Source organism: Balaenoptera musculus, chromosome 3 (assembly GCF_009873245.2).
Source record: "Balaenoptera musculus isolate JJ_BM4_2016_0621 chromosome 3, mBalMus1.pri.v3, whole genome shotgun sequence".
In the NCBI taxonomy this organism is placed as follows: Eukaryota; Metazoa; Chordata; class Mammalia; order Artiodactyla; family Balaenopteridae; genus Balaenoptera; species Balaenoptera musculus.
The window spans coordinates 165994368-166057421 of record NC_045787.1 but is presented as its reverse complement, the minus strand read 5'-3'; the positions used below and the strand labels follow the sequence as shown (position 1 = coordinate 166057421).

The 63054-nt window shown below is 41.8% G+C and overlaps 1 protein-coding gene across 1 annotated transcript; it reads left to right on the top strand.

Annotated features, from left to right (window-relative positions):
* The first annotated feature begins 5026 nt into the window (after positions 1–5026).
* ADGRE1 (adhesion G protein-coupled receptor E1) lies at positions 5027–54334 on the top strand. The gene is made up of 24 exons (XM_036847686.1): positions 5027–5089; positions 8292–8354; positions 12061–12093; positions 16314–16460; positions 20323–20478; positions 20602–20721; positions 22407–22553; positions 24707–24856; positions 25753–25893; positions 25979–26117; positions 26698–26702; positions 26838–26926; positions 28199–28282; positions 31345–31522; positions 32163–32282; positions 34255–34454; positions 34912–35082; positions 38080–38274; positions 40477–40712; positions 44250–44316; positions 46593–46684; positions 50518–50686; positions 50800–50904; positions 53932–54334. Exons 1-24 carry the CDS (start codon positions 5059–5061, stop codon positions 53935–53937), a joined length of 2844 nt encoding a protein of 947 aa, XP_036703581.1. The 5' UTR covers positions 5027–5058; the 3' UTR covers positions 53938–54334.
* The last annotated feature ends 8720 nt before the right edge of the window (positions 54335–63054 follow it).

Below are 63054 nucleotides of genomic sequence, written 5' to 3'. Positions count from 1 at the left end.
GGAAATCTGAAGAAGAGTGGATATATGTGTACGTATAACTGATTCACTTTGATGTACAGCAGAAACTAACACAACATTGTAAAGCAACTGCACTCCAATAAAGAAAAAAAAGAGTACAGATGAGTGACGTCTCTGGGGCTCCTCCAGACTGACTTCTGGAGTCTTGCGTGTCCCTCAATTTCCCCTTTGCCGGGAAAGTCACAATGGTTAGTCTTCCACAAGCCACTTGACTAGAATTGTGCATTTCCTTCCCTTTCTTCTCCCCCTACACCAGCCCTCATCCCTGGAGGATCTGTGCCGTCCAGATTTCATAGCCTCGGTCACTTCTTTAGCGTTTGAAGGGTGACTGGCACCTTGCATCCTCAATCACTCACCAGGACCCCAGACCCCATCTGCGGTCAGTAGAATAATGAGGCTCCCCCCAACCCCCGCCAGGTTGTCCATACCCTAGTCCCTGGAAGCTGTGAATATATGACCTTCTACCGCAAAAGGGACTTTGCAGCTGTGATGAAATTAAGGATCTTGAGACGGGAGATTATTCTGGATAATCTGAGTAGGTCTAATGTAATCACAAAATCCTTTTAAGGGGGGTGGAATGAGGGTCAGAGAGAGGAGACGGAGAGAGAGAGAGGGAGAGAGACTGCAGACAGAGGGAATGAGACAAATCTATCCATCTATCGCCTATATATCTATCTATTGTCTATCTATCTACCGTCTATCTATCTATCTGTTTATCTATCTATCTATCCATCTATCACCTATCTATCTATCTATTGTCTATCTATCTACCGTCTATCTATCCATCTATCGCCTATCTATCTATTGTCTATCTATCTACCGTCTATCTATCTATCTATTTATCTATCTATCGATTTATCTATCCATCTATCACCTATCTATCTATCTATTGTCTATCTATCTACCGTCTATCTATCTATCTATCTATCTATCTATCTATCTATCTATCTATCTATCTATCTATCGATCTATCTATCCATCTATCACCTATCTATCTATCGTCTATCTATCTACCGTCTATCTATCTATCCATCTATCGCCTATCTATCTATTGTCTATCTACCTATCTATCCATCTATCGCCTATCTATCTATCTATCTATTGTCTATCTATCTATCTATCTATCTATCTATCTATCTATCTACCCATCCATCCATGGAGTGAATGGGTGTGTGTGTGAGAGAGAGAGGGAGAGAGAAAGAGAGAGAGGGATTTTGGAGATACTACATTGCTGGCTTTGAAGATGGAGGAAGGGGCTTTGAGCCTAGGGATGTCGGCTGTCTCCAGAAGCTGGAAAAGACAAGGAATGGAGTCTCCCTTAGAGCCTCCAGAAGGATCGCAACCCTGCTGACCTCTTGATTTCAGCCCCTGTAAGACTCATTTGGGACGCTGACCTCCAGACCTGTAATGTAATAAATTTGTGTTGTTTCAAGCCACTACGTTTGTGGCGATTTGTTTTGGCAGCATCAGGAAACTCATCCACCACCTCATCCCGCCCCCAGGCCCCCTGAGGAATCTGGGCTTGGTTGAAAAACCTTACCTCCAGAGGTCAATTCCTCCTTCGGTCCCAGACTCCCCACCTACATCCAGACATCCCCCCATTCTGCCGTTCCTGCGTCCTAAATTCCTCTTCGTCTCCACAGCCCTTGCCCTCCTCCAGGTCATCACACTTTTCTTCTCTCCATTTCCCCAACCATGACCACATCCTGTCTGACACCCATGCTACACAACACAAGTGTTGTAAAACAGCAATGTGACCGTTACTTCCTCGCTGAAATCTCTTTTATTGCCCTGCGGAGACGGTCTAAACTCTTTCACGTACAATGGAAGGTCCTGCCTGAAATGGACTTGCTGACTGTTCTAACTGAGTCACTGCTGGCACCATGCCTCCGATGAGTAGCTGTGACCACTTATTATTGACACAATGTCAATAATAACTGATAATATTGAGTATTAATTTTGCCAGGCAGGATTTTATGGTTTTATCACATTAAACCTCAAACCCTATGAGGTTATGATGATCCTTTTTTTTTTTAACTGACAGGGACAATTGCTTCTAAGTGTATCAGTTGTCTCCTGCTGTGTAACAAATCACTCTCCAAATGTAACAGCTTAAAACAACACATTTTTAATTTTCGTACAGTTTCTGAGGGTTGGGAATCTGGGGGTGGCTTAGCTGGGTGGAGCTGGATCAGGGTCTTCTCAGGAGGTCACAGTCAAGCTGTTGTCTGGAATCTGAATTCCCCCTCATGTGGGCTTCTCCATGGCACTGCTTGAGGGTCCTCACAACATGGTAACAGATGTCCCTTCAGTGAATGATCCTGGAAAGAAAGAGGGAGGGGAAAACCACCATGATGCTTACGACCTCAGATGTCTCAGATCTCACACAAGGTCACATCTTCCTTTCTCTGTTTCTTAGAAACAAGTCACTAAGTCCAGCTCATACTCAAGGAGAGAAGAATTAGGTTTCCCCCTCTTGAAGGGAGGACTATCAAAGAATTTGAGTAATAGCCAAGCCTTGGAGATTTTCCTGTGTGTCAGGCTCTGTTCTAAGCATGTCACATACAGCCATTCCTCTGATGCTCGCCTCAAACCCATGAAATATGTCCTGCTTATCAAGCCCATTTTACAGATGGCCACGTTGAGGCATAGAGAAATTAATTGCTGGAGAAGGTGTGGAGGAAAGGGAACCCTCCTACACTGTTGGTGGGAATGTAAATTGGTGCAGTCACTATGGAGAACTGTATGGAGGTTCCTTAAAAAACTAAAAGTAGAGTTACCATATGATCTAGCAATCCTACTCCTCAGCGTATATCCAGAGAAAAACATAATTTGAACACATACATGCACCCCCAATGTTCACAACAGCACTGTTTACAATAACCAAGACATGGAAGCAACCTAAATGTTCATCGACAGGTGAATGGCTAAAGAAGATGTGATATATTTATACAATGGAATATTACTCAGCCATAAAAAAGAAGGAAATAATGCCATTTGCAGCAACATGGATGGACTTAGAGATTATCATACTAAGTGAAGTAAGCCAGACAGAGAAAGGCAAATATCATATGATATTACTTATATGTGGAATCTAAATAAATGATACAAATGAACTTATTGACAAAACAGTAATTGACTCACAGACATAGAAAACAAACTTATAGTTACCAAAGGGGAAAGGGAGGGGAGGGATAAATTAGGAGTTTGGGGTTAACAGATACACATTACTATATATAAAATAGATAAACAACAAGGACCTACTGTATAGTACAGGGAACTATACTCAATATCTTGCAATAACCTATAATGGAACAGAATGCAAAAAAATGAATATATATATATCTCTGAATCACTTTGCTGTACACCTGAATCACTTTGCTGTACACCTGAAACTAACACAACATTGTAAATCAACTATATTTCAATAAAAATTTTAAAAAAACTTGCCCAGGACCACACATAACTAGCAAGCGGTGGAGACAAGATTTGGACCCCTGGCGATCTGGTGCTATAGAGTCTGTGTTTATCCTCCAGAGCTTCTCTTAACATAGCTCCATTTATCTTCCTTCTTGGTGAACTTTACTGTATTTCTGTGCTGGCTCTTAATTGCAGCCTCACTGGGTAGGGTCTCCTGATGAACAGATGGAACCACTGATGAATCTGCTTCAGCGATCATGACTCCACCGTGGATATTTTGCCTTGCACAGAGCAAAAAAGGAGAATATAAAAACAAGCGGGGCTCTTCTTCCCAAGAACTTGGGCCTGGTCTTTGCACCTAAGTTTTGGTTTGGAGCAGGTGTTCTTGGTGCCCGCCCACACCTGTGACCTTCAACCCTTAGGGCACACTAGACTGACATGTGCCAGCCACTGCATTTTGTTATCAACAGGGTTATGAACTGGAGCCCATTCTATCTGCTTGGAGGCGAGGTCTTGGGTTGACACAAGCCTCAATCAGTGACTGACAGTAACTGGTGGATAAATACCCCAACTGCCTCCCCTGACATTTGGGATAACTCTGAAGAGTGTGCTCTAGGTTACCTTCCAGAGGCTCCCAGCCACATTAAGTTTCAGTTTCTTACTGGGTAACTTGCTTGATAACAATCACTGCAGGCTCTTTCCCTTCCCTCTCTCACTTCCCTCATCCCCAGCTGGAGTTTTGTAGGGTCAGCTCCCTGATGAACTACTTTCACGAGAATCCTTGTCTGAGCATCTGCATCTGGGGGACCCTAACTAAGACATTCCTAGACCACCGTGTTTATGAGATGGCACGTGTGTGTGTGTGTGTGTGTGTGTGTGTGTATGTGTGTTGGGTTGATTTGGGGGCAGTGCTGGGAATGGGGTGTGTCACTGTCCAGTGATCAGATATCGCGGGGAGCTAAAGGCAAATGAAATGGTGAAAGCTCTGGACCTTGGAGTCAGAGGGTCCCGGATTCAAAGCTCGGGTCCAGGTAATCTTGGACAAGTCACATCTCCTCTCTAAGCCTTGGTTTCCATTTTAATTGTACTTGTTTGGTGAAATAGATGAGGGTAAGAATCCCTAGTATACGATGTTGACATGACAGTGAAATTAAATTTTATTGGAAACGTGTTTAGCACACTGCCTGGTACCTGAGGGCTCTGATGATGGTTTGTATGGGGCAGGCTGGGAGGAGACCATTGAGTTTGGGGCTTGCTTCATTGGGTAGTGGAAGCTTATTTATTATTGGGTGCAATAAAATAAGGTGATGAGAGATGGGAGATAGATGTTGCTGGGGGAAGAAAAAAGTGAGTAGGAAGGAAGGAGAGAGAGAGAGGGAGATAGACCCACACAGGGACCCATCAGCCAGACAAACTTCTCTTCACTGTGGAGAAAGGAGAGGATTAGAGGTTTGTCAGACTGTCCTTTATGAGTGGAGGCGACTCAGCAAAAAGGACCATGATGCCCTGGCTGTGTTGAGCAATTCTGGCTCTGCCCTTCCCCTCTCCCCACACCCCCTGTTACTGAAAACCCTGGGAACAGCGAGAAAGTGCTCTTCACTGAATGACAGAACCTGCACGATGTGGAGCTTCCGTTTTCTCCTCTTTTGGGGTGCGTATGAACCTGAATAGGGGGTCTGGGGAGAGCCTGCACTGGAAATAGACTGTAAGGAAAAGGCAGGGCCTCGACCGTGCAGCCAAGAGATCGTAATTCTAGGCTGGACACTGCAAACATCTTCACTGGGGAACCTTTGACCAAAATCAGTCGGCTCAGGGAATTCATCTGTCAAGGAAGAGTTTCGTTATAGTCATTCAGTTGACATGTATTTCCTGAGTACCCACTGTATGCTGGGTGCTGTTTTAGGCGCTGAGAATAGAGCAGTGAACAAACAGACAGGTTACTGCCCCTGTGAGGCTGACATACCGGCGGGAGGAGATATGAAGAAAGGAAGCCACTAGCAACCTCCCAAGTAGCACCGTTCTAAGTTCCTCAAATAGAGAATGTATTCAATCTACACTAAATGCCTCTGATATTGGGTCATTAATGTCCCATTTTCTCAGGGTAGTGGGATTGCTGTGTCATATGGTAGTTCCATTTTTAGTTTTTCAAGGAACCTCCATACTGTTCTCCATAGTGGCTGTATCAATTTACATTCCACCAACAGTGCAAGAGGGTTCCCTTTTCTCCACACCCTCTCCAGTATTTATTGTTTGTAGATTTTTTTGATGATGGCCATTCTGACCGGTGTGAGGTGATACCTCATTGTAGTTTCGATTTACATTTCTCTAATAATTAGTGATGTTGAGCATCTTTTCATGTGCTTCTTGGCCATATGTATGTCTTCTTTGGAGAAATGTCTATTTAGGTCTTCCACCCATGTTTTGATTGGGTTGTTTGTTTTTTTGATATTGAGCTGTATGAGCTCTTTGTATATTTTGGAGATTAATCCCTTGTCAGCTGCTTCATTTGCAAATATTTTCTCCGATTCTGAGGGTTGTCTTTTTGTCTTGTTTATGGTGTCCTTTGCTGTGTAAAAGCTTTTAAGTTTCATTAGGTCCCATTTGTTTATTCTTGTTTTTACTTTCAAAATTGGGTCATTTGTAGAGACATGGATGGACCTAGAAACTGTCATACAGAGTGAAGTAAGTCAGAAAGAGAAAAACAAATATCGTATATTAGCGCATGTATGTGGAATCTAGAAAAATGGTACAGATGAACCTATTTGCAAAGCAGAAATAGAGACACAGACGTAGAGAACAAACGTATGGACACCAAGGGGTGGAAAGGGTGGGGGTGGGATGAATGGGGAGATTGGGTTTGACAGATATACACTACTGTGTATAAAATAGATAACTAATGAGAACACTCTGCATAGCACAGGGAACCCTACTCAGTGCTCTGTGGTGCCCTAAATGGGAAGGAAATCCAAAAAAGAGGGGATATATGTATACATATAGCTGATTCACTTCGCTGTACAGCAGAAACTAACACAACATTGTAAAGCAACTATACCCCAATTAAAATAAAATAGTCCCATTTTACAGAGGAGAAAAATGAGGCAAAAGAGATTAAATAACTTGCCCAAGACCACTTAGCTAGTAAGGGGTAGAGCTAGGATTTAAAAACAGGCATCCTGGATCCAGAGTCTGTACATCTCTAAACTATGCTGCTCCAAATAACAAATAAACAAAAGCATTTCAGGGAGTGGCAAGCGCTATGAAAAAAATTGTCCTAGAGTGTGACTGGCGGTTACGTAGAAGAGGGAAGTCAGGGGAAGGTATTTCTGAAGAAGTGTTGTTTGTGCTGAGGCCTGAACAATGAGATGGAACCATCCTGTCTGTTCTCTTAATTTTTTTTTCTTCAGGTGTCAGTTTTTCTTGGTCTTGCTTATCTTTCATGTCATGGTTTCCTTCACGGGTCTCGTGAGGTTTGGTCTTTGGTTCAAATCTAAGAATGGGGGACCTTATCTAAGCAACAAGCGTGGGTTTTCTCTGTGTTGTACATTGGATCCGTTTCCCTTATTTCACTGAGGAGAAAATTTGGTCACAAAGAGATTAAGTAACTTTCCCAAGGCCACGTAGTCTGTAATTGGTGAAGCCAGATTTTTAAGCCCAAGCATTTTGACCCTGGCGCTGGTATGCTTAAACACAATGTTCTGTTGCCTTTAAAATAATGAAAGAGCAAGAGAATTTCAGTTAGTGATAATAAGAAAGTTGGGAGTTTGGGTCTGTGGGACTTGTCGACTGGCAGGTTTCATTAGAAGGAGCAGGTAATTTGCGGACCTCAAATGCTAAAATGCAGACTTGTTTCTTTGGGCTGTCAGCACTGGTGCTGGCCATTAGCACTCTATTCTGCCCTTAATAAGCAAAGAGTGGTGATGACGACATTGATGGTGGTGGTGATACTGTTGGTGATGCTGAAGATGAAGATAATATGATGATGATGATGGTGATTATGATACGATGTGATGATGGTGAGAGAGGAGCTAAATGCTGGGGGACTGCACTGCCTTTTAGATGTTAAAAAAATTGTCTTACCCTCCGATAAAAATTTAATACTACAGATATACTATATACTTATTTATATATTATATGTATATCTGTATGTGTCTTATACATGAAGAGTAAGATTTTTTTCATCTCTCCCCAAGAACCAAGTTTTGCTTTTGGGGGGAGATATCATTTCTTTTGAGAATGCATGTTTCAATGTATGGGGTTTTTTTTTTTCTTCTAATATTTATTGGGGTATAGTGGATTTACAATGTTGTGTTAATTTCAGGTGTACAACAAAGTGACTCTGCTATACATATACATATATCCACTCTTTTTTAGATTCTTTTCCAATATAGGCCATTACAAAATATTGAGTAAAGTTCCCTGGGCTATACAGTAGGTTCTTATTAGTTTTTTTTTTTTTTTTTCTTTTTGGCCGTGCTGCGCGGCTTGCGGGATCTTAGTTCCCCGATGAGGGATCGAACCCATGTCACCTGCAGTGGAAGTGCGGAGTCCTAACCACTGGACCTCCAGGGAATTTCCTCAATGTATGTTTTTGAAAATCATCTGGAACTCTTTGTAAATGAAAAAAAAAAATGAAGATAATACAAACAAAATGGAAAATGAAAATGAAGTGCAGAAAAGCAGGAATGGTGGCTGTGAAGGTTATATAAAATAATGTATGCTTGTCACTCACTTGGGGTTTTCATCTAAGCTCATCAAACCTGTTTCTATGAGGCTACACCAAGAGTAATTTTTCAGGTTGAGTCCAAAGAGCTTCTTGATGGGTCATGGTGTTTTTTTCTTTTCTTTCTTCACAGGGTGTTGTGGTATATACACCTGGGGAATGTTCACATTACCCTCACTGGAACCAATGACAAGACGTAAGTTGGGGAATCTATATGCCCAGCATGGCGGGGAGGAGAATCTTCTGACCCAGGCAGCTGAGCCACAGGTGGACACTTGCCACAAACTAGTCCGTGGCTGAACAAGGGATAACATCCAGGTCTCCCGGTTCCCACCCAGGCTTTTTCTCTTGTGCCTTAAACTTGCTGTGTGACCTCAGGCAAGTCACACGACCTCTTTGATCTTCAGTTTCCTCAGCTGCGAGATACAGGTAACGAGGGTTCCTATGTCACAGGGATGTTGTGAAGCTTAAAACCAAAGAGGTAACGTTGTATACTACCTGGCATGTGTGAGGAGAGCTTCATGAATGATGGGGCAGTGGAGATGGGGATGGGATTTATTTAAACTACAACTCAACATGGGGGAAAAAAGTGCATTTTTAGATGTTTTGTTCAGTATTCTCATCTTCCACACAAGCTCCTGCTGGATCCAGGAGGAGAAACATGGCCAGTTCTGTGTTCTCAGTGTCTCAGTTTCCTGGCTCAGCCTTATTTGGGAAACTCAGTCTTTATGGTACGAAGAGTTAATCTTTCAAATCTCCTCACCCTACTCTCGTTCCTCCCGAGATGGTGTGTGGGTGTTGGTGTAGGGGCAGCTTATGGCATCTTGCAGCAGTGAAGTGTGGGCTCTGAATGGGGTGTTTTGTCCACTGGGGGGAAAAAACATGGCAACAACTTGGAATAAACTAAATGTATGCTTACACCAGGGAACTGGCTGGATAAATTGTTGCATTTGTGAGACCAACCCAAGCTACTGTAACAAATAAACCCCAAACTGTCAGTGGCTTAAGAAAAAGAAATTTCATTCTCGTTTGTTTAAGAGTCCAATGAGGATATTTCTGGCTGGTGGGTGGTTTTCCTACATGTAGTGATTCGGGGACCCAGATGCTTTCTGTTTTGTGGCTCAGCCATACTAGTATCTTAGAGACTCTGCAGACAGCGGCGAAGCCACATTATTAAAACCCAGGCTCGGCAGTGACACACGTCAAGACCCGTGCATGGTCACATGACCATACCTGGATGCAAGGTGAGCTGGGAAATGTAGTCCATGGCAGGGTAGTTGCCTCCTACTGTCAATTCTACACCATGGAAAGGAGAGTGTGAAGTTTTTGTTCGATCTTGGGCTACCTAGCTATCTAGGGCACAGTTAGAGCCCATGGATATAATGGAATGCTATACAGCTGATAAAAAGCTTAATTAAGTTTGGTCATGTGAACTGACTTGGAAAGTTGCCCCAAACATTATTTTCTTAATTTTTTTAATTATAGAAATATTTAAACGTTCAAAGGTAGGGAGAATAGTATAACAAACTCCCATGTACCCATTGCTCACCTTCAACACTTGGCAAATTTTGCTGCTCTTGGTTACAGGAAAAAGAAAGTAATAGTGGAGGGTGGGAGGGAGGGAGATGCAAGAGGGAGGAGATATGGGAACGTATGTATATGTATGGCCGATTCACTTTGTTATAGGGCAGAAACAGCACACCCATTGTAAGCAATTATACTCCAATAAAGATGTTAAAAAAATAAAATAAAATAAAATATTGCATATAAAAAAAAAAAAGAAAGTAATAGTAAGACAGAGGTGTCCAAAAGAACTTTCTATGACAATGAACATGTTCTAGATCTACAGTAGTCACTAGTCAATGGAGCTACTGAGAACTTAAATGTGGCTACTGCAATTGAAGAATCAATGCTTCATCTTATTTAATTTTAATAGATTTCAGTGTAAACAGCCATATATGATTAGTAGCTACTGTGTTGGACAGCACAGAGGACTGTATGTTGCGTGATACCATTTGTGTTCAGAAAATTGTGTGAATTGATAAATTCATTTATATTTAATGTTATATTTACATGACTGAGTTTGTGAATAGGACCTAGCCTTGAAGGATTCACTCTAAGCTTTTGACAGTGGTGACCCCTGGGTATAACAATGGGGCACAGGGAAATCTTCACTTTTAATTTTATATACGTCTGCATTGTTTGAATTTTTTTTTTACTATAATTATTACCTTCTTAAAAAAAGATAAAGACAAATGAAACAACAGATACACAGCACTATATATAAAATAGATAAGCAACAAGATCCTACTGTATAGCACAGGGAACTGTATTCAATATCTTGGAATAACCTATAATGGAAAAGAATCTGAAAAAGAATATATATATATATATATATATATATATATATATATATATATATATATATATATATATATATATATATGTATATGAACTGAATCACTTTGCTGTACACCCAAAACTAATACAACATTGTAGATCAACTATACCTCAATAAAAAAATTTTTTTAAAAACCCAAAGAAACAAAAATAAGGATCACCACCTGCTTTTGGTTAATTTCTATAGAAGCAGAGTCTGAGGTGAGGATTCTTGTGTGAGTAATTTATTAAGGAGGGGCTCTCAGGAGACACTTGTAGGGGAGGGAGGGAAGCAGGATTGGATAGGGGAAGAACCAGCCACTCAGAAGGTGTTTCAGGAGAGTTTCAGCCACAGCCTGATCCCAGGAGGAGCTCTGGAGTGTGAATTACACCACAGAGGTTCACCTGCTCAGAGGCCGTTACACTCCTGCATCTGTCAGGCAATACTTCTAGGTCAGCGAGACAGGGGCAGGGGGGGGATGCGATGCCAATCAGGTAAATTGGATGGGGGTAGGGCCGAGAGCGGCTGCTATCCCCCCTCCACCCATATTTTTAAAACTTTTTTTTTTTGGCCTCACCGTGCAGCATGCGGGATCTTAGTTCCCCGACCAGGGCTTAAACCCATGCCCCCTGCAGGGGAAGCATGGAGTCCTAACCACTGGACCGCCAGAGAATTCCCCCCACCCCCCTTTTTTTAAACTGTTTTTAAAAATTGAAGTATAGTTAATATTCAATGTTGTGTTAGTTTCAGGTGTCCAGCAAAGTGATTCAGTTTTATACACACACACACACACACACACACACACGTATATATATTCTTTTTCAGATTCTTTTCCATTATAGGTTATTACAAGAAATTGAATATAGTTCTCTGTGCTATACAGTAGGTCCTTGTTGTTTACCTGTTTTATATAGAGTAGTGTGTCTATGTTAATCCCAAACTCCTAATTTATCTCTTCCCCCCGCCACCTTTCCCCTTTGGTAACCATAAGTCTGTGTTCTATGTCTGAGTCTATTTCTCTTTTGTAAATAAGTTCATTTGTATCATTTTTTAAAAATTCCACATATAAGTGATATCATATGATATTTGTCTTTGATTTACTTCACTTAATTTGATAATCTCTAGGTCCATCCATGTTGCTGCAAATGACATTATTTCATTCTTCTTTATAACCGAGTAATATCCCATTGTATGTGTATGTGTATATATATCTATCTCACATCTTCTTTATCCATTCATCTGTCCATGGACATTAGGTTGCTTCCATGTCTTGGCTCATATAAAAAGTGCTTCCATGAACATTGGAATCCCATCCTTTCTTACTTGGCAAGGTGTGAAGAACTCGTGAGCTGATGGTGGTAAATCCCCAGGAAGAGGCTGGGTTTTCCTCTTCACATCCTCACTCCCTCTTTCATAACTCACCACTGTGATCATTGTTACCCACAGAGAAAGGGAGCCTGGTTTGAAAGGATGGGTCATGGCCAGATCTCAAAGGGATCCATCGACTTCTCTTTCCTTGCAGGTGAGCGGACGCGGCGGTTGTCGACACATTTTGGTAAGAGACTCCCCCACCTTGGGCAAATGCCTCTGTCACTCGGTTTTGTCACCTGATTAATGACAACCCCTACCTAATGGAGTAAAGTAGTGATGACTCAGTTCCATGTGGAGTTGTTATGAGGTGGGCTGTGGAGTCACGCTTCCTGGGTTCGAATCTTGGTTCCAGGGCTCATCGCCATGGGGACCTCGGGTATCTCGGTAAATTACCCAAGGCTTCAGTTCCACGAAAATGAGTGAGGGGAGTTAATCCCACAGGGGTTTAATGAGGGTGGAATGAGGGAAGATATAGGCAGTGCTTAGTCGATACTTGGAACATAGTAAGTGCTCAATTATGTTAGCCCTCTTCCTACTCCTCCTCCCCCTTTCCCCTCCCCTCCCCCTCCCCCTTTCCCCTCCTCCTCCCCTTTCCCCTCCCCCTCTCCCTCCCCTCCCCTCCCCTCCCCTCCCCCTTCCCCCTCCCCCTTTCCCCTCCCCCTCCCCCTTTCCACTCCCTCTCCCTCCTCTTCATCCTCCTCCTCCCTCTTCTCCTCTCCCTTCTTCCTCCCCTCCCTCTTCTTCCTCCCTGTCCCCCTCTTCCTTCCCCCCTTCCTCCTCTCTCTCCTCCTCCAAGCATCACAAATTAACTGGTTCTTCTTGGCTCAGCTGCAGCTGCACCAAAGCTGGTAGCCAGTGGTGGAGCACAGCCAGGAGGATGAGCCGGTCTCCCCCCTAACATCCATCCACTCTGCTTGGCTCTCTCTTGCATTGTGACTCGTGGTGTGACCTGGGAACGGTTTTACAAACTCTCTTGGGCCTCCCTTTCCACATCTGTAGAAAGGAGTCCTAACGTTTACCTTGAAGTAGGGTGACCCACTATCCTGGCTTGCCCCAGACTGGAGGGAAGGGGTGTTTCCCAGGATGCTGGACTTTGAGTGCTAACACCAGGAAAGTCGTGGGAAAACCAGGATGGCGTGGTCATCTCGCCTCAAAGCATTATCGTGAAGACTGCAGAACATCTAAGGGAGGGGCTCGGCACATGGAAGACACCTAGGAAATGGTAGTTGTAGTTAATATTTTTTAAAGTCTCTTTGCCTCCTTGAGTCTCATTTTCTATGTTGGTCAATTAAGTGACCATCTATTAAGATGTTTTGCTCACGGTTGAGGATCATGTGTATGTCTCAGTTGGATGGTTGACGTGGCTTCTGCCCTGGTCTCCTGTTTCCTTGCCCTTCTAAGAATGGCCAGAGGGCGCCTGTGAGCCCCTGAGTCAGGTCCCGCCCCACCTCTGCCCACAGCCCTCCAGGGCTCCCTCCTCCCTCAGGGCAAAAGTCTGAGTCCTCCCTGCTGCACACAAAGTCCTGCATGACCTGCCCTGTCTCCTCCCTGCCCTCCCCTCCTCCCTCTCTCTCCCTTGCTCACTCTGCTCCAGCCACCCGGGTTTCTTTGCTGTTCCTGCAACACGCCAGGCACTGTCCTGCCCCAGGGCCTTTGCATGTGCTGTTCCTTCTGCCTGGAATCTTTTGCTCCCTATATATACATGGCTTCCTCCCTCACCTTCTGTATGCTTCAGCTCATGAGTTATCTTCTCAGTGACTACCCTATTTTTGACATTGTATGCCTCATCAGATTATCATCTCCGTGAAGGTGGGGAATTTTGTATGTCTTTTTCCTCTGCTGAATCCACAGGGCTTAGAATATTGCCGGGCATATAGTAGGTGTTTGTATTTGTCAGGGTTATCCAGCGAAACAGAATCAATAGAATGGATAGCTACATATAAGTATATGTAAATATTTATTGTAAGGAATTGGCTCACACGATTCTGACAAGTCTCAAGATCTGCAGGCCAGAAAGAATTTGGAGAACTGAGCAAAGGTGAGTGTGGCTGGTGGGACCAGGTAGAAGATGAGCTAGAGAAGCTGGCAGGTGGCCGGTCACACAGGACCGTGTTGCTATTCTGGTTTGGGGTGGATTTGAGTCCTGAGAGATTGAGCTAGAGGAAGAAAAGAAATATGGGAACTCAGAGTTGAGAGATCACAAATGGTAATACACAGTAAATCTGCAAAAAGAAATGTTGCCTTTGTAGAAGAAAGAGGAAGCTGGAAATGAGAAGAGAGTTACAATCTGAGGCATAGGGCAGGGAAGGGAAATAAACAAGGCAGAGTGCAGGCAGCAAAGAGTCTGGATCTCAAGACCTTAGTAATGAAAATCTGTCCCTTTAGTTTTTGCAGCACTTTATAAAGAGCTTTCCCGTGATTTCCCATCCGACTAATAAGATGGGGGCACTTTTGTTGACTTCTCTCTTTCTATTACATCCCACATCCAATCCATCGGCAAATTCCGTTAGCATTACCTTCTGAATAAACCCAGAATCTTATGCACACCACTGTTCCCACCTGGGCTGTATCCACCATCATCGCTCACCTGGACAAGTGCAGTTGCCTCCTACCTGGTCATCCTACATCTGCTCCGATACAGTTCATCCTCCAACCAGTGGCCAGAAGGATCATGTTAAAACCTAAGTGATGCTGTATTCCTCCTCTGCTCAAACTCTCCCATGGCTCCCATCTGTCTCTGATAAAAAGCTGAAGTCTTACAATGGTCCAGCAGATCCTACATGATTTTGTCATATCACCTCCTCCCATGCACCCGTCATCCACTCTGCTCCAACCACACCCGTCTTGTAATTCCATGACATCACTAGGCATGGTCCTGCCACAGGACCTTTGCACTTGCTGTTTCCTCTGCCTTAAATAGTTTCATAGCTCACTCACTCAGCTCCCTTAGGTCTTTGCTCAGATGTTACCTTCTCAGTGAGGTCTTCATTACCGAGCACCCACTATGCACTCGGGACACAGCAGTAAGTGAGACAGACACAAACCCCTGCCTTCTGGGAGCTCCCAGTCCGTCAGGACAACAGACTTGAAACAACCAATTGCAAAAGTTTTTGCATAGAATTGTCTTAGAAATTGCCGGAAGATTTATTGCGTTTCCAGCCAGACCCACCTCTTCTTGCCTAGCAGTAGTGAAAACCACGCACTTTGGATTTTGACAGGCCTGCTGCCGCCTCTCACCAGCTGTGTGTCCTTGGGCAAGTCACTGAACATCTCTGACCCTCAGTTTTCCACAGCTGTATAATGGGAACTGGATTCTTTTTCTGTGGCTGCCTTAACAAATCCCCATAGACTTGGTGGATTAAAATAACAAAAACATTATCTTACGGCTCTGGAGGTCAGAAGTCCGAAATGGGTCCTACTGGGCTAAAATCAAGATGTCAGCAGGGGCTGCAATAAAATCAGTTGCAGGGCTGTAATGTTCGCTCATAACTCTTCTGTCTAGAGCTCTGATGCTCATTCAGGGACTTGTTAAAAATGCAGAATCTTAGGTCCATCCGAGACCCGAATCAGCATCTGATTTCCCAAGATCTCTTGGGGATCCCAGATGAGGCAGATTCTACTGGTCTGTGGACCCCACTTGGAGTAGCAAGTATCCAGGGCAGCGCTTCTCATACTTTCATGTGCACACAAATCACCTGAGGATCTTGCTCAGATGCAGCTTGTGATTTAGTAGGTTGGTGGCGGGGCCTGGGATTTTGCATGTCCATCAAACTGCCAATCAATGCTGCTGCTGCTGGTCTGTGGACCACACTTGGAGCAGCAAGCGTCTGGGGTCTATAAGGTCCTTCACTGAGCTCCCTTGGTGGCTGTATCAGTTTCCCAGGGCTGCTGAAATTACCACAAACCAGGGTGGCTTAAACAACAGAAATGTATCCTCTCACAGTTCTGGAGGCCAGAAGTCTGAAATAAAGGTGTTTTCTCTGAAGGCTGTAGGGGAGAATCTATTCCAAGCTCTCCTAGCTTCTGGTGTTGCTGGTCAGGCTTGGTGGTCCTTGGCTTGTAGATGCATTCTTCTGATCTCTGCCTCCATCATCACGTGCTGTTCTCCCTGTCTCTGTGCCTCGCCTCTTGTGCTTAGAAAGACACCAGTCATATCAGATTAAAGGACCACCCTGCTCCAGTATAATCTCATCTTAATTTAGGTCTTAATTACATTCACAAAGACTCTATTTCCAAATAAGATCACATTCTCAGGGACCAGTGTTTAGGACTTCAATAACTTCAACATTTTGGGGAGGGGGGACACAATTCAACCCATAGCAGTCACCTTCCTTCTCTTGCGCTGGCTTCCCTTGCAGCCCCACTCGGTGCTCTAACCCAAATCCTTTCTTCTCCATTGCCTAGATACGAATGGATGTGCAGATACCACCATGTGTCCGGCGTACGCAACCTGCACCAACACTTCAACAAGTTACTACTGTACTTGCAAAAAAGGCTTCCTGTCCAGCAATGGACTGACAAAGTTCAGGGACCCACGAGTGGAATGCAAAGGTGAGTTCATGCCCCCTCAAAATCCCCGAGCATTTGGTTGGAAAATCAGCTGGAAGCTGGTTGGGCAGCAGATGTAGGCACTTTTTCTTTTTTCCCAAGCGTTATTTCCTCCCTCCTTCCCGCCCTGTCTCTCCCTTTCTTCCTTCCTTCCTTCCTTCCTCTCTTTCTTTCTTTCTTTCTTTCTTTCTTTCTTTCTTTCTTTCTTTCTTTCTTTCTTTCTTTCTTTCTTTCTTTCTTTCTTTCTTTCTTTCTTTCTTTCTTTCTTTCTTTCTTCTTTCTTTCTTTTTCTTCTTCTTTCTTTTCTTTCTTTCTTTCTTCTTTCTTTCTTCTTTCTTCTTTCTTTCTTTCTTTTCTTTCTTTCTTTCTTTCCTTTATTAATCCCTTCCTTCCTTCCTCCCTCCCTCCCTCTCCTCTTCTCACCCCCCCTTTCTCTCCCTTCCTTCCTCCTTCTTCCTTCCTTCCTCCTTCCTCCTCCTCCTCCCTCCGTCCCCTCCCCCCCCCCCCCATTCTCCCTCTCTCTCTCTCTCTCTCTCTCTTTCTTTCTTTCTGTTCCTGGTCACAAAAACCTCCAATGATTAGAGACAAGTGTTAGAATAAAAAGAACAAAATTATGCTATTTGTCAATATCCAGAAATAACCACTGATTTCCTTCTGGTCGCCCCTCCTTGCAAATCACAAGAATTTCTGCATGTATTGAGTGCCAGGCCCTGTGTGAAGGGCTTTATGTGCATTTTCACATTACGTCAAGTGTAGTCGTTGTGATGATCTCCACCATACAGGTGAGAAGACCGAGGCTTGGAGAACTGAAATGACTTCTTTAGGATCAGTCAAACTGGAATTCAAACCCAGGTCTTTTTGAGTGTAATAGCGATCACTCAACCACTTACCTATTTGCCACAGTCCAGTTGTGAAGCATTGGGAAATTGTATTTAATCTCTCTAAGCCTCACTATTTCCATCTGTAAAATGGGAGTATAAGAGTACCTACATTAAAGGATATTTGAGATTATATGCAGTAGTGTATGCAGTGTGCTAGGCACATGTACAGTCCCAAGAGCTACTATTAACATAAATAATAGAAACTAAAATAATTCCCAGAATAAGCTAAGTTTTTGGTTTTTAGTCCTTATATTTAGACCCAAACTCTCCTCTTGACTGTAAAGGTTCGACTATGCCTCTGACATAGTTTGCAGGGGTCTGCAAACTTTTTCTGTAAGGGGCCAGATAGTAAATATTTTGGAGGTTGCTGGCTGAATGATCTCTCTTGACTACTTAGTACTCCAGGTGTAGTGCAAAAGCAGCCATAGATGATACATAAATAAATGAGTGGGGCTGTGTTCTAATAAAACTTTATTTATACAAACAGGTGGCAGGCTGGATTTGACTTATGGGCTGTAAATCATTTGCTGAGCTCTGAACAAGAGAACTGATTTGTATTATGATAGTTCCCAGGGAGCCCCAAACATACTTTTTATTAATTTTTTTTAAATTTTTGGCTGTGTTGGGTCTTCGTTTCTGTGCGAGGGCTTTCTCTAGTTGCGGCAAGCGGGGGCCACTCTTCATCGCGGTGCGCGGGCCTCTCACTATCGCGGCCTCTCTTGTTGCGGAGCACAGGCTCCAGACGCGCAGGCTCAGTAGTTGTGGCTCACGGGCCTATTTGCTCCGTGGTATGTGGGATCTTCCCAGACCAGGGCTCGAACCCGTGTGCCCTGCATTAGCAGGCAGATTCTCAAACACTGCGCCACCAGGGAAGCCCCAAGCATACTTTTTAAAAAAATTATTTTTTATTGAAGTGTAGTTGATTTACAATGTTGTGTTAGTTTCTGCTGTACAGCAAAATGATTCAGTTATATATATATGTATATATATGTATATGTGTGTCTGTGTATATGTGTGTGTGTATATATATATATATTTTCCAGATTCTTTTCCATTATCGTTTATTACAGGATGTTGAATATATTTCCCTGTGCTGTACAGTAGGACCTTGTTGTTTATCCATCCTATGTGCAATACTTTGCATCTGCTAATCCCAAACTCACATTCCATCCTCCCCTCCACTCCCTTGGCAATGACAAGTCTGTTCTCTATGTCTGGGAGTCTATTTCTGGCTTGGAAATAAATTCATTTGTGTCATATTTTAGATTCCACATAAAAGTGGTATCATACGGTATTCGTCTTTCTCTGTCTGACTTCACATAGTATGATAATCTCTAGGTACATCCACATGTTGCAAATGGCATTATTTCATTCTTTATCATGGCTGAGTAATATTCCATTGTACATATGGACCACATCTTCTTCTTCTTCATCTGTTTATGGACATTTTGGTGCTTCCATGTCTTGGCTATTGTAAACAGTGCTGCTATGAATATTGGGGTGCATGTATCTTTTCAAATTATGATTTTGTCCGGATATTGCCCAGGAGTGGAATTGCTGATCATATGGCAACTCTATTTTTAGTTTTAAGAGGAACTGCCATACTGTTCTCCATTGGCAGCAGTGATTTACATTCCCACCAACATGTAGGAGGGTTCCCCTTTCTCCACACCCTCTCCAGACTTTGTTGTTTGTAGACTTTTATGATGGCCATTCTGACTGGTATGAGGTGGTACCTCATTGTAGTTTTGGTTTGCATTTCTCAAATAATTAGTGATGTTGAGCATCTTTTCATTGGCCATCTGTACAAACATACTTTTTAAAATCTTTAGGCTACAGTTCATGGGTTATTCAGTAAGCACAGTAGTCTTGTTGGTCCCTTGTTTTTAAATAAGGGTGAGAGCATCATTCCCCGTCTACAAAATTTAGATACTACAGCAAGGATCTTGTCTGCTCTATGTCTTTGACCTGTGGTACCTAACACATTGTGAATATTTGATAGATATTTGTCAAATGAAGGACCATGCTACCTTATTCTTTATGTCAACTCCAGACCTAATCACCCTGCAATTGATGGACACTAGGTCTTTCTAATGTTTCATTACTTAAAGCTGGAACGAACATTCCTATGATCTTATCTTGATATATAGTGGCAGGTACAGATTTCTCTCTAGGAGAGGCACAGTTTGCTGGGACGGAGCTATAGGATACTTGCCTTTAAGTTCTATTTGCACGACAAGTGCATCGTGAGTGTTTATTTAGGGTGACTTGACAGAGTAGGGCTGAAGGAGATTAGGGGAGGACCACCCCATGGTACCATGACTGCACAATTCTATGGGTGCTTCAATGAGTAAATACCTAGAGGTGGGTTTGGGAACTGTTCTGGTTATCTATTGCTGGGGAGCAGCAAACTTTGTGTATTAAAACACCAGCAATCATTTATCTTGCTCATGAATGAATCTTCCATTTGGACTGAGTTTGCTGAGGATGACTTGACTTTGTTCTACACGTCGTTAGTTGAGTCGGCTCAACTGGGGGCTAGAGGATCCACTTTGCAGGGGGCTCACTCAGAAGGCTGGCAAGCTGGTGCTGGCTGTTGGCTGGCTGCTCTGCCAGGGCTGTGGGCTGGAGGTCTTAGTTCCTCTCCACGTGGGCTGCTTTTTCATGGCTGGTTGAGTTTCCTCACAGTGTGGTAGCTGAGTCAAGCATGAGCATCTCAAGAGAACAAGGTAGAAGTGTGTGACATTTTTATGACTTACATGGTATATTTAGGACCTAGTGTCACCACCACCATAGTCACAAGCATGCTCAGATTCAAGGGGAGGAAATATAGACCCCAGGGCTTGATGGAGGGAATACCAATGAAAGGGCATTGAATTAAGGGCATATGGGATGGAAGACATTGTTTCAACCAACTTTGGAAAATACAAAGTGTTTCACAAGATGAAGAAAATTTGTAACACTCTGACTCTTTTTCTCTCCAGATATAGATGAATGTTCTCAAAGCCACCCACCATGTGGTCCTAACTCAATCTGCAGAAACCTGCCGGGGAGGTATAAGTGCAACTGTTTGCCTGGTTTCTCTTCTCCCACTGGAAATAACTGGAACCCAGGAAAGCCAGGTCATTTCACCTGTACAGGTAATGCGCTCAGGGTCTCAGGCATGCGTCTTTGGTGGACAGCTCCTATTGAGTTCGGTACCTGTGTTTCTAACCATAGACACCTAATCTTTTGTCTCTCCAATGTCCTCCACTGCTCCTCAGACATTAATGAATGCCTCTACAGTGGGGTCTGCCCAGAGCACTCTGAGTGTACCAACTCTTTGGGAAGCTACAGGTGCAGCTGCCAAGTTGGATTCACCTCTAACAACTCCATCTGTGAAGGTATAGAGAACCTGATCTTCTTTACCTACTCGATTAATTAAGAACTTCATATGGTGATCCTATGTGGCAGGGATTATGATCCTCATTTTAGAAATAATCCAGTCGAGGCTCAGAGAGGTAAAGTCATTTGTCCAAGAATACACAGCTATTAAGAAGAAGAACCTGAATTTGAACTCCCGTTGAGGGCCTACTATGAGTTAAGCAGTGGGTCAGGCAGTATTTGAGAGTAACGGGGAGCTCTATCCTTAGAGTGATTCACTCACCACCCTGTGGGAGGGAGATATTGACAATGTCTGGAGACATTTTTGGTTGTCACAACTGGTGGTGGAGGCGGGTGGTTTGTGTTACTGTCAACTGGTGGGTAGAGACCAGAGATCCTGCTGAACATCCTCCAATGCACAGAAAAGCCTCCCCACAGCCGAGAATGATCTGGTCCGAAGTGTCAGTAGCGCTGAGATAAACTCTGTCCTGGGGAGAGCTCAGACCCAAACTTCAGAACTTTTCCCTGAAAGGTATTTGAATGAAGACCTGAGAGTTATTCTTGATCCTCCCTCCCCTTCCATATTAAATCAGTCATCATGTCGTTGGGCAAAATTCCTGCTAAATATGTCTTGAATCTCTTCACTCTTTTCCATCCTTGGTTTAGGTTTCATCATTATTGCAACAGCCTCCTCACTAGTCTCTCCCTTTTTCTAGTGTTGGTCCCTTGAATCTATCCTCTGCACTGCAGCCAGAATATTCTCACCAAGAGACAAGGGCTCCATCTTCCTGAGTTTGCTGCAGCACTATTATTTATTTAAAGGGAGGGTGACTCTATCAAGCAAGGCATGGAGTGATCAAGCCCTCAACATACCCCCTTGGTTTGGAGTTAGAGACATTTGAAGTCATCTCTGACTTTTCTGATCTATTTGTAGCAGTTAGCTATTGCTGAGTAACAAATCACCCCAGAAGTTGGTGGTTAAAACAACCACCATTTGTTTAGTTCTGGATTCCACATGTTGACAGTTTATGTTGGGCTCTGCTGATCAGTTCTTTGGGTCTCCACTGGGCTTGTTCATGTGTTTGTGGACAGCTGTGGGTCAGCTTTGCTGATCTTGGCTGGGCTGTCTCACATATCTGGGCTCATCTGGGATGCATCCAACTCTCTTGCACCTTGTCTTTTTTTCTTTTTTTTAAAATTACACTTGGGGTTTGTTCATATGGCAGAGGCAAGGGGTCCAAAGTATAGCAGAAGCAAGTAAGTTTCTCGAGGTCTAATTTTGGAACTGGCCACCACATTGCTTCTGCCATATTTATTGACCAATGCAAGTCAAGAGCCAGCTACAGTCCAAAGGGCTGGGGAAACAAAACTCCACATCTTAAAGAGAGGAGTGGCAATGTCGCATGGTACGGCACAAACCCTCATCCCAAGTTGTGGACACAGGGAGGAGTAAAGGTAATGACAGCCATTTTATGCAATCTATGATCATTGTGGCTTGAGACTATTTGCCACCCTTTTGCTTGCATACGGTTGACCAGCATTATTCTCAAGACCATGCTTACCTACAAGAACGTTAGAGAGAAGGGGAAAGTCTGGGTGTTGGGGAGCATCAGGTGGAGAACAGGTGGAGTGAATCTCCTGATTGCAGTCTCCTGTCCTCGCTGCTTCCTCTGCCTTGACCGGAGTTTCCATTTCCACTCACCAGATGTGGACGAATGTGCTGATCCCAGAACTTGCCCAGAGCATTCAAGTTGCCACAACAGTCTTGGAAGCTACTCTTGTGTCTGCAACCCAGGATTTGAATCCAGCAGGGGAAAGATGAGTTTTCAGGGCCTGGGAGAGACTTGTGAAGGTAGGTTCATGGGTCTCTTGGGGAATCAAATCCAATCTGTTTGCAAAGACAGCAGTGGTGGGGGAGGATTTGAGGTGGGTCTCAGCTGAATTCAAAGCCCTCATCTGCAAAGCTGAAGCCAATAATCATTCATTCATTCATGCATTCATTCAACAAACACTTCCTGAACACCTACTACATGCCAAGCACTCTTCTAGGGATGGAGGATACAGCAGTGTGTAATGCAGGCAAAAGTACTTGTTCTCATGGAACTTATCATCCAGTGTGGGGAGAGATAGGGAGAAAACAAAATACGTTCATGGACATATTGTGGGTCAGGGATAGTTAAAGGAGATGAAGACAAAGAAGGCAGGACAGGTGAGTAGGGAGTACTCGAGGGTGAAGTTGTAGTTTTAATAGCGTGGTAGGGAAAGGCCATGCTGAGAAGTTGATATTTGAGAAAAGACCTGAAGGGAGTGAGATACGGGTTATCTGGGGAAGGGTGTTCCAGGAGGGGGGAACAGCACGTACACAGTCTTGAAGGCAGGATCCCAGCCAAGGCACTAAGCTCTTCCATATATGTGCTCATTCAGTCGTCCCAACAACCTGATGCTATCAGTGGTACTTTATACCCATATTATAGATGAGGAAACTGAGCCTCCATTGTGGTGGAATCACCTCTCCCGAGGTCAGATAGAAAGGAAATAAGAGAGTCATGGTAGAACTATGCCTAGTGTGACTTCATACCTCAGCCACCATGATCTGCTGCCTCTGAATGAGGCTACACCTGCTGGTAACTCAGGGTGGGCTTGTGCAGGACAGATATCAATTTAATCACCAAATTTCCAGTCTCTGAGACTCAAGACAGGCTGGAAAGCTGTCATGTAAAAATTCCAGAGTCAGACAGAACCTGAATTTAAATCCCGGTTGTGCCTTTCACAAGCCATGTGACTTTGCACAATTTTGAAGCCTCAGTTTCCTCCTCTGAAAAATGGAAATATTAGTTTACACACCTCAAGGGCTGCTGTGAGCAATTTGTTGATTGGATGCATGTAAAGGATCTTCCTCATTGCCTGCCACAAAGAAAGCTCAACACGTTTGCCATTAACTTTTTATTTTAGTTAACGAATCTTAACATAGTACTTGCTCTGTCCAGGTTCTGTTGTGAGTTTTTAAACATAAGTTATCATCTTATTGTAATCCTCTGAACAACCTTATGGGGTGGGTTCTATGATTACTTCCATTTCCACAGAGGAGGAAACGGAGACACACGGAGATGAATTCTCTTGTCCAGTGTATTAGTCAGCTCAGGCCTGCCATAACAAAGTACCAGAGACTGGGGGGCTTAAACAATAGAGATTTATTATCTCACAGTTTTGGAGGCTGGAAGTCCAGATCAAGGTGGTCAGCATGGTAGGGTTCTGGAAACAGCTCTCTTCCTGGCTTGTACACAGCTGCCTTCTTGCTGTGTTCCCCCATGGCAGAGAGAGCTCTTGTGTTTCTTCTCCTTCTCCCTCTCCTCCTCCTCCTTCTTCTTTTTCATAAGGGCACTAATCCCATCATGAGGATCCCACCTTCATGACCTCATCTAAACCTAATTATTTTCCACATCCAAATACCATCCCACTGGGGTGTAGGGCTTCAACTTATGAATTTGGGGGGGTGACGTAATTCACTCCATAGCACCCAGTAACATGCAGATTATAAGGGGGCAGAGCCAGGCTTTGAACTCAAGATGTCCATGCTCTCTACCCCTCCACTCTGATATAGTGATTTCTTGGAGAGGAATTGAGATTCATCAACGAGTTTGAGGCTGAGGGAACACAGGTGAGAGAGAATGAGCCTTTGTGAACCTACAGGTAATTGATGAATCCAGATCATGAATTATGAAGAGATTAGAAGGAAAGGATGAGCTCAGCTGGGAACAGACTCTCAGGGTCTTATATAGTCTAATGAGGAGTATGGATTCTATCCTGAGCTGTGGGGAGCCTCATCAGAAGATTTGCATGGGTCATACACATGCCTCTAAATGTTTCCTTTTCATAGTGATGCAAATGTGTTTAAGAAGGTGAGCCCGGAGGAGCTGGGGAAACCCATTGTCTTTAGGTCAGTGGTAGGGCTATGAACTGCTGCTGTAACCTCAGCATCCTTCATCCTTTTGATTTTCTGCTTAGACGTGGATGAATGTTCCAGGAATTCGACACTTTGTGGTCCCAGTTCCGTCTGCACCAACATCCTGGGAAAATACAGTTGCTCCTGCCTGCCAGGGTTCTTTTCACCTGATTTGTGGAGCCCTGAGAAACCTGAGGCTTTCAAGTGTACAGGTAACTCTTCCAGCCATTTTGGGGACTTCTCAGCGGATGTCAAACTACCCTGAAATGTAGTGGCTTATATCAACAATCAATTGTTCTTGCCCATGATTCTGTGGGTTGACCCTATGGTGTTTCCGGGGCACTAGGATGGTTGGCAGGTCCAAGATGACCTTGCTTACATGGCTGGTAGTTGGCACTGGTCTCTGGCTGGAAGCTCAGTTGGCCCTTTAGTTTTCCTTATGAACTTTTCCTCATGGCTGCTTGGGCTTCTTCAGAGCATGGCAGCTGGCTCAGAAACCCTCTGAAGGAGATTAGTTAGGTCAGGGTTCCTCAACTTTGGTACTATTGACTTTTGGGGCTGGATAGCTCTTTCTTCTGGGGGACTGTCCTGTGCATTATAGGATCTTTTGCCTCAATCCATTGGATCCCAGCGACCAACAAAAATGTCTCCAGACATTGACCAAGGTCCCCAGAGGGGCAAATCTCCCTCAGTTGAGAACCACTAGTTCAACATAATAGAAATTTCTTACTCTCATATAAATCCAATATGGATATACTTGGCCAAAGGGCAGCTTTCCTCCACAAGGTGATATAGGTGTCCAGTCTCCTTGTATCTCTTGGTTCTTCTATCCCTTAGGGCATTAGAATTCCTGGTTCCAGCCAGCAGTGGGGAAAGAGAGAAAAGGCACACCCACTTCTTAACCACCTTGGCCCAGAAGTGACATGTGTCATGTTCCCATAAGTGAAAGCTAGTCACATGATCCCAGCTAGATGCAGAGGGTTCTGGGAAATGTAGTTCCTGGTTGGGATGCCATGTTTTAGCGACCACTCTCTGCTTTGGAAGGCGAAGCATGATTTTTGTTGACTTGGTGGCCCACTCGGCCTCATGCCCATTCTCTACTCCACAGATATTGATGAGTGCCTTGATAAGTGCCTTTTCAATGCGACATGCACCAACACCCCCGGGAGCTACTTTTGTACCTGCCACCTTGGCTTTGCACCAAGCAATGGACAGCTCAACTCCATAGACCAAAAAGTGGACTGCATAGGTGAGCGGAGGGTTTGCTGGACATCCCTGGAAAGAAGTATCTCCTTACTCCTCTGAGTTGTTTGATATTCTTGAGTTCTTCGCAGATATTGACGAATGCCTCCAGGATCCATCACCCTGTGGCCCAAATTCTGTCTGCACCAATACCCTGGGCTCCTACAGCTGTGGCTGCATGGTGGGCTTTCATCCCAATCCAGAAGTCTCCTGGAAATATGGCAACTTCAAGCTGCAAAAAGTAATCATCTCCTTGCATGTCTCGGCAATGGAATCTGTGTCTTGCTTTGGTTGTAGAATCCTCACTTTTCCCAACCTCTGGACCCTCTTCTTTTTTTACCTCATCCACATATTCTCTCTTTTTCTGTTCATTTACTCATTCATTAATTACTCATTCGATAAATTATTTTTGAAGCATCAATCCATGGGGAAGTTTGAAAGGTTTAAATTTTTTTAAATTATGGATTATTTGATATATTAAAAGTATAGATAACTTATATGGAGGCAATGAAGTATAATAATAAAATGAGTATATCTGAGGCCCTTGGCAACATAAGAACTAGAGCATCATCAATGCCATTGCGTTTCCTACATGCTTCTTCCCTGTTCCATATCCCTGACTCCTCCCCAGAGGGAACCACATGGAACTTTGTAATTCCCCTACTTAAAATATTCCCCCTCTAAACATTCCTTGCTTAGTTTGGTTTGCTTTGGAGCTTTATAACAATGGTATCATATTATGTATAGTCTTTTCTGATTTGTTTTTTTCACCTACTATCATGCTTCTCAGAGTCGCTGACGTAGCGTGTAGCTGTAGTTTGTTCATTTCCACTGTTGTATAATATGACAATGGATGGATTTCAAGCAGGGGGTGAAGAAATCAGACTTGCCTTTTAATCGTATCTTGCTGTGATTAAGTTTGATTTGGTTGTTTTTGTTTTTTCTTCTTAGGGGTTCCCTTCAAGTGTAAAGAAGATGTGATACCCAACAATGAGTGGGTCCAGCTATGCCAAGTGGGAGCAGCAGTGGAGCCTGAATATGTAAGTATTTTTGAAGGTTCCTAGTTCTTGAAGTTTTCCCAGAAGGCACTTAGGTAGAATGTTGTTTTGCAGCTTTAACAAAGTCAAAAAATACGGTGGCCTAGACCAGATATAAATTTATTTATCTCTTTGTAACAGTCTGAGTATAAGCTGCTGAGAGCTGACATGATGGCTTCGTAATACTCTGCCATCACCAACACGTCTCTCTCATTTTAGTCCAAAATGGCTGCTCCAGCTCCTGACATCAAGTCTGCAATCCAGCTGGTGGGCAGAAGAGAAAGGGAAGTGAAAGGCACAGTCCTTCCCTTTAAGAGTATGACCCAGTATCACTTTTGCTTACACATAGCTTCAAGGAAAGCTGGAAAGGAAGGACATTTGTCTATCTAAAACTTGGGGATTTGTTTACTACAAGAAGAAATGGTATTGGAGTCTCACTATTAGTGAAGGTGTATGTGCTGCATCTGTGTGATATGGGATGGGTGATACACAGCCTCCAAGCCAGGCAGAGGAATTTGGATGTCTTGATTCTCTAATGAAGTCATTCTAGTAAGTAAAGACTCCAGAAGCATCTTCGGGTATTGATGTCACTATATTAAATATGAGTTTGTAAATTAGCTTTGGAATTCCCATGCACTTTGGTTCACGGTTGTTTTCCTTTAAATTGTGAAATACACATAAAATTCACCATTTTAAAGTGTACAATTCAGAGCCATTTAGTACACTCACAATGGTGTGCAACCACCACCTCTATCTCCAAAACATTTTCATCACCCCCAGAAGAAACCCTATGTACCCATTGACAGTTACTCTGTATTCTCCCCTGGCATCAGCCCCCGATAAACAGTAATCTAATTTCTATCTCCATTGATTTAACTATTCTGGATATTTCATATAAATGGAATCACACACTATATATCATTTTGTGTCTGGCTTCTCTCACTGAGCATCGTGCTTTCAAGGTCCGTCCGTGTTGTAGCTGTGTCAGTGTTTCAGTCCTTCTCATGGCTGAATTATATTCCACTTGGACCACTGGTCTTTTCATCCCACTCAATAGTTTTGCTGTTGGTTGATGTTTTCTTTTCTTATTTATGGAAGAGAAAGATGCTATGATTCCAATTCTGATCAAAAGGTGAGTTTTTATCTCCCTGAGAATTCTAGAGACTTGTGACACATCAGGAATTCAGGATCACCCCATGTGGTGGGCTCGATGGCCCAGTTTGTACATTGCACACTTGACCTATGCTCACAAATGCTCTTCCCTCTGGGATACAGGTTTCCTACTGTGCACTGATGAATGCCACCCTCAGCATTCTGGATGATGTCTGTAAAAACAAAACCACCGTCGTCTCTCTGAAGGTAACAATGAAGTCTTCATAATCATGTTTCGAGTTTCAAACATATTGGGGGCACACTTCGGGTGCACAAAATCCTCTTTATCACGAATGGGTTGTGAGTTAACGTTTAATCTACTCCAGTTGTAAGGTCTGAAAAATGAACATGCAGGAATATTGCCCTTTTCTGTACAGTTTTGTGAGTTTTATTACCTGAGTAGGTTTGTGTAACTACCACCACAGTCGGACAACGGAACAGTTCCATCCCTCTCCCCTGACCCTCCTCTCCTCCCTCCACCCCCACCAACTCCACTGGGCTTCCTCTTTTTTTTTTAACTTAATTTTTTTTTTTTAACTTCTTGGCTGTGTAGCGGGGCATGCGGGATCTTAGTTCCCTGACCAGGGATCGAACCCGTGCCCCCTGCAGTGGAAGTACAGAGTCTTAACCACTGGACTGCCAGGGAAGCCCTGGGCTTCCTCTTTATAGTCAGATATTCACTCCCTCCACCATTAGCTCCTGTGAATCCCTGATCTGTTTCTCTGTCGTTATCGTTTTGTCTTTTCAAGATAAATTGGAATCACACAATAAGTGGCCCTTTGAGTCTAGCTTCTTTCACTTAGCACCATGTTTTCAAGCTTCACCCACACTGTAGCGTGTGTCAGTGCTTCACTCCTTTTTATGGCTGAGTAGTGTCCCATTTTCTGGATGGACCACAGTTTGTTTATCCACTCATCTTTGAAGGATATTTGAGCTGTTTCCACTTGACCAAGATGTCTTCATTCCTCCATCCCCACCCCAGCTTTTGGCGATTATCAACAGACCTACTAAAAACATTTATCTGTGTGTGTGTGTGTGTGTGTGTGTGTGTGTACTTGAATTTTCATTTCTCTAGGGTAAATACCTAGAAGTGGGATGACTAGGTCATTACAGTTGCAGATTTTAAAAAATAGTTTCTCTTAAGACTTTAAGTTGCAACTTATGGATGTTGTTATTTCATTTATAAATCTGTGTGAAAATAAGAATAACACTTTCATTTGTATTCTGGTGAATTTTAAATTAATTTATTAGTATAACATATTTATTCATGAAGTGTACACTCATTCACAGGGTTTTCAGATTAAATTTGTATAAACAATGAACCCTTTCAACAAATTTATTTAAATTCCCTCAAACATTTTCTACCATGTTTACAAATATTCTCATTTCTCCCCAGATTTTAAGGACTTAATGAGGAAGATTTACAAACCTAAAAGGCAAGGTCACTATGCCCTTAAGGGATTCATAAATCCACTCAGTCACATGCATAAATATAATAATTCAGAGTTTTTAAAAAATGTGTAATACGGTGTATCAACAGTCATGTTCTCTTAAATTGTTCATATTAAAATCACGTCTAATTGCTTTTTTGCCATGAAATCATGTGGTTAATTGGTCTGCTTCTCTAATGTGTCAAATTGTTCCAGCCCTTTAAACAACAGATTTCCAAATTATGCCAAAGATTACAAAACCTTCTAAAATTAACACAAAAGTATTACCACTATGGAGTTTTAGCTTGCTTGCTATTTTTTTTTTTTCTTTCCTGAGGATATAAAATAAACTTCCTAGCTAAGAAGAATAGATTTAATGTCAAAGGGGATTTTGATGACATTTCATCAGCCACAGAATTGAGAACCACAGTTTTTCAGGATGATTCTAGCTGAGATTTTTCTGCTCTGTCGGTGGAGAGGGACCCCAAACTCATGCCTTTCATTTGGGATATGGTTACAAAACTCAGTGCATCCTGTTTTCCCCAGACAAACATCTCTCAAGTTTCACTCTGATCCAGTTTTTATTAAAATTCTTTTCATCTTCTTATCATCAAATTTGGATACATAGAAATTGGTTTCCCTGCTAAGATTTCAGTTAATTTCCTTCACCATTGGATTGGATTCAGCTATTTTCTTCCCTTCATTTATTAGGTTGTGAGCTTGTGAATTCTTTTCATATTTTTTTGTTGGGATTACATTTTTATAGTCAGTTTATTGACAATAATCAATAATCAAGGAAACAGTATCAGCATTAATATTATTATTGCTAGTCTTTCCTTAACTCTATTCCTTAGACATAACCAATGTTAATATTTAGATGCATATTCTTCCATATCGTTTTTTACTTTGTGAATGCTTGTATAACACACACACATACACACACACACACACACACACACACATTGAAACACACATTGAGTACCTACTATGAGTGGTTTAGAGCAGTGATTAAGGATTCCACCTCTGATACCAGACTGCCAAAGTTCAAATCTTGGTTCTCCCACCTACTAGATATGTATCTTTGTTTTCTCATCCAAAATGGAAATAATAATAGCTTCTATTTCATAAGTATCTTCATAAAATTATATAAGTTAGTATATATAAGGCACTTAATACTTGGCTCATAATAAGTATTAATTATATTTATTTTAAAATCTCAATTAGTGCCAGAAACATAAATACCATAAATATACAATTTTAAATTAAAGTACTTGTTCTTTTTAAATGAAAGGAGATAATATAGCATGTGATTCTGCAATTTGCTTTACTTAATCGTAGCTCATGGACCTTTCTGCTTGTTAATATATATAGATATACTAAGTCATTCTCTTATTAACAGCTGTATACTGTCCCATGATTTGATTTTATCATCTTTTATTTAACCAATCAGTTGGACCTTCAGGCTTTCCGAATTCTTGCTATCACAAACCACACTGAAATGAACATCATTAGACAAGATCCTTGCACAATTTTTAAGTATTTCTTGCAGGAGGGATTCCTGGAAGGGAAATTGCTGAGTCAAAAGGGTATGTGCAATTTATGCCATGACAAGTGCTGACTTACTGCACGCCATGAAGGCTACACCAATTTGCATTCCCAGGGGGGCTTCTTGAATCAGGAAAAGGAGGCTGAGTGAATGTCCTTTTACATTCTTCATTATCCTAGACTGTCAACCCATTCTCTTGATGAGAGAGGGGACAGCTGCTGTTTCATTGATAAGAGAAAGAGAGAGAGAGAGAGAGAGCGCGCGAGAGCGAGCAAACACACGTTTCCTTGCAGAGTACGGCTGAGAGCTTTGCCTCTGTGATTGAACAAACATCCACATGGTCCAACTTCACCAAAGAGAAGACATCTACCCTGGCCACAGTCTTACTGGAGAGCGTGGAAAGCACCACTTTGGCAGCTTTGCTGAAACCCTCAGCGAATGTCAGTCAGACTATTCAGACGGACTACTTAGGTAGGACATATCCTTCGTGTCAAGGTCACAGCTAGGGGCTGATTTAGACGGGTGACTTCGGCAATGTGATTCTCCATGGCTTTCTCATATACCATTTCCCCAGCTGTTTCAAACCTCTGAACGTACAGCAAAGCAAGTCCAATTATCTTGACAACATCTCCCATTTATCGAATGCCTGGCATTGTGTTAAGTCACTGGTCAAGTTTACACAGCTGGTGAGTGGCGGAGCTGGACCTAGTTAGTGACTGTGGAACCTGGACCCTTCTTGTCCGCTACGCTGGGCATGCTCCAGACTCTTTCCATTTCCTCTGGCTTTGGAAAACCTGTCTAAATTTGGAGTAGTCAGAGGGTCATGACTCTACTGCTTTCCGTCATTGTTGACTTCAAACCCATCTTTCCCTGATGCATCCCCTAAGATGGGAGCCCTCACTCCTAGAATTACAACTGGGTTTCTCATTTATTTGCTGCTACCATCCTCCTGTCATTCATCAAGGGCCTCAGGATCTCTCCCATGGCCAATCGTTCTGTCTGTCCTTTCCTTCTCTTGCAACCAGGGATGCGTCCCTTTCTTGGCCAGAAACCAAATTCAAGACCCACTTTCTGGGTGACCTCCTGCAAATTCTCCCTTTCTCCCTTTTAGACATTGAGAGCAAAGTTATCAACAGAGGATGTACTGAAGAGAATGAGGCCTTTCAGTTGAAAGCGAAAGGGGATGAGATGAGGATTTGGTGCTCCACAGTCGAACAATCTGAATCCACAGGTACAGACCCACTCCTGAGAATCAGAGAGGGTGGTTATGGTGCATTCAAGCAACAAATATTTCTTTCTTTCTTTCTTTATTACGTTTTAAACCTTTTTTAAATTAAAAAACTTTTTTTCTAACAGTCCCTTGTTGGTTATCTATTCTAAATATAGCAGTGTGTTCATGTCAATCCCAAACTCCCAATCTATCCCTCCCCGCCCTTCCCCCACCCCCCGTAACCATAAGTTCCTTCTCTAAGTCTGTGAGTCTGTTTCTGTTTTGTAAATAAGTTCATTTGTACCATTTTTTTTTAGATTCTGCCTATAAGCGATATCATATGATATTTGTCTTTCACTGTCTGACTTACTTCACTTAGTATGATAATCTCCAGGTCCATCCATGTTGCTGCAAATGGCATTATTTCATTCTTTTTTTATGGCTGAGTAGTATTCCATTGTATATATGCACCACATCTTCTTTATCCATTCATCTGTCGATGGACATTTAGGTTGCTTCCATGTCTTGGCTATTGTAGACAGTGCTGCAATGAACATTGGGGTGGGTGCATGTATTTATTTTGTTTTTAATTTTAATTTTTTTAGCAAATATTTATTGATCACCTCCTAGGTGCCAAGACTGTGCCAAGAAGTGAGGGAATCAATGATGGTAGAGGGAGACTTCCCTGACGGTCCAGTGATTAAGACTCCACACTCTCAATGCAGGGGGCACGGGTTCGATCCCTGGTCGGGGAACTAAGATCCCACATGCCGCAAGGCATGGCCAAAAAAAAAAAAAAAAAATGATGGTAGAGGCAGAAATAGCCCATGCCCTCAGGGAGTTTTCCATCTGCTAGGGAAGTCAGATATTAAATAAATAATCTCTCGGAATGGAGTCTAGAAGAGAGTGGATATATGTATATGTATGTTTGGTTCACTTTGCTGTACAGCAGAAACTAACACAATATTGTAAATCCACTGTACTCCAATAAAATATTAATTAAAAAAAATAATCTCACAGTACAGGAGTGCCAAGACATTTCCTGTCCAATCCAGCAGCCATTGGTCATGTTTTGTTATTGAGCACTTCAAGTGTGGTTAGGCTGTGAGGGTGACATACATACTGGATTTCAAAGTCTTGGTGCCAAAGATGAAGGATGTAAAATATCTTATTAATAATTTTTTATATTGACTACATGTTGAAATGGTAATATTTTGTAGCTATTGAGTTAATATATAATTAAAACAACTTTTTTTTTTTTTTACTGTTCTGAAATGTGGCTACTGGAAAATGTAAAATTGCATATGTGGCTTACACGATATTTCTAGCAAACAGTGCTAATCTGTATCAGGGATTGGCAAACCTTTCCCGTAGAGCATGGTTAGTAAATATTTTAGGCTTTGAGGGCAATACAATCTGTCATAACGATTCAGCTCTACCGTCGTAGTGCAAAAGCATTCATAAGCAATATGTAAATGAATGGGTGAGGCTGTGTTGCAATGAAACTTTTATTTACAAAAAACAGGCAAAGGCCAGATTAGCTTGTAGGTCATTGTTCATCACTCCCTGATCTATATGCTGTCTGGAGGGCACAAGGAACAGGCTAGGGCACATCCCTGGAGACCACCAACATTGAAAGCGGAAGCCCACCAAAGAGACTGAACAAGAATAACCATAAATGTGGGAGGGGAACTTATTTCCCACTGCTGAGTTGAATTGTCCCTTAAAAACACAAATTCAAATTTATTTTTAAATGTAGCCAACATTTTTTCCAGGTGATAGCACCTCGAGATTTTTTTTTTTTTTTAAAGGTTCTGGTGAGGCTCACCTACCTGGAAGTCCACTGGTGTTTCAATTCTCAGAGCAAGCCAGTGGTGCAGAGCTGCGTGGGATATGAAAGTGTGTATGTGTGTGGATGGGGTGGGTCATCTATAATAACTACTGAGCAAATGATTCCCCCCCCCCTTTTTTTTTCTTTTGGGGGAAATTGCAGGGATCAACGGGGTGGCTTTTGTCTCCTTGGCGGGTATGGAGTCCATTTTGGATGAGCGCTTCTTCCAAGACCCTCAGATCCCCTTGGCCAACTCCAAGAGGAAGTTGAAGTTGAATTCTCGCATTGTTGGGGGCATCATAACAGGAGAGAAGAAAGATGGGTTCTCTAAACCAGTCATCTACACCCTGGAGAACATTGAGGTTTGTGAAGAGGTTTCCATTGGACCCCCATCTGCATTCTGAGAATTCCTCATCCTCAAGTGGGCTTAACTCTCATTTTTGATGGGGACCCATTGAAGCAGCAAGTGTGAACAATTTCTGATAACTCAAGCCACTTCCCAAAATCCACCACTAGAAAAATGAGCTCTCCTATTTCTATGTGGCATTTTCCCATTCATCAGCGGGCAAGGTTTAGGTTACATTAAGTCATGTTGATGCAGGAACATTTACACGGATATTTACATTAGTTATGACCAAGTTAGTGGTAGAGACAGGTCTGGCACCCAAGACATTTCTTTTCATTACTGCACATTGAAATATCAGCATTTTTCTCCCTTCCCTACAGAACATACCCACATCTTGAGGTTGATCAAGTTGAATCCTGAATGGATTCTTGAATAGAGGGATTCTCAGGTAACCAAAGCCTTTGAATTTTCAGCCCAAGCAGAATTTTGAGAGTCCCATCTGCGTTTCCTGGAGCACAGATGTGGAAGGAGGTAGATGGACACCGTCTGGCTGTGCGATCCTTGAAGTTTCTGAGACGCACACTGGCTGCAGCTGTAATCGAATGGTGAACTTGGCCGTCATCATGGCTGCTGGGGAGCTCACGGTCAGTACTGGTACTTTGTACTCTAGCTCTCCAGATCCAATGGGAAAATATTGACTAAACATCCATGGTATGCCTCTCGTGGCACTGGGTGTTGTGGGAAGGGGTGATGGGGGATAGAAGGGGTGTGTGCCATACTTCTGCCCTTAGAGAATTCATGGTCTGGTTGGGAAGCCATGACTCTCGTATATAAAATGATAAATGACCCTAAACAGGTGCAGGCACGATGACAATCACGGACCCCACTTACTGAGCACCTCCTATGGGCTGGACCCTTTATTTATTTTTTATTTTTTTAATTATTTTTAAATTTTTATTTATTTATTTTTGGCTGCGTTGGGTCTTCGTTGCTGCGCGTGGGCTTCCTCTAGTTGCGGCGAGCGGGGGCTACTCTTCGTTGCGGTGCGCGGGCTTCTCATTGCGGTGGCGTCTCTTGTTGCAGAGCACGGGCTCTAGGCGCGCAGGCTTCAGTAGTTGTGGCACGCGGGCTCAGTAGTTGTGGCGCACGGGCTTAGTTGCTCTGCAGCCTGTGGGACCTTCCCGGACTAGGGCTCGAACCCGTGTCCCCTGCATTGGCAGGCGGATTCTTAACCACTGTACCACCAGGGAAGCCCTGAACTCTTTGTTTTAAGTGTTTTTAGACCCATTTTGCAGGATGGGAGACTGGAGCTCAGCAGCCAGTCTAGTCATGAAACCTCGTTTTATTGCACTTTGCAGACACTTTTTTTTTTTAAACAAATTGAAGGTTTTTGGCAACCCTGTGTGCACTGAGAAAGTCTATTGGAGCCATTTTTCCAGCAACATTTGCTCACTTCATGTTCTGCATCATATTTGGGTAATTCTCACAATATTTCAAACCTTCCACCAGCAAAAAATTACGACTCACCGAAGGCTCATATGATGGTAGCATATTTTAGCTGTAAAATATTTTTAAATTAAGGTATGTACATTTTTTCGACATATGCTATTGTACACTTAATAGAATATGGTGTAGTGTAAACATAACTTTTATAAGCACTGGGGATAATAATTCGTGTGACTCACTTTATTGCCAATATTTGCTTTATTGTGGTGGTCTGGAATTGAACCTCCAATATCTCTGAGGTCTGCCTGTAAATGGTGCAAGAATTTGTGCTGTAGGAACTGAGAGTTGTGTCAGTGAGAACTGGGGATAGATCAGGGAGGAGATGGAACCTGAAATAAGCCTTGGTGAGGGGTTAGATTCAGTAGAGAGAATAGACATTAGTGCTGTGGTGAGTATCCTTGTCTATATTACCAGGTGGGAGGTAATCTCCCTGCCAGGGAGGTCCTAAATGCTATTTAGAGGAATGTAAGGCTTAGAACTTAAGAGTGTTGGATCCAAAGCAAGACTAGTCTAGTTTCAAGCCCCATCTCTATCACTTCCTAGCTGTGTTTCCATGGGCAAGTCACTCAACCTCTCTGAGCTGAGCCCAGTTCTTTCACCTTAAAAATGAGAACAAGAAGGACTTCCCTGGTGGCGGAGTGGTTAAGAATCCACCTGCCAATGTAGGGAACACGGGTTTGAGCCCTGGTCCAGGAAGATCCCACATGTCACAGAGCAACTAAGCCCTTGTGCCACAACTACTGAGCCTGCGCTCTAGAGCCCGCATGCCATAACTACTGAAGCTCGTGTGCCTAGAGCCCATGCTCTGCAACAAGAGAAGCCACAGCAATGAGAACCCTGCGCACCGCAATGAAGAGTAGCCCCCACTCACTGCAACTAGAGAAAGCCCACGCGCAGCAACAAAGACCCAATGCAGCCTAAATAAATAAATAAATAAATAAATAAATGAGAACAAGTAAAAAATGATGATGTGAGAGCTCCCAGGCAGTCCACTGGTTAGGACTTGGCATTTTTCACTGCCATGGCCTGGGTTCAATCTCTGGTCAGGGAACTAAGATCCCACAAGGTGCAACCAAAAACCAAAAATAAAAACAAAAAATAAAAAGCATCAACATTTCATTAAAAAAAAAGAAAAAAGAATGATGAAAATTAACACTTATATCATACATGTTTCCTGCACTGTTGTGAGTACTTTAAGTATTTTCATTGAATCCTCCTAGAACAATTCCATAAGGTGGTTACTATTAGTATCCGCTTTTTAACAGATGAGGAAACTGAGACACAGAGCAGTTAAGTATCTTGCCCAAGCTCAAACAGCTAAAACTGTAGTCAGTTCTCTTAACTGCTACATCACAATATCATAAAGAAGAGCTCATGAGATGGTGCCTGGCATATCTTTAACACACAGAAAGCACCCAAATAAACTTAAAATTAATTACAAATTATGGCCTAGAGAAGGACTCAACTTGTCATTTCTACTCCCAGAAGTTGGGGCATCTCTGAACACCTATTATCAGTCCTGGTTCAGAGCAGGAAACAGGAAGCACTCAAGGTATTTCAAGCAGAAAAGTATTTAATACAGGGACTTGGATGCTCACAGAATCACAGGAAGGGATGGAGGACTTGAAGTCAGGGGGCTGCCATTTGCATTTTGGCTTCAAGATCACCCCTCTGCAGCCATAATCCAGAGGTCAAAAATTGCAGCTGTCATTTCACCCCACATCCACGAAATTAAGGATTAAAGATCGGATAGTCGGAAGGTGGAGTCCAGCCACAGCTCACTCCTGTCTGCAGAAAGCTGGTCTCTGCCTCTATCCTGCCTTTCAAAACCTTCATGCATACATCTCACTGGAGAACCTAAATGACATTCAGGACCTTAACCCCAAGAGATTATGAGAAATGTCATTCGTAAATGTCCTGCCCTCCTGGAACGGCGCATAGGACAGGGGTGAGAATGGGTGCTGATGGATGCCAAAGAATAATGATGAACAATATCTAGTTCACGCTGAGTGTCAGAGGGAGGAAAGGCCTCCAAGCTCTATATACCCAAGCCACGAGTCTAGATAATTCTTTTTCCTGCCTGGGGGGTATGTTGGTCCTTCTCTGACACCAACAGTGTATCTCTTTCCTGACAGATGGAGTTCACCTTGTACATCATTAGCCACGTGGGCATGATCATCTCTTTGGTGTGTCTCACCATGGCCATCATCACCTTCCTGCTGTGTCGCACCATCCGAAACCACAACACCTACCTCCACCTGCACCTCTGCGTGTGCCTCTTCTTGGCCAAGATTCTCTTCCTCACCGGTGTAGACAAGACCGGCAATCAGGTCTCATATCCCCCTCAGGCTGTGTCCCCATTCAGCCCCATCATCTCCGAATCTGCCTCTGCTCATCCTTACCTAACTCCCTCTATGCTAGTTCCCACCTCAGGACCTTTGCATGTGCTGTGCCCTCTTTCAATACTCGTCCCCCAGCTTCTCACCTAGTTGACTCCTTCTTGTGATAGGTCTCAGTTTAAAATCATTTCCCTGATCATGTTATATATTGTAGCGGTCCCTCCTACTACTCTTTAAGCCATTAGTTCTCACCTGGGATGATTCCACCCCCGCCCAGGGGACACTTGGCAATATCTGGAGACGTTGTTAGTTGTCACCCCTGGGAGGGGATGCTGCTGGCATCTAATGGTGGAGGCCGGGGATGCTGGTAAACACCTTACAATGCACAGGACAGCCGCCCCCCCCTGCCCCCAGCAGAAAATAATCTGGCAGTAGTGTTACAAATATCAGTAATGCTACAGTGGAGAAATTCTTTTTTCTTTAAATTGAAATACAGTTGATTTACAATGTTGTGCCAATCTCTGCTGTACTGCAAAGTGACTCAGTTATACACATATATACATCCTTTTTTATATTCTTTTCCATTATGGTTTATCACAGTATATTCAATATAGTTCCCCGTGCTGTACATTAGGACCTTGTTGTTTATCCATTCTATCTGTAATAGTTTGTATCTACCAACCCCAAACTCCCAGTCCGTCCCTCTCCCTCCCCTCTTCCCCCTTGGCAACCACAAGCCTGTTCTCTATGTCTGTGACTCTGTTTCTGTTTCGTAGATAAGTTCATTTGAGTCATATTTTAGATTCCACATATAAGTGATATGTTATTTGCCTTTCTCTTTCTGACTTACTTCACTTAGTATGATAATCTCCAGTTGTCACTCTATTTTGCTTCCTTTCTCAGCACCTATTTGAAACCATATTGATTTTTTGGGTTCTTTTACTTATGGTGTATCTACCTCCCCCACGAGACCGTGTGCCCCGTGAGAACAAGAACTTTGGCCAATTTACCCCCAGTAACTGTGCCAGAAACGGTAGGCTCTCAGGGTTTTTCCAAAGGGAGCGCTACTGACATTTCAGGTGGGGTGATCATTCTTGATGCAGAACTATCCCTCTCACTGCGGGATGCTTCGCTTTCCAGACCCCTTGAGAACTAAAGGCTAGTGGCGCACCACACTCTCATCACGTGACCAGGGGTGGGCAAACTTTTCCTGTAAAGAGGCAGATATAAATATTTTTGGCTTTGCAGATACTATGGTCTCTGCTGTGACTATTCAGCTCTGCTGTTTTAGTGTGAAAACAGCCATAGAGAATACATAAATGGGGGTGGCTGTATGTCAATGAAATGTTATTTACGAAACAGGCAGCCAGCCCATGGCTGTAGTTTGTGGACCCCTTCCCCTCCCCCATATCTTCAACCATCCCCTAAAGAAGGGTGATCATATATCTGTTTCCCCCCAAATTCTCCCAGTTTTAACGCTGAAAGTTATACGTCCTGAGAAAACCAGGCAAAGCTGGATGATTGGTTACCCTACCAAAAGGATGGAGCCACCTTGGGGAAGAATAAGTATTTGTGGAATGAATGAAGGGGCCGTGTTTGGGGAACTCCAATCAAAGCAGCTTCTCCTGATAATGTATACAACATCAAGTGCCAGTTACAAAAGATTTGTTGAGATTATGGATGTATTAGGAAATTTTGGAAAGAGTCCTTAGTACATTACCTTGTACTCTTGGTACAAGGTAAGTTTGTTTTGCAAAACTAGTTTCCTAATTTTAGTCATCTAGAGGAGGTAGCACTCATTAAAGCAGCTTCCACTGTTTGTATTATAACTAAGATAGATTAAATAGGAGGTGAGAAGAGACAAATTAAGTAGCCTATTTTTAAAATTTCTGCTCCTCTTCATGATACAGACAGCTTCCAAGAACAGAGACATGATAAAGAATTTAGCTTATCTCCATGGTCTGAGATTTAATTATAAATTAAAAGTTTGGGAATGCTTGTTCTGATGACACCTATTATAGCACCAGAAATAAACACCATATCACTAAACATTATCCCTTATGTGTGTTATCAATAAGCACCATAATACAATGATAAGGAAAAAAAAAAAAAGGTAGCTTCTCCTTTGCCCTCTTCCTCTGAACCTGCTCTCAGGAGTAGGGGATCCTGAACGTGCCTGATTCTTCCCTGCAGGTGGGCTGCGCCATCATCGCGGGCTTTCTGCACTACCTTTTCCTCGCTTGCTTCTTCTGGATGCTGGTGGAGGCTGTGATGCTCTTCCTTATGGCCAGGAACCTGAAAGTGGTGAATTACTTCAGCTCTCGAAACATCAAGATGCGGTATCTCTGTGCCTTTGGCTATGGGCTCCCGGCGCTGGTGGTGGCTGTCTCCGCCATCATACAACCACAAGGTTATGGGATATATAATCGGTAAGTGACATCCTTCTCTCTCCCTGAAAATTATTATTAATTATTATTATTATTATTAATTATCCCATGGTGATAATTATATGAACTCAAGAAGAGCAATAACAGGAGCAGTAGTTGTGACTCCCATTAATTGAGCTCTTACTTTATGTACTGTTGGTCTCAGGGCTGCCATATACAGTAGCACAGGTTGTGCACTGCACAAATCCAGGAGCCATTGTTTGCACTATAGTATCAGCGGATGGTGGCGATGTAAACAATGAACTTGATGGCACAGGTTTCAATTCGTGGACTCTGGAGCCAACCTGCTTGGGTCTGAATCCTGGCTCCACCACCATGTTACCTTGGGCAAGTTACTTAAACTCTGTATGCTTTCATTTCATTATCTATTAAATGCAAGCTAATGACAATGCCTGTATCATAGTGTTGTTGTGAGTGTTAAGTGAGTTATTATCTGCAAAACATTTAGACAGTGTTGGGCACAGTGTAAAGCATTATACGTGTTATTTTTACCACCATCATTATTGCCATGGACTGTTTTAAAGTGAGGTAGGTTTATCACATGATTCTATGTGAGAAGATTTTAGGTAGTATGCTAGTGAGCCCTAATTAAACAATATTTTTGTATTTATTTTGTAGGGCATTAGAAAAAAATTGCTGGCATATCAAACTCATGATTTCATAGACATGATTCCATTGTATAGACATGATTCCATTGTATAAGTAAAAAGTTGAGTCAATTTTGAGGGAAAAAATTAGGTAAGTGACAGGACAAGTAGTATGTGGTTAGGGTAGAGACTGTAATTCAGTGAGTTACTTCATTTCATCCTAGAATGGACCCTTGTTATTGTAATTTACAGATGAGGAAAGTGAGCCTCAGAAGGGTGAAAAGACTTTCTCACTATCACACAGTGAAAAAGTGGCAGGATGAGTACTTGAATCTGGGTCTTTCCAACTCCAGGGCCCCTGTTTATCAACCTGGTGCTATAGGCACTTTGCTGAGCTGTGTTTGGGGGATTAAATATCTAGGTTTCCTCCCTGCCTGCTGATGGCTTATACTTCAGGTGAGGTCATGAGATAAGGGGTGAGGGAATGGAATTCATGTTAAAGGAGTGCCCTTCGTAACCTAAACCCTGTAAGCTTTACAAACATATATTATCTCTGGTATTTCTCAAGAAAATTCCTATGTTTCCACTGCGTACAGCAACACCATTCAATGACACTACAGTGTTAATAGTGCCCTCTAGATTTGTGCAGTGCACAACCTGTGCTGCGGTACATGGCGGCCCCAAGACCAACAGTGACTGAAGTAACAGCTTAATAAATGGTAACTACGGAGGAAACTGAGGCTCAGCACAGCTGCAGGATTTTCCCAGGGTCACATATCTAGTAAATGTCCAAGTTGAGTTCAGGTCTGACTGCATTTTAAAAAAATATTCATTTATTTATTTTTGTTGAAGTATAATCGGTTTACAATGATTCAGGTGTACAGCAAAGTGATTCAGTTATATATAAGGATATATACGTATATTCTTTTTCAGATTCTTTTCCTTATAGGTTATTACAAGATATTGAATATAGTTCCCTGTGCTATACAGTAGGTCCTTGTTGATTATCTATTTTATATATAGTAGTGTGTACCTGTTAATCACAAATTCCAAATTTATCCCTCCCCCCTTTTCCCCTTTGGAAACCATAAGTTTGTTTTTTTTTTTTTTTTAAACATCTTTATTGAAGTATAATTGCCTTACAATAGTGTGTTAGCTTCTGCTTTATAACAAAGTGAATCAGTTATACATATACAATATGTTCCCATTTCTCTTCCCTCTTGCATCTCCCTCATAAGTTTGTTTTTTATGTCTGTGAGGTCTGACTATCTTGTCAGGAGATAGTGGTGACAATGCAAGGCCACCATGATGAAGTGCCTGATGTTGGTGTGGGTAGTATAAGCCCTGACAGACCAGAGAAGGATGAGGGCATATGGGAGCTGGAAAGTTCATGGAAGCCTTCCTGGAGGAGGTAGGGTTTGAATGAGCCTTGAAAGCTCTGCTGAAATGTACACATAAGTGAGGACAAATCTTGCCTAAGGGAGAGCTCAAGCTGTATTTGGAGAATAGATGGATTGGAGTGGAAGAAGAGGAAATTGGGGGGGGGGGGGGGGCATGGAATTTGGTGAATACCTTCTAGGTGGTAGGAACCACAGAAAGTTTTGGAAGAGAGGAGTAGCATTGGCAAGGATTTGAAATGATCTCAGGAGGCACCAGGGAGTAGAGAAGTGAGACAGGGAAGAGAAGGAGGAAATACAGGGTGCATTCCTGAGCAGGTCCTGCTGTGGGTAACTGGGGCTCAATCCCAGTAGGTACCTCTGGGGGACTGTGTAGGGCACATACCACAGTTATCCCACCCACGAGGTGAGGGAGCTGGCATATTTATCCAGCTCCCTCCCATCAGCCACTGGTTGAGGGTTGCTCCCTGGGGGAACAAATTTTCTAAAGCTTTTAGTCTGATGCCCTCAGGCAGAGATGCAGATGCTAATGAGGAAATTGGCCCGTATTTACTGAAGTAGTTATCCTTGAAAGGATATGGGCAGCATTTTCTCATGATGCAAACATTTTCTTGCCTTTTGATCACTCTACTACTGGTGACTTACATTCCAGGGAGAGAACATCTGGTTGGCCAAACTTGATTATTTTCCTTCTCTTGCTGGGGAAGGCACACTTCTGCTAAAGGAATATCGGGGTGCTGTTACGAAACATGGCGGAATAGTTGTCAGGTGGTGAAAACAGCAAATATCTACTAGAGGCATGATGGAAAAAGGCAATTAATTCTCCCTCCCTCCTTCCTTTCCCTTCCTCCCTTCCTTCCTTCTTTCCTTCCTTCCTTCCTTCCTTCCACCCTTCCTTCCCTCCCTCCCATCCTTCCTTCCCTCCCTCCCTCCCTTCTTCCTTTCTTCCTTCTTTTCCTCCCTTCCCTCCTTCCCTCCCTCCCTTTATTGCTTCATTCCTATTAACAAATAATTATGGAATGCCTCATCCATGCCAGGATTTGCACTGAGTGCTGGGTATTAAGAGATGAATCAAACGTTCAAAGTCCAAATTCTCATGCAGCTCATAGTCTAGTAGGGAAAGATGGACAATTTATAATAAATAAACAACTGAACAAGATAATTTATGATAGGTGCTATTAAAAAAGCAGCAAGCTCTGTTAGGAAAGGACCAGGGTAGTGGCTTTTCAGAGGTGATGTTCGAGCTGAGATTTGAATGACAAGGTATACTAGTGGAGAGTTCTGGATAAAGGGGTTACAGAGGTTATGAATTGAGAAATGAGCTCTACACAAGGTATTAAGTGAATATTTCAGGAACATTCACCCAGGAAGAAGGTCTGAAAGAGGAAAACTGAAATGTGACCTGGTCCATCATGAAAATTTTTCATGTCAGTCTCACCTCCCAATATTCTCTCCCATTAGCACATCTGGCAGGGTGTGAGTAATTTTAGGGTCAGGACTCTGAGACAATCACTGACTCCTGTTTTTCTCCATAGCTGCTGGCTGAATACAGAGACAGGGTTCATCTGGAGTTTCCTGGGGCCAGTGTGCACAATTATAGTGGTAAGCTGATTGCTTGTTGCAGTGTGTTTTGGAGGAAGATCAAGGAGACCCAAGGGATCTAGAAGTGCCAGTGGATATTGCAAAGCTCTGGTCACTTATTCCTCAAAAACGTTCTCCATTCTGATCCTTGATTCCTGGGATTTCCAAGTTAGAGTGTAATTTCTTTGATTTGTAATATATTTTTTTAAATGCCAGCATGCAAATCCCCTGGAAGGGACCACAATCTTATCAATCCTTTGTGTTTCAGTAAGAATGGGTCTATTGATCTCTTCTGAGTACAGATGTTGAATAAGAGAAAAGATAGGAAGAAATTAAGAGCAATTGGTTGGTGGGGGGGGAAGGGTTGGAGAGGGAAATGGCGGGAAAGAGGCAAAGGGAAGCCTGGAGATTTTTTTTTTTTTTTTCTGTGTTGGGTCTTTGTTGCTGCACGCAGGCTTTCTTTAGTTGTGGCGAGCAGGGGTTACTCTTCGTTGCGGTGCACAGGCTTCTCATTGTGGTGGCTTCTCATGTTGAAGAGCATGGGCTCTAGGTGCACGGGCTTCAGTAATTGTGGCACGCGGGCTCAGTAGTTGTGGCTCGCGGGCTCTAGAGCACAGGCTCTGTAGTTGTGGAGCATGGGCTTAGTTGCTCCGCGGCATGTGGGATTTTCCCGGACCAGGGCTCGAACCCGTGTCCCCTGCATTGGCACGTGGATTCTTAACCACTCTGCCACCAGGGAAGCCCCATGGAGATTTAAAAAAAAGTTTTATGGGGGTTTAATCGACAAAAACTATATATATGTAAGGTGTACAACTTGATGTTTTGACGTATGTATACACTGTGAAATGATCACCACAATCAACCTAATTAACAAATCCATCACCTCACATACTTACCATTTTTTTCCCTTTTCTTTCTTTGTTGTGAGAACCCTTAAGAGCTACCCTTCTAGCAAATTTCAAGTATATGATACAGTATTGTTAACAGAAGTCACCATGCTGTACATTACATCTCTAGAACTTACCTTGCATAACTGAAACTTTGTACCCTTAGACCAACATCTTCCCATCCCCTGGGAGCCACCATTCTACTCTCTGGGAAGCCTGGGGAGGTTGAGTACCATCTCCTTGCTTCCTTGCCTCCAATCTAGATTCTACAGTCCTGCAGGATGAGAGTCTTCTGACTCTCACTCATGGTGGCTTGTTTCCTTGAGTCATTTGTAATTGTTAATTGTGAGCTCATATTTGACTGATCTAAATCTTGGGAATTCTTGAGGTTTTATTCCTCCAGAGGGGTTTTGCTTACTTCTATCAGGTTTTGGGGGTCCATGTGTTAGTTTCCTAGGGCTGCCATAACAAAGTATCACAAACTGGGTAGCTTAGAACAACAGAGTTTTATTGACTCACAGTTCTGGAGGCTAGAAGTCTGAAATCAAGGGGTCAGCAGGCCATGCTCCATCTGAAGGCTCTAGGGAAGAATCTGTTCCCGTCTACTCTCCAAATTCTGGTAGTCTCAGGCATTCCTTGGCTTGTAGATGTCTGTCTTCTCCCTGTATCTCTTCACATTGCCTTCCCTCTGTGCATGTCTGTCTCTATGTCCAAATTTCCCCTTTTTATAAGGACACCAGTCATATTGGATTAGGGCCCACCCTAATGACTTCATTTTAATTTGATCATCTCTGTAAAGACCCTATATCCAAATAAGGTAGCATTCTGAGGTCTTGGGGGTTAGGGCTTCAACATATCTTTTTTTGGGGGGGGGGACACAATTCAACCCATGATGGGACACTGGTCTTGATACTAACTTCCCAGATGCATCCAATGGAAATAAACCAAGATCATCCAAGAGCAAGCAAAGGCTGTTTATTAGGAGATTGCTATGGTAAGGGAGTCAACCACTTGCATTTGTCAAATCGCCTGCATTGGTCAGAGACTAAAAAGCAGGCAGATGAGTGGGAAAGCTTTATAGAGGAAAAAAGGGAAGGTTTCATGTGTGCCCTGCTTGGAGGCTGTAGGCATGGGGACCCTATGGGTAGGCTAACTTAAAGCAAGGCATTCTATGTGATTGGTTAGGGTTACATACTGGCTTTCTCCTTTTGGCCCTAAATTGGAAGCAGGGGCAGAAATGAGGGAGGCTGTCAATTATTAGTCAAGTCCTGGTCATTTGGGGTCAGGTATTGTGTGGCTTCCTGCAGTGGTTACTGTAGACTGTGGGTCAGAGTTCTATTTTTATAGATGGTCTGGCCATTATCTGTTTTGTATATCCAATCTCTCCATCCCTTCTGCTTGACTCTGTAGATCAATTCCATCCTCCTGACTGGGACACTGTGGATCCTGAGGCAGAGGCTTTCTAGTGTCAGTGCTGAAGTCTCCAAGCTCAAAGACACCAGGTACCGTCCATCCTTCCTTTCCCCTCCTCTTCTAGTCTCCTTTCCTTCTTTCCCCAAATGTTCATTGAGTACCTTTTGTAAGACTGGTCCTGTGCCCCAAATGGAATAGCACAGTGTCTAGATCAGGCCGTCTCAAACCTCAGCACTGCCACTTAAAAGCTGTGTGACCTTAGGCAAGTTACATAACCTCTCTGAAACTCAGTTTCCTCATCTGTAGAACTGGGATGCTAACACTGCCCATTTCATGTGGCTTATGAAGCATTTAGTACAGTTCCTAGGAGAAGTGAGTGTTTCCTGTATTAGAACTATTAATATATTCTCTAATTCTTCTACTGTGCATACTTATATGTACATATTTACAAAACCAGAATCATACTATTTTATTTTTATAACCATTTTTCTCTTAACAACATGTAATGAATATTTTTCTATTTAATTAGAAATTTGTTGACAGTATCTTTTTTTTATATATAGTGTTTCAGTGTCAAGACCTAACACAATTTATTTAAATCATCCCTTATTTATGGACATTTAAGTTGTTTCTTTTTTTTTTTCTTTCTTTCTTTTTTTTTTTTACTATTATAAACCATCCTGTCTTGAAATACCCTTGTAGGTAAATCTTCTTACACATCTGTTGTTATTAAATACAATAATAGTATGGAGAACAGTATGGAGGTCCCTTACAAAACTAAAAATAGAATTACCATATGACCCAGCAATCCCACTACTGGGCATATACCCAGAGAAAACCATAATGCAAAAAGACACATGCACCCCAATGTTCATTGCAGCACTATTTACAATAGCCAGGACATGGAAGCAACCTAAATGTCCATCGACAGATGAATGGATAAAGAAGTTGTGGTACATACATACAATGGAATATTACTCAGCCATAAAAAGGAACGAAACTGGGTAATTTGTAGAGACGTGGATGGACCTAGAGACTGTCATACAGAGTGAACTAAGTCAGAAAGAGAAAAACAAATATCGTATATTAACGCATACATGAGGAATCTAGAAAAATGGTACAGATGAACCAGTTTGCAAGGCAGAAATAGAGACACAGATGTAGAGAACAAAAGTATGTACACCAAGGGTGGAAAGTGGGGGGGGGGGGCGATGGTGGTGGGATGAATTGGGAGATTGGGATTGACATATATACACTAATATGTATAAAATAGATAACTAATAAGAACCTGCTGTATAAAATAATAAATTCAAAAAAAATACAATAATAGGCATGAAATTGCCTGAGCAAAGAGTAGGTTGGATTGTAACACTGTTAGTATATATTGCAAATCATTTTCCAGAAAATGTTTCCATTTACAATAGTGCTTGTTTACCTGCAGCTTTGCCAACACTAGTGTTTATCATTTTTATTGTTCTGTTGAATTAATATATGAATTTTACAAGCTCATTATTTTAGTTTCAGATATATATTTTTTATCTTACAGATGTGGGACTTTTTCATATTCTTATAGGCCATTTGTTTTCTTAACTTCATCATTCAACTAAAGTTCATTTTAAGAACCTACTAAAACCAGACATTGTCTAGCTTTTATCATCAGTAAACTGATGACGTCCTTTACTTATTTTCCTGTCAGTGTCCAATCCCTCACTCATCTTGAATATTTTTTTAAAGTTATTTTTTAAAAGTGCAAAAAATTAAAACAAAGTTAATACATACAATGGTAAGAAAAATTAAGTAGTGAGAAAGGGAACACATATAAAGTCATTCTCTATCTCTCCCCTGACCCCCTGGGTCCCCAGATCCCTCCAACCCTAAGCAACCATTATCACTTAAGTTGACCTTCCTTCCAGAATATTCTATACTTATATATCCATTACATAAATGATAGGATACTGTACGTATTATTCTGCACTTTGTGTTTTCCACATATTACGTAGCTTACATCATATCAATACTTAAGGTTAAAAACAACTAACAAAAGGGAATTCCCTAGTCGTCCAGTGGTTAGGACTCCATGCTTCCATTGCAGGGGGCACGGGTTCCATCCCTGACTGGGGAACTAAGATCCTGCAAGCCACATGGCATGGCCAAAAAATAAAAACAAACAAAAAACAACTAACGAAAATATTTATTTTGTGCCAGACACTGTTCTAAGCACCCTTAGTGTCTTCCCATCTCATTATTTAATCTGTAGAGCAAGCAATACCCCTGTATAGGTATTGTATTATTATCTCTATATCACTTTGAGGAAACTGAGGCACAATGAAGTTAAGTAACTTACAAAGGCCACAAAGTTAGTGAATGGCTCAGTCAGAATTTATTTGTGGGCAGTCTGACCCAGAGCCTGTATCCTTATCCACTCTAGTACATTGTGACTCTCATCTCATTTAAAAATTGTTTTTATAATCTACTCTTTATCTCTATAGATTTGCTTATTCTGGACATTTCTTATCAATTGAATCATACACTCTGTGGCCTTTTGTGTCTGGCTTCTCTCACTGAGCAACATGTTTTCAACATTCATCCACATTGTAGCAAGTGTCAGTGCTTCATTACTTTTTATGACTGAAAAATATTCCACCATATGGATGGACCACATTGTGTGCCTCCATTCATCTGTTGATGGACATTTGGGTTGTTTTAGTTGGGGGATAAGTAAATAGGGAATGGCTGCTTGATAGGTACATAGTTTCTTTTTGGGATGATAAAAATGTCTTGGAACTGGATGGTGATGATGTTTGTACATTGTGAATGTGCTCAATGCCACTGAATTGCACACTTTCAGTGGCCAAAATGGTTAATCTTATGGTATGTGAGTTTTGCCTCCAATAATAAGGAAGGCTTCATAGTATTTCATATGATGGCTTCACGGTTCACTTAATGTGTCCCAAATTCTTGGACAGGTAGGTCCTTCTAGCCTTTAAAAAATTTTTTATTGAAGTATGGTTGATTTACAATGTTGTGTTAATTTCTGCTGTACAGCAAAGTGACTTAGTTATATATATATATATATATATATATATTCTTTTTTCACATTCTTTTACATTGTGGTTTATCACAGGATATTGAATATAGTTCCCTGTGCTATACAGTAGGACCTTGTTGTTTACCCATTCTATATATAATAGTTTGCATCTGCTAATCCCAGACTCCAAATCCATCCCTCCCCTGCCCCCCGCTTTGGCAATCACATGTCTGTTCTCTATGTCTGTGACTCTGTTTCTATTTTGTAGATAAGTTCATTTGTGTCATATTTTAGATTCCACATGTAAGTGATATCATATGGTATTTGTCTTTCTCTTTCTGACTTATATACTTTATCATACTTAGTGTGATAAAAATGGCATTATTTCATTCTTTTTAATGGTTGAGTAGATATTCCATTGTGTGTGTGTGTGTGTGTGTGTATATATATACATAGAAATGTACACATATATACATATATATACAACATATATGTGTATATATACACATATATGTGAGATATATATGTATGTATGTGTATATATATATACACAAACCACATCTTCTTTATCTGTTGATGGACATTTAGGTTGTTTCCATGTCTTGTCTATTGTAAATAGTGCCTTCTAACCTTTTATTATTACAGACAATATTGCATTAAATACATGTGTCCACACATCTTTGTGTCCACGTGTATCTGTAGGCCAGTTGCCTTTTCAATGTCTGTAGGATTTGATTTTCCTACCTCTAGGCTTGGAACCTCTGTTCCATGTTTATTCTCACCCAGGTGACGGGTCACAAGGTGGCAGCCTCAGGCTAAACCTGGGAGAGTGGTGGCCCATGAGGACAACAGCCACCTCCTAGAACCTTATCCTCTGCAAATCTTCCCCTCCAGGTTACTGACATTCAAAGCCTTTGCCCAGATCTTCATCTTGGGGTGTTCCTGGGTGTTGGGCATTTTCCAGATTGGACCCATGGCCAATATCATGGCTTACTTGTTCACCATCATCAACAGCCTGCAAGGAGCCTTCATCTTCCTCATTCATTGTCTGCTCAACCGCCAGGTACGTAGCTACTGCCCTCCCAGTCCCCCTCCTTCCAGGGCTCATACCTCTGCCCACACATGCCCCTGCATGTAAGAGTGATTCATCTCCCCATGATGTGTCTCCACCTTCAGGTACGGGAAGAATACAGGAGATGCATGACCAGGAAGACCAAACCCAGCTCCCAGTCCGAGACCTCAGGGATCGTACTGTCATCTGTTCCCTCCACTTCCAAAACGGTGAGAGTCTGCATGTTGTACGCAGGTTCTGGTCAGACAGAATGTCTGCTTCTTAGCAATACTAGACAGCACTGTATGTTGAGTACCTACTGTGAGCTAAACACGTACACGGGTATTAACTCATGTGATAAAGTTTGGGGTTTAAGGGTGGGAGTTCGGGAGCCAGGCTGCCTGGGTTTAAATGCCAGCTCTGCCCCTCAGTAGCTGTGCAAACTAAAAAAGATAAAATCATGACTCACAGATATAAAATAAGCATTTGTCAAGGATTTTATTCTGCTCATTAATCAGTGAGGGAAGTTTAAATGCCAGCTCCGCCCCTCAGTAGCTGTGCAAACTAAAAAAGATAAAATCATGACTCACAGATATAAAATAAGCATATGTCAAGGATTTTATTCTGCTCATTAATCAGTGAGGGAAGCAGCAGATGTTATAACTGGTTCGCAAGAGAACGCAAAGAACAGACGTGTATGTGTATTACATCATACATATAATGTGTACAATGTATATAATGTACACATAATACATAGCACACATATAATGTATACAATGTTCACAATGTATACATAATACATAACATTATTACTTTATATATATGTATGTTCTTTGTGTTCTCTTTTGAACCAATTATAACATCTGCCTGGTTTCCTCATTGATAATTATATGTAATATATAGAACATATAATTATATATTATATAATTATACATATAATTGTAAATATACAGACATTATATATAATTATTCACATTATAATATATAAATTTTATATTATATAATATATAAATATATATTATATATAAATTTCATATATAATATCTATAAATTATACATAATTATACATAATTGTTTTTATACATAATTGTATTTTATACATAATTATATACAGCCATTATATATAATTATTAACATTATATAATATAATCATACATATAATTATAAATATACAGACATATATAATTATTAGTATTATATAATATATTTAAAATTCATATATGTGTATTATTTATGTATTAATATATGTGGATTAAATACATATATAATATCGATAATATTGAAATGAGAGTGCAAGTAAAGGAAAAACAGATTTTTCCATGAAATTATTTTCCATCACTGTCAGTTATTTAAAATTTACAGAATTGTAAAATAGCTCCACCATAGGTCAGATAATACCCAAAGGGGTATCCTCTAACAACACATCATTTTTGTTCGAAGCGCACATTTTCCTCTACACAATGGATCTCATCCAATCTCATGGCTACAAACACCATCTATTAGCAATGACCCCCAAATTATAAATAATGTGCAGTTTAGCCCACTCTCCTGAATTCTAGACTCATATAACCTGCCACCTACCAAATGCCCCCACTTAGACGTCTGATATCGCAGATGTAACATGTTGCAAATGAGTTTCTGATTCCCCCACCTCTCATTTCCGCATAGGGTCCTCTATTTTTCTATTGCTCGGGAGTGAAGGTGTGAAGTTAACCTTGACTCTGCTTGTCTTCTCACTCTCTTCCATCTCTGATTCATCAGCAAATCCTGATGACTCTTTCTCAAAATGGATCCAGAGTCTGATCGCTTCTCTTTCCCTTCATTCCTTCCACTGTGGTCCAAGTACAAGTCTCTAGCCAGGATGATGGAAATAACCTCAAAAGCGTTCTTCCTGCTGCCTCTCTTGCCCTTTCCCTGCCCTACCTTTGGTCTATTCTCCCTACAGCAGCCAGAGGGCACTCGTGAGCCCCTGAGTCAGGTCACATTCCTTCTCTGCCTACAACACTCCATGGCTCCCACCTTACTCAGAGTAAAAGCCAAAGTCAGAGGGCACTCGTGAACCCCTGAGTCAGGTCACATTCCTTCTCTGCCTACAACACTCCATGGCTCCCACCTTAGAGTAAAAGCCAAAGTCCTCCTGGTGGCCCACAAGGCCTTGTCTGATCTGACTCTCTTTTCCTTTTTGACCTTGTCTTCTATTAATTGACCTCTCACTTCACTCTGCTCCACCCTCACTGGCCTGCTCAAGATTCTTCAAACATGCCAGGCTCACTTCCTCCTTAGGAACCTTGAACTGAATGCTCTTGAATGCCTTGAATGTTTTTGTCCTGATACCTGCATGGACAACTCCCTCACTTCCCTCACGTCCTTCAAATCTTTGTTCCAGTCATTTCTTATCAATGAAATTTCCTCTGACACCTGTATTTTGTGCAGCCTCCTATTCCCCTACCCTGGTATTCATGCTTCCTCCACGCACCTTGTCTTGATTTTCTTTTCCATGCTTTCCACTTTCTAACACTATAATTTCCTTATTCATCTCATTTAATTTTTATGGTCTTCCATCCCCCACTAGAATGTCTTATTTTTTTCCACTGATGTATTCCAAGCACAAGTAACAAAGATCCAGTGGCTTAAATAAATAGGAAATTCTTTTTCTTGCAAGAATAGAAGCCCAGAGTTAGGTGTTGCTGGTATTGGTTCTGTTGCTTAGTGGTGTTGTTAAGGATCTAAGCTCTCCCTAGTTTTCCATTGCACTGACAGCATGTTGGCTTTTCATCAATTATTTTCATGGTTGCAAGATGGCTGCCATAGCTCCAGACATTGTGACCTTGTTCAAGGCAGGAAGAAGAGGGATGGGGCAGAGTGGTAAACTCTCCTTTCAACCTTCTCCCTTTAACAGGAAACAAAAGTTTTTCCAGAAGCCCCTTAGCAAATTTCCCTTTCACCTAATTGGTCAGAACTACATCACATGACCACTCATGGTTACAAAGGCATTTGAAAAAACAAGTATTCTGCTTTCTAGCTTCTAGAATGGGAATATCAATAGTAAAGAGGTTGAGAATAGCTTTTGAGTCTGCCAACAGTGCTTGCCACACTAGGCGTAATCACTGTTAACATTTAAATGTTTATCCTTCTAGTTTTTGTTGCCATATTTATCTCTGTCTGTATTTATAAGACCCATGCCCACATAGATCTGACCCCTGGACTCACATTTGTACTAATCCTGCCACTGTTTCTGATTCTAATTTCTCTCACAGGGTTAAAGTCCTTTCTTGCTTTCAAATACACTATGAAACAACATTTCAGGAAAGCAGGTGCCTGCAGGAGCCTTCTCTGAAATCTCCTCTTCTCGGCTTAATATGGAAATGCAGGATCCCGCCAGCCACAGAACTCTCTGGGAAATTCAGATCATGGACGGATATGTGGGATGGTCTTTCCATGGCTTCATGCCCTGCTGAGAAACAAGAGTTTCTGTTCCAGCTTACCATTTTATCTTCTGTGTTCTGCAACTCTTTGACTTTCCAGAGTTTTGCGGAGATAACAGATCGCAGTGCAATGGCTGGACCAAGAACTTCTGGCTACCATTTTGTTTTGTCCTAAGTCCATTGATGTGTGGCTTCAAGAGTGCCTCTCCAGCATCTATCACATGCTTGACACAGAGAGTAGCCCTCAATAAATGATGTGTCTTCTGACTGACTGGCTTACCTTTCAACAAAGAACCCTCCTGCTTTTATAGAAATGGTCAGTAAAATTGTAAGGAGAGCCTCAGGGGATAAATAAAGCACACACACTTATAGGCAGAAACGCTTAAAAAAGTTATGTTGGTAAGTAGGAGCAGTCAAAGGGAATTAAGAGGTACAAACTTCTAGGTGTAAAATAAATAAGTGACAAAAATGTAAGGCTCAGCACAGTGAATATAGTCAATATTTTATAATAACTTTATAAGGAGTATAATCTATAAAAATATCAAATTACCATGCTGTACACCTGAAAGTAACATAATACTGTAAGTCAACTATACTCCAATTGAAAAAAAAAAGAAGAAAGTGAAAATTCAACATGTAGATCTCCCCTCTGTGACCACTCTAATACCTCCCTAACAAAAGTGTGGTCCGTGGACCAGAAGAATCAGCCTCATCTTGTTAGAAAAGTAGGACATCAGGTGCCACCCCAGATCTGCTGAACCAGAGCCTGCATTTTTTTTTTTTTTTACTTTTTATTTTGTTTTATTTATTTATTTTTTGACTGCGTTGGGTCTTCTTTGCTGCGCACGGCCTTTCTCTAGTTGCGGTGAGTGGGGTCTACTTTTCGTTGTGGTGCACAGGCTTCTCATTGAGGTGGCTTCTCTTGTTGCGGAGCATGGGCTCTAGGCACGCGGGCTTCAGTAGTTGCAGCACATGAACTCAGTAGTTGCGGCACGCGGGCTCTAGGGCACGTGGGCTTCAGTAGTTGTGGCGTGTGGGCTCAGTAGTTGTGGCTTGCGGGCTCTAGAGCACAGAGAGCCTGCATTTTAATGAGATCCCCAGGGGATTTGTGTTGTACTCATGAATGTTCTAGAATATTCTAGAATATTCTTCTGTTTGCCATGCTGATAGCTCAGCTTGTCTTTAAAGCCAGAAAGGAAACATTTATTTTGGGACTTTACACCTGCCATTCCCTCTTCCTATGACATTTTTCCTCAAAATCTGATTCATTGTTATCCTCTCTTTGAGTCTCAGCTTAGTCATTATTTCCACTAGGAAACATTCTTTGAATCTCTCTTTTTTAAAAAAGTGAAGTATAGTTGATTTACGATATTATATTATTCTTTGAATCTCTTGAAGTAGGATTAGATATCATCTCTGTGTGTCTCCTAAGGCTTTGTTGAGCTGAAACAAATAGGCTGCCAGATATTTCTCCAGCAAAAATGGGTTTATTTGGTATCAGTGGAGAATTGCAATTCAGGGTCTGCAACATGCAACATGTGGTGAGCCACATGCAAGTTCCTGTACGGCAAGGGAAAGAGAACTCTTTTAAAAAGAGGAAAGGGAAGTTAAGAGGGCTATAGTAAACAAAGAGTCCAAGGCTTTTATTGGCTGAGTCCTTGCCAGGAAAGAAGAGAAGTCTTTCTTCTTCTTGGGCTCTGCTATCAACACAGGACTTGAGAACTCCCTTTTCTTACCTCCCAAATCTATTTACTTTAGCTTTCTGTTTATTAATTTTTTTTTTTTACAACTTCATGCTTTCTAGCCCTGTACTATAATTTCCCTTTTTCTTGGGTGTCTCCAACAAACTCTGAACTCCATCCGTACAGAGAATTGTATTTAGTAGGTTCTCCATAAATATGTTGAATGAATGAGGGAATGAATGAATTCTCTCCATTTTGAAGCTGAGGAACCTGAGACCCAGAGAGCTTAAGTACCTTTCTCAGCATTACACAGGTGTAGGTGGCTGAGATGGGCTTTGAGCTCTTGATAACAGAGCTCCACTTCCAGACCCCTGGCCCCTCGCCTTCTCTTCCTTTGACCACAGGAATTCTTGGGGACACAGAGAAGAGACTAAATATTTACTTTGAATCAACTTACCACTTAGGATTCAATTAGCTCAGTAATAATCATGTGTTGGACAATTTGATAGCAACATTAAACTTGGTTGTCAGAGGCTTGGTTTTTATTATTTGTGGCAGCCACAACTTGGGAGGGAGCTGACACATGTTTACAAACAAGGGTTCATTTATGATAGGTGGGTCTTCAATGTTTGGCTTATCCAGAGTGTTCAGTACAGAGGTGACAGTTCTAGGGGGTGTTGAAATGAGACTGCACAGTTCTTACCTTTAGCCAATACAGGTAGATCGATTGCATCAGTGGCCTCAAGATGGGTCTCCGTGTCTCCACACCCCTTCCCTGCAACTTTGTAACTCCTTCCCACTCTGACTCAGACTTGGCTTTGAGACTTGCTTTGGCCAAAGGAATATTAGCAAGTGTGACTCAGAGGTTTCAAAAGTGAGTGTGCCATCCTTTTTGCCCTTTATGTGATTAATCTTGCTTGATTTTGCATCTCTGCCTCTGCCATGAGGATATGCCCAGGATAACCTGCTGGATGTATGTGAGAAACATATGAAAGAGAGTTTAGTCATCCTATTATACCAGCTGAGGTTGTCCATAATCAGCCACCTAGCCAACTTGTAGCTGACTGTGGTCATGTGAGTGAGCCCAGCCAAGATCAGCACACTGCCCCAGGCAACCCACAGACTTAGCAGCAACAATCAAGCCTCATTTTTTTCAGACACTTAGTTTCATAAGTGGTTTGCTATGAAACATTACTTGTGGCAATTGCCCCAACTGATACAGTAGCCAATGGGTTGTCAACCTTTTGCATTTGATTGCAACAACTTGAAATAGACAAAGAGAGAGGTTGGATCTCCATTTCCTCTTAGTTATTAGGAGCTATAAATCTATAGTGGTTGAATTAAAGTTCTTTCTGAAGAAGATCTGTGCAAGGATTTATCTGTTTCTGCAACAGTGTTACATGTTGGTCTAAAATACAGTCACCTTCAGGAATCCTATATTTCTAAAGTAAGTGGATAAAGTTGTGATCTCCACAATAGGATTTTTTCTTACTATAAACATCAAGCTTGGTGTATTTCTTCACCCCCATGTCTCATATGCCTCCACTAGAGGGAGAAAAGAGACTCAGGATAAAACCTGCATAGTTCTTAAATCCCATAAAGTGCAATAACATTGTCCTCTTACAATCCAAATAATTTATGGTGTTCCCCCCCCCCACCAAAATACAAATCCATCCAGTCAAGAAATATTTATTGACCACTGACAAGGTGCCTTCCCACACCAGAACATTAAAGTAGTTGAAAAATAATTGAAAAGTTGAAATGTAAGGATATTAGAATGTAAAATATTATTTTAAATTTAAATATTTTATTTATCCCTTAACCAGAATTTATGAAAATTTTCCTTTGTTTTGCTAGAAGCAAACTCATCAGTAATATTTTCAAAATCAAGTTCTAGGGAAAAAAATGAACCTTTAAAAAGTACATTTAAAAAGAGTATGTAAAAATATTTGCAAATGAAGCAACTGACAAAGGATTAATCTCCAAAATTTACAAGCAGCTCATGCAGCTCAATATCAAAAAAACAAACAACCCAATCCAAAAATGGGCAGAAGACCTAAATAGACATTTCTCCAAAGAAGATATACAGATTACCAGCAAACACATGAAAGAATGCTCAACATCATTAATCATTAGAGAAATGCAAATCAAAACTGCAATGAGATATCATCTCACACCAGTCAGAATGGCCATGATCAAAAAATCTACAAACAATAAATGCTGGAGAGGGTGTGGAGAGAAGGGAACCGTTTGCACTGTTGGTGGGAATGTAAATTGATACATCCGCTATGGAGAACAGTATGGAGGTTCCTTGAAAAACTAAAAACAGAACTACCATACGACCCAGCAATCCCACTACTGGGCATATACCCTGAGAAAACCATAATTCAAAAAGTGTCATGTACCACAATGTTCATTGCAGCTCTATTTACGATAGCCAGGACATGGAAGCAACCTAAGTGTCCATCAACAGATGAATGGATAAAGATGTGGCACATATATACAATGGAATATTACTCAGCCATAAAAAGAAACGAAATTGAGTTACTTGTAGTTAGGTGGATGGACCTAGAGTCTGCCATACAGAGTGAAGTAAGTCAGAAAGAGAAAAACAAATACTGTATGCTAACACATATATATGGAATCTAAAAAAAAAAAAAAAAGGGGCTGATGAACCTAAGGGCAGGACAGGAATAAAGACACAGACGTAGAGAATGAACTTGAGGACATGGGGAGGGGGAAGGGTAAGCTGGGACGAAGTGAGAGAGTGGCATGGACTTATTTATATACACTACCAAATGTAAAATAGAGAGCTAGTGGGAAGCAGCTGCATAGCACAGGGAGATCAGCTCGGTGCTTTGTGACCCCCTAGAGGGGTGGGATAGGGAGGCTGGGAGGGAGAGGCAACAGGGAGGGGTTATGGGGATATATGTATATGTATAGCTGATTCACTTTGTTATACAGTAGAAACTAACACACCATTGTAAAGCAATTATACTCCAATAAAGATGTTTAAAAAAAAAGTCTTATGTCTGATTTAGCATTTGACACAACAATGACAAAAAAAGATGTTAAAATGAGAAGTAAAAAGCAAGCTTAATAAAATTTTATAGCATTAATATTAAAAAATAATCTCTAGTTTAGGTATCATTTCTTGCCTAAGTGTAAGCAATGTAAGAAAATATTGTAACTAAAATCATTAAATAATCCCCCCAGACTAGATTACCTCTGTAGAATTCAATAGAGAAATCCTGACAGAGATTGAAGTGTACAAAGATAAGGAAAAATCATTTTTCTTGCCACATGAAACCCAGTCTCTCACTCACAAAAACGTTTACTCTTGTCGTTTTTGTCTACCAAGAGTTTAATAGAGTACAATGTTAATCTAACAAAGCATCTCACTCCAGAAACAGGGTTGACACTTAAAGAGGCAAGTAGAACGGAGGGCTGTCCTGCAGTGAACCACTTCCCAGGGGCCGCAGCACTCGGCTTCTTCAGGACAGTCCTCTCCATTTTTCACCTAGTTCTCAGGATTCCTGGCTCTCTCTGTCTCCCTGGCAAGCCTGTCTGCCCTCAAGGCCATATCCAGTCTCTCCCTTGCTCTTTTCACTTCCCGAGACTGTCGGCGAATATCTGCATATGTTACTCGTTGCCTGCAGAGGGTCTGTGGGAGGAAGAGACCCAATCCTGGGATCATCTCTGCCCCGTCTGAAAACTGGGTAGTGATGGCATCAGGGCTGGTGTGCAGAGACCTGGCACCAGCACGACCCAGGGATTCACCTGCACCACGCAGGGCAATTACTCCGAAAATAATTGCGCTGTCCAACGTGCTGAAAGGTTCTCCTTCAGGGCTGTAGGCCTGGAGCCCCTGCAATCTCCTGAATGCACAGACTTGCTGGGGCTTCTCCAAGGTCCCCTCGCATCGACGGCGCCTGACCGCATTGTCAGGATGAGAAGTTATCTTTGTGATTGGCCTCCTGAAAACGCAGCTGGTCAGCCTCATAGGAAGTGCAGTTCCGTCACGATGTCTCTGCTTGGCCTTGGCTAAATGGTCTTGTCTTTTCTTCTCCAACGTCTCAGGCATCATATTTCTTTTGCGCTTCCCCTATGAAAACAAAATGAAATGTAACATTTGAATAAAGTGGGGGATGAAACCACTGCCAGTCATGGAGAATGTTCTCAGCTCGTTTGGATAACCACCCTCCTCTCTCCCTAGAGAAATGAATCTCAATTTACTCTGTGTATGACAGTCTTTCAGAGGGTTGTTAGAATTCAGATTTCTGGATCTCAATGCAAGTCAGTCTGGGGTGGGGACAAGAAATTGCATTTCTAGGTGATTCCAACTGATGCTGCTATTACAGGCACCACACATTGAGAACTGAAGCCTGGGACATCAAACAGATAGGAGTCAAGGACAGAAAGCTCCAGGTCATTACCCAGTATCAATTCCAGACTTTCCCCTCCACCATCCTCCTTTGCGGATGTTTTCCTCTTACCATCCCTGACACTGTCAACTCCGCACATGCTGGCACCCCCTAATCCAACATTATCTGGACAAAGAGATCACAGGGTTCTTTGAATACCAAGACATTAAACTTTTTGATATCTCTTTTTTACTTTGCTATCTCTTTTTTACTTTGCTTTAAGACATGCAATCACCTAGTTTTCATAGTTCTTTAGTGCCTCATCTTCAGTGAGATCATGTACCTCTCAATACTCTGATACTTTTCTTTCAAAGCCAAGTCCCATCTTCACTCAAATATTCTCCTGCTCATAACATAACTTAGAAAAACCACATTCTCATCATAAAGTTCCTTTTTTCCACTGTAAATGACAATTTTTACTCCCTGACTCCCATCCTCCCCTCCTCCTACTCCTCTCTCTACTATCTCAACACAACAATTGATGCTTCTTAGAAGTCGGTCCTGCTCTCACATCTGTTCTACATCCAAACCTTCTTCTAGGCAATCCCATCCATTCCCCTGCCTTCAAATACCATTAATGAACTAGAAATGCTCACAGATTCACCGATCTGGCTTCAACTCTAAGACCCAAATATCCATCTGCCTACCCACCATATCAGTGATAATATCTATGACTCAACTCACCGTGACCAGGTCCCAAGTTGAACCAGCCAATTCCCCAAATAGTTCATCCTTATCTCAATGTCTCCACAAACTCACTTGTTGGAACTAATATCGCATTTGCCCCTGAATGGCATTCTGGGCGCCCTACCACCCCACATTCTTATACCAATTAGCCATCCATTTGCCCTCCTGAATCCACCTGAAGATTCCCAACTTTTGAATAATTCTTGAGCACCTTTCATTTGACCTACAAAATGCCACAGAATGACCTTTCCTGTTCCCATATCAAAATTAATCTTACATTTTCTCTGTGTAAATTTTTTTAATTTTAATTTTATGTGTAATATTATCTACTTATTTGAGATTGCTTTTCTCACTAAATTGGGTACTCAATGAAGAGAGGATAATAAGAATTTTAATATTTCCACTGATATAGTCATTTATTGCTTTGGCTTTCCAAGGTGCTCAGATATCTTTTTTTAAGAGAAGTTATGCAAACTCCAAAAACTACTTTCCAAATTTTTCTAATAAATGCACACAACTACAATTATAAAATGAGATACTATCTTTTGTGGTGGACTGCTATCAATTGTTGCTAAGATTTCAATCCTTTCTCTCTGTGATCCATTATAAGTCTCCTCACAATAATCTGTTTAAACTGTAAACCTAATCAGTGCACCTTTCCTTTTAAATCTCACATTTCTGTCTTCCAAAGATATTTTTTTTAAGGGAAAACATAAAGCTCACTTTATTCCTGTTGTCCTGACATTATAATTAATACTACCCCTTTCATTACTCAAAATGTAATGAAATGTTTGATAGAAAAATGACTTGATCTGCCTATTTATAGAGCAGCTGTTATATGCCAAGTTGTGTACTAAAACACACTACTTGGAATTTAACTTAACAAAGTCATTGCCCTAGATTATTTTAATCTTGATGAGAGAAAAGGGTTATAGACTAAGGTATGTCTAGTAATAGCATTAGGTATAATTAGGTGCTATGATAAACAGCAAGGCCAACACAAAGACAGAGATGGAAGGAGCAGGATAGGAACAGAAGTAAGAAGGGAGAGTAGGAAAAAGAAATTAACTACAATGATGGATGACAAAGAAACTGGAGAGCCCTATTTGAAGCAGAGAACAGAATTTTTTTAAAAAAGAAGAGAAAAAGACCAAACACATTGTGGGCAAATAATTGTCCATAGAGGAGAACGATTTAAACACTCTAGGGCCAAATACTACTTCCACTACCTAGTGATTTTGGTTAAAAAAAAAAACATACACACACACATTTCATCTATTATCCAAAAAAAGCTTCATATACAAAAATATACACAATCTTGACTATTTCTTAAGAAACATTAAGACCTGGGAAATAACTTTCAATGAGATACCTTCTTGTTTTTAGACCTAAATTCTGCTAACTTAGATTTTACAGAAGAAAAAAGCATCCTAATGGACACTCTTGTCATCAGTATGGATTCCACACTCACCAGAAGAGGCTGGCTTGGAAAACTGGTCCATTCAGGTTTCCCCATCTTTCGAGAGCTGTCCTCGGACCCACCCCTGAGATGCAGACAGCCTGTGTCTTGCTGGAAAGTGCAGTGACTTCTGCCTCTGATTCCCCCTTTTATAGGGGAAGAGAGTGGACAACCCAATCAGGGGATAACCCAATCCAGAGGATGCACTGTATCTCAGATCAGAGGCATTGGAGAGATTCCCAAATCTTTCCACACAAACACAAGAATTTGGGGCTATTGACAATATTAGACACTATTGAATAATATGAAATACTATATGAAAAAATTTAATACATTTGTGAATGGGGGTGCTATTTGTACTTTCTATCAATAATTTAATGTTTCCTTTTTCACTTCTACAAAAATAGTTATGGACATTTCTATATGCTAAAATTTCCACACAGCTTATGTTTTCATAGAAAAACCTACAGATTGTATAAACGTTTATCAATAAAAGAATGTCCAAAACATTTACTAACAAGTCTATGAAGTCTATATCACAGAATCATTGAAAAGAACTCAATGTTTTGTATATCTACATTTCACCTAATTACTGGTAAATTCGAGATTATTTCAACCATCTTACTCCTTCCCTACCCTCTGACATAAACAGTCTCTTTACTGTCTTTATTTCACTATAATTTAATTATTTTATTTTTACATT

Coding starts and splice junctions, on each gene's coding strand:
- ADGRE1 (XM_036847686.1), top strand. CDS start 5,059: ATGTGGAGCTTCCGTTTTCTCCTCTTTTGGG. Junction 31,523..32,162: donor TATTCAGACGGACTACTTAG/GTAGGACATATC, acceptor TCTCCCTTTTAG/ACATTGAGAGCAAAGTTATC. Junction 46,685..50,517: donor TCCAAGCTCAAAGACACCAG/GTACCGTCCATC, acceptor CTTCCCCTCCAG/GTTACTGACATTCAAAGCCT.